The sequence below is a fragment of the Triturus cristatus genome, chromosome 7 (genome assembly GCF_964204655.1).
Source record: "Triturus cristatus chromosome 7, aTriCri1.1, whole genome shotgun sequence".
Lineage (NCBI taxonomy): Eukaryota > Metazoa > Chordata > Amphibia > Caudata > Salamandridae > Triturus > Triturus cristatus.
This window is the reverse complement of record NC_140590.1, coordinates 1,783,040,447-1,783,112,535: the sequence shown is the minus strand read 5'-3', so window position 1 is coordinate 1,783,112,535 and position 72,089 is coordinate 1,783,040,447. Positions and strand designations below refer to the sequence as shown.

Genomic DNA, 72,089 nt, shown 5'->3' with positions numbered 1-72,089 from the left:
CTTTTTCGGTCCCTGCATCTCTTTAAGTTGCTTACTCGTTGACATGTTTTATATCGCATTTCTATGTCCCTGATGTTAATTGTTTCTTTATATTGCTTTGTACAGATTGGTCGAGTTATTTACCTGCTGCTCGTGTGATTTCCCTTTTACGTCGTTGTCTTGGTGCAGTTGGGCTCCCAACTCTTGGGAGGCTTGTCTTGTTGAGTGTCACCATTGCCCCATCATCCTCATCCTTCTTTATCCCCCTCTCAGGTATGTTATTCTCAGTCATCCTTTTTGGATATGTACTGTCTCTTCTTGTATTTCTTTCCTCTACTCCTTTCCCCCTTTTCCTTTTTCTCTCCTATGTTTCCACTCATTCTTTTTTCTCTCACATTTTGGCTTTTTTGCGCATGTTAGTATTTTTGTGCTTTTTGTTTCTATTGATTTTCTATTTTATGTAAATTCAAAGTTGTCTCTTGGAATGTAAAAGGTTTTATTAATCCCATTAAAAGGCAGCGAGTCCTTTCCCATTTAGCTTCCTATAACCTTGACATAGTTCTTTTACAGGAAACCCATCTTACTGATGTTGAATCTCTTAAATTAAATAGGAATTGGGTTGGTACTGTCTTATTTTCACCTGCCAATAACAAAAAGAATGGAGTTGCCATTTTATGTCATAAGAAACTAAAATGTAACATTTTGTTTCAGGAAAAAGACACTGATGGTCGATGGATACTAACTAAATTGCTAATTAATTATATTCCATTGACTGTCTTCAATGTTTATGGTCCTACACAACCAGATTGTTCCTTCTGGCCCTTAATTACAAAAAAATGTATCCAGTATAAGGATGAATCTTTTATTTTAGGAGGAGACTGTAACCAGATTGTTGACCCATTATTTGATCGTAAATCTACAGTCCGCTTCATACCCCACAAATCTCACAAACATTTTCTTGACACTATTTTGCAATCACGCTTTATTGATTCTTGGCGGCTCACGCATCCTGATACTTTGGATTACTCTTTTTTCTCTCCTCCTCATTCATCTTTTTCTCGTCTCGACTATATTTTTCTTGCTCAACCTCTATCTCAAAACTTATTGTCTTCTTCTATTGAGCCCATCGTTATTTCAGACCATGCCCCGATTGTAACAGACCTTGACTTGCTTCCACTGCTTCCCAAACCCTCCCGTTGGCGCTTCAATAGCGCACTTCTTGCTGATCCCAACTTCTCTTCTTCTTTTCGCTCCTTTACTAGGGAATTCTTTTTATTTAATTCCAACCCTAGCACACCTCTTCACATCATCTGGGATTCCTTTAAAGCAACGGCAAGAGGGTTTATTATCGATTTAGTTTCTAGAAAAAATAAGCTATATCTTCAAAAACGGAAAACCTCTCTTGCACTCATAACATCTTTGGAACATAAATTTTACACCTCTTCAGATAAAGTTATCCCACCAGATCTTTTACGTGTAAAATTAGAGTTTAATAAAGTTACCACTGATAATGCTGCTTCAATTCTTCTTCGTATTAGTGCTCGTTATTATGGAGGTCGTAAAAAATCAGGGAAACTCTTAGCCAATTACCTTAAATCCCGTAAGGAACGTACTCTTATAGAGTCTATTTATTCCTCTGATAATACTCTCCTATATAAAGATAAGGAAATACTTGACCAATTTCAATTGTTTTATCAACAACTTGTCAAGAATACCTGTCATGCGAGGGGAGGAAAACGGTAACCAGCGAAAACGGACTACATCTCCCAGGATGCTTAGCGGTTGAGAGGTTATGTAAACAGGAGAGCTGTTACATAACTCAAGGAAACACGCCCTTATGCAAACAGGAGAGCTGTTACATAACTCAAGGAAACACGCCCTTATGTAAACAGGAGAGCTGTTACATAACTCAAGGAAACACGCCCTTATGTAAACAGGAGAGCTGTTACATAACTCAAGGAAAACACGCCCTTATGTAAACAGGAGAGCTGTTACATAACTCAAGGAAAACACGCCCTATAAAGGGAGGAACCGGGAGGTACAACGCTGTCGGATATTGTGTTTACACCGACGTACCTGCTTAGTGAAGAGCAGTGTTCCGGAGTGGTGCTCCAGTAAGGCAAGAACGGAGGTAGGTCGAGTCGTTACTCCCTGGGCCGTGTCTTGCCCCATCGTCACCTGTGAAGGACCCGGAAGCTCTACCGGATAACCATTGAGCTTCGCTTTTTGACTCGGCTGAGGCAAAGCGCAGTGGCGCTTTTGCTGGTTGGAGTCGTAACTCCCAGCCCGACCAGAGATACAGGGACTGCCAGTTGTAACGCACACCAGGAGGTGTTTGCCGCGTTACAGACTCGGAAGTCCACAGGATCGATCGAGCGGCTGCTCTCGGTTCAGTCTTCTTTGCTTGTGCTTGGGGTATCGGTGACGCATCACCAGGAGGTGACTCCGCGTCCCGGTGCAGTCTGAGGAAGAGGTTGAGCGGCTGCTCCCTTCAGGTAGAGACCCCGGCTGGGTGTTTCCCTGACTCCTCGATTCTCCCCAACACTCTTCGTGCCCCTCACAGCCTACCGATTGGCATTGTCGGCCATTTCATTTCTGCCCTCTGTTGGCATACGCCGGGATCGGCGTATATGCAGAGGACGGTTAGGACCATCCGTGCTGTGGGCTGGTAACGTACTTAGCCTGGAGGATTCCAGGGACTATAACCTTTGTTTATTCCTTGTATTATTTTTGCCTTCATTAAAATAACTAAACCTTCACAAGTGGTTGCGTTCTCATTATCGTGTCTGTTAAACGATCCTGAGACGTTCAGGGCGTTACAAAATATCCGACCTTAATAACACTAACTGTCTCCCGGTCGATAACAGACATGACAACACTTGATGATGTGCTGGCTGCTTTAGCGACCATGCAAATTGAATTGGCTGCCTCCAGGCAAGAAACAGCCGATGTAAAAGCCAGACTGGATGCTATCCAATTGGACCCGCTCACGCCCAGCACCTCCCTCACGAACCAGACCCCTGCGGTAGTAGTGGAAATGCCGGTAGCCGTCCCCTTGGCAACACCAGAGAGGTACAGTGGGGATCCTAACACAGTGCAGGTATTCCTCACACAAGTGGCGCTACATTTATCGTGCAAACCAAGGGCGTTCCCCACGAGTCAGGCTCGTGTGGCTTTCCTTATATCCTATTTGGCTGGAAACGCGGCACAATGGGCCGTACCTCTGGTGAGCAGGGACGACCCCATCTTATGTGATTGGGGTGCTTTTCGCGAGGAATTCCTGAAGGTCTTCGACAGAAGGGCTGACTCGTACACGGCGGACCGTGAAATGCTTGAGTTGAGACAGGGATCCAACGACCTGGTGCAGTATCTCAACGCGTTCCGAAGGCTGGTTGCGGAAACCAAGTGGCCTGTTGCTAAACAGACGGCGCTCTTCCATCACGGGCTGTGCGATGAGCTCAAGAACGCCGTGGCTCATATTGACCCACAACCCAAGACATGTGAGGGCCTTATCAACCTGGTATTACGGCTGGAACATAGGCTAAGTGAAAGAAAGGGGGATCATGGGAGAAAAGGAAAATCCCTTCCATCCTATGTGACAGCGGGAAGTCCTGAAACTTCCACCGCATCCAAGGGAGAACCCATGGACATCGGCGCAATACGAGCGAGCCTCACAGCCACGGAGAAAGAGTCACGCCGTAAACAAGGATTGTGCCTATATTGTGGCAAAAAAGGCCACTACGTACGTGAATGCCCTGCCAAACCGAAGACGTCACGTTATCGGGCCAATCGGTCGGTATCAGCCGTGGTGGACGTACCGGCGGAAAACTAGAGGACTCCCAGACCAAAGAAGGGGCATCTCGGAGTCACTCATCCATCCCTTCACTTTCCAACTCCGTCACTAAGGGACAACGACACCTGTTTCTCACGGTGCACGTGGGAGTGCATGACCAGTGGATACCCGTTGTGGCCATGGTGGATTCAGGGGCCACTGGCATGTTTATGGACCACAATGAGGCATGCAGGCTAGGGCTAGTGCTTCTTCCCAAAGCTGTACCCGAAGACGTCTATGCTGTAGACGGAAGGCGATTGGTGACGGGGCCCATCGGGCAGCACACGGGGGTCCTTCCGATGAGATGTGGGAGGAACCATTTGGAACAAATCGATTTTAACATCATCCGAGCGCCCCAATATGGCGTCATATTGGGATTGCCGTGGCTACAGAAACACAACCCCTCTGTGGATTGGCCAACACATCGCATCGAAATGACGTCACCGTATTGCATCCTGCATTGTGGAATAAGAACGGAATCCCTTGACGCAGATGAGAGCGGGAGTCAGACGGTGGCTACAGCGGCAGAAAAAGATGTGGCTCTCCCCCAGGCTTATCACAGTTTTGAGGATGTATTTGATGAGGTGAAGGCGGAAGTGCTACCACCACATAGACAGTTTGACTGCCAGATCGACCTGGTGCCAGGGGCCAGCGTTCCCAGCGGCAGGCTGTATGCCCTGACGGAGCCTGAAAACGTGCATCTCCGGGGGTACCTGGATAAACTCCTCAAGCTAGGATTCATCCGCCCGTCCAAGTCTCCGGCCGCCTCGCCACTCTTCTTCATCCCGAAGGCTAATGGGGAGCAGAGAGCCTGTGTGGACTTTAGGGCATTGAATGCGATAACCGTAAAGAATCGGTACCCCTTGCCTCTCATCAGTGTACTTCTGGAACAGGTCAAGAAAGCTCGTATCTACACCAAGTTGGATTTGAAAGGGGCATACCATCTGGTGCGCATGAGGGACGGAGACGAGTGGAAGACCGCCTTTAAGACCAGGTTCGGCCTTTTTGAGTACCTCGTCATGCCGTTCGGTCTGTGCAACGCCCCGACAGCCTTTCAGTACTTTTTGAATGAGGTATTCAGAGAGGAGTTGGATATCTACGTGGTCGTATATATCGACGACATCCTCATCTATTCGTCCAGTGTGGAGGAGCACGTACACCACGTCACAACTGTGCTCCAAAAGCTGAGGGAAAACATGCTGTTTTGTAAACTCAGCAAGTGTGACTTCCACGTCACATCCGTGGAATTCCTCGGAGTGATGCTGAGTCCAGAGGGACAGGAGATGGCAGAACGAAAGATCAAGGCGGTGAAAGAATGGCCGGTGCCCCAAAGCGTAAAGGACGTCCAAAGTTTCATTGGCTTCGCCAACTTTTACAGGCGGTTTATAGATGGATTTTCAGGATTGGTGGCCCCAATCACACAGCTACTGAGGAAGTCCAAGGAGTTTGTCTGGTCCCCTGAAGCGAACAAAGCCTTTGAGGCCCTGAAAAGCGCCTTTGGTAAGGCGCCGGTGTTGGCTCACCCCGATCCGGATCTCCCCTACGTGGTGGAAGCGGACGCATCGGATGTGGCGCTGGGGGCTATCTTGTCCCAACGCAACCACGACACAGGGGTGCTTCATCCCGTTGCGTACATGTCCCGCAAACTCAACGACGCCGAACGCAACTACCATATTGCGGAGAAGGAGCTTCTCGCAATCAAGGACGCCTTCACCGAATGGAGGCATTGGTTGATGGGGGCAAGACATGTGGTATCGGTGTACACGGACCATCGGAACCTACAGTTCATGACGGCCACAAGACACCTTTCTCCCAGACAGCTGCGGTGGATGATCTTCTTTGCGGGGTTCAACTTCCGCATCACATATCGGCCGGGGACGGAAAACCGGAAGGCGGACGCCCTGTCCCGTCAATCTGCAGTTAAGGAACCATTGCCTGCGACTGAGCGTTCCATCATTTCCCCGAGGATGGTATTGGGGGTTATCCAACCGGATACTTTCCTGAGGGGAATAAAGAGAGGGATCAGGTCATTCGCATGGCGGAGGTGGCTCCTCAGTCACAGAGAATGGCAGCTGAAGGACGGGATACCCCTGAAGGGCAGGTGCCTATTGATACCCACGCCTAGGCTAAGGAAACAAGCGTTCATCTGGTGCCATGACTCTCCATGCGCAGGTCATTTGGGCTTTGAAAAAACGGTGGCTAGCATGGGACGGCATTTCTGGTGGCCAACCATGAGAGTGGATGTCAGGAGGTGGGGACAGGAGTGTCCTACGTGTGCTACCATGAAGGCCGACCATGGCCGAACCCAAGGGCTCTTACATCCACTTCCGACCCCGGATAGACCATGGGATAGCATATCACTGGACTTCGTGGTGGGCCTACCGGTAGACCAGGGGATGACGGCAATACTGGTGGTGGTGGATTACTTGACGAAAATGGGGCACTTCATCCCCTGCAAGAGAGTCCCTACGGCCGGGGAATTGGCGTCACTACTCCTAAAGAATGTGGTACGACTGCATGGATTACCTGGGGTGATCGTGTTGGACCGGGGGTCGCAGTTTACTGCGCAATTCTGGAAAACTTGGTGCACTGCGCTGCATGTTAAGACCGCCCTGTCCACCAGCTACCACCCTCAAACGGACGGCCAAACCGAGCGCCTGAACCAAACGCTCAAACAGTATCTGCGATGTTTTGTGGACCAGGGCAGGGAAGAATGGGTCGACTTGCTATGGGTTGCAGAGATAGCCTATAACAACGCCACTCACAGCTCCACACAGTCATCTCCGTTCTATAGCAACTATGGCCAACATCCCAGGTTCTTGCCATTTCTACATCCGTTCAGAGAGGACAGGATTCCCGCCACAGCGGACAGGGTGGCACACATAAAAGACACGTTGATGCGCTCAAGGGCTGTCCTAAATGAGGCCAAGAGAAGATACAAGGCTGCGGCAGACAGGAAGAGAAGGCCCCGGCCACTGTACCGCACTGGAGACTACGTCTGGATATCCACAAGAAACATGAGGTTTCGAAAGAACAGTGTGTTCCATCCCAAGTACATGGGCCCCTATCGAATTACCAAGTGTATGGGTCCCGTGAACGTGAAGGTGTGCTTGCCCCAGTCATTGCGGATACACCCTGTCTTTCATGTATCATTGCTCAAACCAGCACCCTCCAAGCCGTCTGGGACACCTAGGCCGGTATGCGTGGAGTCGGAGGTGGAGTATGAAGTGTCGGGCATACGGGCGTCCAAATGGCGCAGGGGGAAGCTGTGGTACCTGGTTGCGTGGAAAGGCTATGGCCCGGAGGAGCAGTCATGGGAACCGGCTGAAGGGGTTCATGCTCCGCGCTTGGTCTCCTTGTTCCATCGGCGTTTTCCTGCCAGCGCTGGACCCGTGGCGAGCCGCTGAGAGGGAGGATGTACTGTCAAGAATACCTGTCATGCGAGGGGAGGAAAACGGTAACCAGCGAAAACGGACTACATCTCCCAGGATGCTTAGCGGTTGAGAGGTTATGTAAACAGGAGAGCTGTTACATAACTCAAGGAAACACGCCCTTATGCAAACAGGAGAGCTGTTACATAACTCAAGGAAACACGCCCTTATGTAAACAGGAGAGCTGTTACATAACTCAAGGAAACACGCCCTTATTTAAACAGGAGAGCTGTTACATAACTCAAGGAAAACACGCCCTTATGTAAACAGGAGAGCTGTTACATAACTCAAGGAAAACACGCCCTATAAAGGGAGGAACCGGGAGGTACAACGCTGTCGGATATTGTGTTTACACCGACGTACCTGCTTAGTGAAGAGCAGTGTTCCGGAGTGGTGCTCCAGTAAGGCAAGAACGGAGGTAGGTCGAGTCGTTACTCCCTGGGCCGTGTCTTGCCCCATCGTCACCTGTGAAGGACCCGGAAGCTCTACCGGATAACCATTGAGCTTCGCTTTTTGACTCGGCTGAGGCAAAGCGCAGTGGCGCTTTTGCTGGTTGGAGTCGTAACTCCCAGCCCGACCAGAGATACAGGGACTGCCAGTTGTAACGCACACCAGGAGGTGTTTGCCGCGTTACAGACTCGGAAGTCCACAGGATCGATCGAGCGGCTGCTCTTGGTTCAGTCTTCTTTGCTTGTGCTTGTGGTATCGGTGACGCATCACCAGGAGGTGACTCCGCGTCCCGGTGCAGTCTGAGGAAGAGGTTGAGCGGCTGCTCCCTTCAGGTAGAGACCCCGGCTGGGTGTTTCCCTGACTCCTCGATTCTCCCCAACACTCTTCGTGCCCCTCACAGCCTACCGATTGGCATTGTCGGCCATTTCATTTCTGCCCTCTGTTGGCATACGCCGGGATCGGCGTATATGCAGAGGACGGTTAGGACCATCCGTGCTGTGGGCTGGTAACGTACTTAGCCTGGAGGATTCCAGGGACTATAACCTTTGTTTATTCCTTGTATTATTTTTGCCTTCATTAAAATAACTAAACCTTCACAAGTGGTTGCGTTCTCATTATCGTGTCTGTTAAACGATCCTGAGACGTTCAGGGCGTTACACAACTTTACACTCCAGAATCTCCCCCTACTCCCTCTCTCATTCAGAAATATTTTGAGACACTTCCTAAACCTTCTAACTCTCATCTCAATTTTCCGGATCTTGAAATTGACCTCTCATTACATGAAATCTCCGTTGCTTTGTCATCCCTTACGAAGGGTAAAACACCTGGCCCTGACGGCTTTCCTGTTGAATTCTATTTGCATTTTTCTGATCTTTTGTTGCCCCATCTTCTGTCTCTTTTTCAGTCTTTTTACTCATCTGGTAAGGCAGAAGGCACTTTTCAGGATGCCACCATTTGTCTTATCCCGAAAGAAGGCCGTGATCCCCAATTCTGTAAAAATTACCGACCTATCTCTTTAGTCAATGTGGACTATAAACTGTTTGCTAAGATACTTGCGTTGCGTTTAGATCCCTTTATGCCCCATCTCATTGGCAAGGAGCAATGTGGCTTTATTAAAGGTAGGCTAACATCTGATAATTCGCGTCTTTTTTTAAATGTTTTAAACAAAGCCTCATCTCTTTCAATTCCTTTAGCCGCTATTTCTGTTGATGCGGAAAAGGCCTTTGACAGAGTTGATTGGTCTTTCTTGTTTGCTTCATTACGTTGGCATGGTTTTGGTCCCAATTTCATTTGGCTTATCTTGTTGTTATATTCTTCGCCCAAGGCCTCGGTGCTTGTCAACGGTCAGCTCTCTTCGCCCTTTACTCTTCGGCGTGGTGTTCGTCAAGGCTGCCCTTTATCCCCTCTTCTTTTTGTCCTGGCTCTTGAACCATTTTTATCCTCAATTCGTAGCAATACTTCTATTTCTGGTTTTCCTTATGCTAGCAATCAACTGAAGCTTTCTGCATACGCAGATGGCATTCTCTTGTTTATCTCCGATCCAGAAGTATCTGTCCCCCCCTACTTTCTGCATTCGACTCATTCTCCCTAGTCTCAGGATATAAGATTAATTCTGATAAAACTGAAATCCTCCCTTTAACCAAAACCTGCCTTCCTCACTTTTTCTCTTCTACTGGCTTCTCTTGGAATAGCTCAAAGATTAAATATCTAGGTATTTGGTTCTCTAACTCTATTCCCTCTTCAATTAAATTGAACATGTTGGCAGTTTTATCTAGAATTGAACAACTTTTCAATACCTGGAAGCCTCTTTTTCTTTCTTGGTGGGGTCGACTGGACTCAATTAAGATGATGATAGCTCCTATTCTAATCTATATTTTTCCATGTTACCCGTCCACGTCCCTGCACTCTTTTTTAAACGTATCGATTCACTCCTTTCAAAATTTCTCTGGAAAAATAAGAAATCTAGAATTTCTCTGGTACATCGTCATAAACCCAAATCTAATGGTGGAGTTAACTTTCCAAATTTCTGTCTCTATCACAGGTCCTTTTCTTTACGTCAGGTTTCGAGATGGCTTTCATCAAATTCTTCCCCTTTTACGCCTCTTTGGCTCCTCGTTGAACAAACATTATTATTGCCCTTTTCCTTTGGGGAAGTAGTACGCTTCTCTGCCAGGTCTCTCTATTCCTCATTTCCCTTATTCAAACATATGGCGTCTCTTTTAAGACCCTTGGTTCACCCTTCTACCGTTACACATGACTCCTTTCTCAACACCCCTATTTGGTATAATTCAATGATTCTCTTAAATAATAGACCCATATCTTGGAACTCTTGGAGACAAAGAGGTGTTATATGGGTTAACCAGCTCTTTGATGGATCGTTACCTTGCTCTTTCCCCAATTTTCAAACCTTGTTTCACTGTCCCCGTTCTTTTTTGCAGAAGGTTACTATTCTCATGGCAATAATTCTTGACCGTTATTATTCTCTTCCCATCTCTTTATCATCAGTGCTTCCATCTTCTCCTCTTCTTAAAATTCTCACTGCCCTTCCTAAGGTCTCTCCTGACCCAGAACGCACCAAAACAAAAGTGGAGCTTTCCTGGGAAACAGATTTTGGGTGCACTTGGTCTGTTGCCCTCTAGGATAAGCTTTGGTCCGGATCCTTAAAAATTTCTCGTTCAGCCTCTCTTACTGAATCTTTATTTTATCTATCTCATAGACTTTACCTCTCTCCTCTTTACTTATCTCGTTTTACATCCTCTTCTGATTCTAAATGCTGGACTTGTGGTAGTTTGAAAGCTGATCTTCTTCATCTGTTCTTTTTCTGTCCTCCTGACTCTGTCTTCTGGAAAAAAGTTTGGTTGTACCTCTCTTGCATTTTTACATTTTTTGCTTCTTTCTCAATAACTGTCCTCTTTCTCGGTAGTCTTTCTGATTCTTTAGATATTCCTGCACACTCACATGGTCTTTTTGATCTCATGCTTGCTCTCGCATTTCAGCACATAACATCTAACTGGAAGACTCTCACGAATATCTCCATACAAGGCTGGTGGAATACTGTATGTCATTTTCACAGACTTGATGTTGCCTTTGCTTCCTCTTGCAATCCAAAGCGCAATGTAGATTTTTTCTGGCTACCCCTAACTACATACCTAGCTCGCTTGGCTTTGAAGAAATCTGCATATATCAATTCAGAAAATGTTAAACCCCCTTGAAGGACTTCAACTCTCTGCTCCTTGTTATTTGTTATTTTTATTGATTTCCCTGTTATACCAGTTTCTATGCTGATCATTTTGTTTATTGTTACATGTATTAGCTGATCATATGCCGGAATTTACTTTTAGTGTCTATATTTGATCATAATGTTTTTCCTCCCCTTCCTCCGTCTTTCCCTTTCTCTTTTCCTCTTTCTCTTCCTCCCCTTATCTTTAAAATCCTTATAAAATGTTTTTTGTCTCCTTAACATTGATATTAGCATTGTTAATCTTTTATACCTTGTTTGAATACATTTCTTGTTTATGCTGATGTCTTTACTTGTTAACCAATTTTTCAATAAAGCTTTTTAAACATAAAGAGACTGAAAATTAAAAACATACTCGAATTTGAATTATAAATATGTGAATTATTAATTATTATCAGCAGGTGTCTTGAGAGTGTGATCGTGTGTTCATAATTTAATATTGCGTCTCTTATTGAACATGGTTAAATTGTGCCTGACAAGTATCCGCATTTCTGGAACACCTATGTCAGTTTGTGATGGATAATGTGACATTTGTATTTTTTATCACAGATGCTCCTAACATCCTTGCCTGAGTGCCTCCATCAACAAATGGAAGGAGAAAATCAAACTGAAGCAAACACGTTTGTCATTGTGGGTTTTGAGGGTGTGCAACAGCTGCAAACTATCCTGTTTGTAACTTTCCTGGTAATTTACCTTATAACTTTACTTGGAAATCTTCTTATTATGGCAAATGTTTATTTAAATAGACATTTGCACACACCTGGTGCCGATCACGATCCTGCAAAAACCGGGTACGAACCGTCGGACGGAGCATAATCTCCGCCCGACGCGTACCCGGACGTCAATTTTTACAAACAAGGAATTACGATTCGCACGGGTACACCATTACCGTACGATTCGTAAAAAAGCCCGACCGAACAAAAAACACCTACCAATGCGATCCGGGAAAGCGCCGACCTGACGTCAGGACGCACGCAGCCAGCCATTCACGACCCAGGAATCACGATTCGCACCGACGTCACCCCGCACGGTGAATATTTTGCGGCAGCCAAAAACTGCCGGGAAATCAGGACGACGCGAACAAGGACCACCAGTACGCGACGGACAGACGACGCCGCGAACAAGGAGGACCAGTACGCGACGGACAGACATGGACCCGAACCTACGAGTCATCCCTGCCCTCATAGCAGTACACCTCCTCTACAGGTGACGACGCAGACGCCGCAGAAGGTCAGAATAACTAAGGGAGGGGGGAAAGTGGGGTGGGGTGGGGGAGGCGCGACCAGGGCAGGCCACAAAACAACCACATAAGTCACACACCACACATGGCCTGGACATACCTGACTCCCATGCCCTGGTCACCACGAGGGGGTGGGGGCGTGTCCTGATAAGCCAGCGACCGCCACAATGGAAGTCCGTCACCACGCGAACCGGCAACACAACCAGACAGGTACGTCCCGTACCCACGCCTGAAGAGCGTGGGTACGAGTCGGACCACGCCCACACACGTCACCCCAACAATGGCGGGACGGATCGCACCCACGTGGCAAAGGCCTGGGTACGGGCCGCACAAACATCACAGAGCGTGGGGACGGATATGTACGGACCCTACCCCCACCCCGTATGCAAGGAGCGTACCCCCAACCCCAACAGTGAAAGTACGACCCGTACCCCCACCCGCGTATGCATGGAGCGTACCCCCACCCCAACAGTGTAAGTTCGACCCGTACCCTCACCCGCGTATGCATGCAGCGTACCCCCCATGCCAACAGTGTAAGTACGACTCGAACCCCCACCCACGAATGCAAGGAGCGTACCCCCCAGCCCAACAGTGTAAGTACGACCCGTACCCCCACCCGCGTATGCAAGGAGCGTACCCCCCATGCCAACAGTGTCAGTACGACCCGTACCCCCACCCGCGGACGTACGGAGCGTACCCCCACCCCAACAGTGTAAGTCCGACCCGTACCCTCACCCGCGTATGCATGGAGCGTACCCCCACCCCAACAGTGTAAGTTCGACCCGTACCCTCACCCGCGTATGCATGCAGCGTACCCCCCATGCCAACAGTGTAAGTACGACTCGAACCCCCACCCACGAATGCAAGGAGCGTACCCCCCAGCCCAACAGTGTAAGTACGACCCGTACCCCCACCCGCGTATGCAAGGAGCGTACCCCCCATGCCAACAGTGTCAGTACGACCCGTACCCCCACCCGCGGACGTACGGAGCGTACCCCCACCCCAACAGTGTAAGTCCGACCCGTACCCTCACCCGCGTATGCATGGAGCGTACCCCCCATGCCAACAGTGTAAGTACGACTCGAACCCCCACCCACGAATGCAAGGAGCGTACCCCCCAGCCCAACAGTGTAAGTACGACCCGTACCCCCACCCGCAAATGCAAGGAGCGTACCCCCCAGCCCAACAGTGTAAGTACGACCCGTACCCACACCCGCGGACGTACGGAGCGTACCCCCACCACACCAGTGTCAGTAGACTCGTACCCTCACCTCGAATGCATTGTGCGTACCCCCACCGTGTATGTGCCAAGCGCACATATCCAGAAATCGGAGGTGTGTGTGCAGAGTCCACCCAGCAGTGCCCTGAGACAGGAGGGGTGGGTGTGGAGTCCTCCCAGCAGTGCCCTGACACAGGAGGGGTGGGTGCAGAGTCCTCCCAGCAGTGCCCTGACACAGGAGGGGTGGGTGCAGAGTCCTCCCAGCAGTGCCCTGAGACAGGAGGGGTGGGTGCCTATCACTCCCAGCAGTGCCCTGAAACAGGAGGGGTGGGTGTGGAGTCCTCCCAGCAGTGCCCTGACACAGGAGGGGTGGGTGCAGAGTCCTCCCAGCAGTGCCCTGACACAGGAGGGGTGGGTGCAGAGTCCTCCCAGCAGTGCCCTGAGACAGGAGGGGTGGGTGCCTATCACTCCCAGCAGTGCCCTGAGACAGGAGGGGTGGGTGTGGAGTCCTCCCAGCAGTGCCCTGACACAGGAGGGGTGGGTGCAGAGTCCTCCCAGCAGTGCCCTGACACAGGAGGGGTGGGTGCAGAGTCCTCCCAGCAGTGCCCTGAGACAGGAGGGGTGGGTGCCTATCACTCCCAGCAGTGCCCTGAGACAGGAGGGGTGGGTGTGGAGTCCTCCCAGCAGTGCCCTGACACAGGAGGGGTGGGTGCAGAGTCCTCCCAGCAGTGCCCTGAGACAGGAGGGGTGGGTGCGGAATCCTCCCAGCAGTGCCCTGAGACAGGAGGGGTGGGTGTGGAGTCCTCCCAGCAGTGCCCTGACACAGGAGGGGTGGGTGCAGAGTCCTCCCAGCAGTGCCCTGAGACAGGAGGGGTGGGTGCGGAATCCTCCCAGCAGTGCCCTGAGACAGGAGGGGTGGGTGTGGAGTCCTCCCAGCAGTGCCCTGACACAGGAGGGGTGGGTGCAGAGTCCTCCCAGCAGTGCCCTGAGACAGGAGCGGTGGGTGCGGAATCCTCCCAGCAGTGCCCTGAGACAGGAGGGGTGGGTGTGGAGTCCTCCCAGCAGTGCCCTGACACAGGAGGGGTGGGTGCAGAGTCCTCCCAGCAGTGCCCTGAGACAGGAGCGGTGGGTGCGGAGTCCTCCCAGCAGTGCCCTGAGACAGGAGGGGTGGGTGTGGAGTCCTCCCAGCAGTGCCCTGACACAGGAGGGGTGGGTGCAGAGTCCTCCCAGCAGTGCCCTGAGACAGGAGGGGAGGGTGCCTATCACTCCCAGCAGTGCCCTGAGACAGGAGGGGTGGGTGTGGAGTCCTCCCAGCAGTGCCCTGACACAGGAGGGGTGGGTGCAGAGTCCTCCCAGCAGTGCCCTGAGACAGGAGGGGTGGGTGCGGAGTCCTCCCAGCAGTGCCCTGAGACAGGAGGGGTGGGTGTGGAGTCCTCCCAGCAGTGCCCTGACACAGGAGGGGTGGGTGCAGAGTCCTCCCAGCAGTGCCCTGAGACAGGAGGGGTGGGTGCGGAGTCCTCCCAGCAGTGCCCTGAGACAGGAGGGGTGGGTGTGGAGTCCTCCCAGCAGTGCCCTGACACAGGAGGGGTGGGTGTGGAGTCCTCCCAGCAGTGCCCTGAGACAGGAGGGGTGGGGGCCTATCACTCACAGCAGTGCCCTGAGACAGGAGGGGTGGGGGCCTATCACTCACAGCAGTGCCCTGAGCCAGGAGGGGTGTGTGCAGAGTCCTCCCAGCATTGCCCTGAGCCAGGAGGGGTGTGTGCAGAGTCCTCCCAGCAGTGCCCTGACACAGGAGGGGTGGGTGCAGAGTCCTCCCAGCAGTGCCCTGACACAGGAGGGGTGGGTGCAGAGTCCTCCCAGCAGTGCCCTGAGACAGGAGGGGTGGGTGCCTATCACTCCCAGCAGTGCCCTGAGACAGGAGGGGTGGGTGTGGAGTCCTCCCAGCAGTGCCCTGAGACAGGAGGGGTGGGTGCCTATCACTCCCAGCAGTGCCCTGAGACAGGAGGGGTGGGTGCCCATCACTCCCAGCAGTGCCCTGAGACTGGAGGGGTGTAACACATGTGTGTGAGGCCAGAATTATCCACATGCATACTGGCTACAAGGGAACATGTCCCCATGAACACATGTCAACAGACTCCACACACAAGTACAGTGATCACCAAGGATGCCACGATTGTCGCAGGTGGAGACATGGCCCTGCATGCATGGCCAAAGTAGAAGGGCTCCGTCACACACACAGCTCATGTAGACACAGCTCTGTGCTAAACATTGGGAACACCCTGCAGGGAAGAAAGCTGGGTACACAGAGGAAGGAATACACCCTGGGACAAGTGCACCATGCATGAACATGAACAAAGAAAGTTAGCCAACACCTTGTGATGGCACACAGATCACAGGGTCCCACCAATGAGCAGTACACTACTACATATCCCACACACCCAAACCCTTACACACCACCCAAAACCATGTAGCAGCCCCACCAACACCAATACCAGCATAGCAGTAGTGTGATAATGAAAACAAAATTAAGCTTTATTCAGCATGAGCACAATGTCCGTGGATCGCAGGCAGTTCAATCTTCACAAAGCCCATAGGGCAGTCAATGATTCTCAGCTGGATGGGGGACACAGTGGGATGCGTGTCCCCTACCTTGCCTGCACAGTCAAATGGCATCGTCTTCCACACTGGTGAGGGCATCAGGGGGGGGGGAAGCAACAGGCACCGCAGGGACATCAGGGCAAAGGGGCGGCGTTGTGGGTGCAGGGATGGAGGACTCCACCACAGGGGGTGGGTCAGTGCCAAAGGCGGAGGCCAGGATGGCACTACACACCTTTGCAAGGTCCTCCAGGGAGTCCCCTGCTCCCGAAGGGACCTCAGGCCCCAAGGAGGGGGGGGGGTCAGAGGGATGGGTCGCAGTGCCACCGGGGGAGGGTGGAGACAGGGGGGGAGACTCAACCACCCTGACCGGGGACCTCCTTGACCGCTTGCGTGGTGGTGTAACTGTGGGGCTCAGGGACAGAGCGGCCATGAAGGAGTCCTTGGGGGAGATGTGGCCAGGAGAGCTGAGGGGAGGGGATTTGGAGGGAGTGGACTGGGTGGAATGCGGACTCCCACTATGGCTGCGTGTCACACGTTTGCCCCCCGACCCAGTGGGTGTGCCTACCTCACCCTGTGTGTGCGTGTCAGGAGGAGTGCGGTGGACCTTCCCTGCTGGTGTGGTGCCCGTGTCCGTTGATGTGGGTGCATGCCGACGTCTGGGTGTACGTGTGACAGGCATGGGAGTGGGAAGTGTGGATGGGGCAGGGGTAGGTGGGGGGAGGTCGCGCTGCAGGAGACCCACTGCTGCAGTCAGTGTGGAGTCGATGGACCTCAGCAAGTTGCGTTGGTCAGCCTGCGATGAATGAATGCCCTCCAAGAAAGCCTCGATGTTGGTGAGGGTTTTGCCGTGGGCATGGAGGACATTAAGGATCGCAGCCTGACCAACCTGCAGTTGCCGCTGGATGTCCACAGACTCTGCATTGGCGGCAGCAGTGGAGACAGGGGCAGGGGGTGCGGTGCCTGGCAGGAAGGAGACATGCTGTGACCGGGCACGCTGGGAAGGGACACGAGCAAGTGGGAGGCGGCTGGTGGAAACTGAGGGGGCGGTGCGAGGTGTTGTTCCGCTGTCAGCTGCTGGTGCAGCCTCCGCCCACTCGGAGACATCGTCCCCGGACCTGTCAGCTTCGTAGTCTGATGTGCCAGTCGACAGGTCCTCGGCCACACTCTCCTCCGCCTCTGTCCCACTCGATGTGCCAGACCCGATGTCACGGCTGGCACTGGTGCTCGGTCCCTCCGCCTGGTCTGTGTCCATGTCTCCCTCTGTGTCCCCCGACGATGCTGTGGGCAGGGTGGAGAGACAGAAATTATTCAGACACCTGTACACATCTGTCACATGAGTCCAATCTACATAGGTAACATTGCATGGCCTGAAAAGGAAGATCCCTAACATCTACTGAACAGGGTACCGATGTAGGGCATGAGACACACAGTTGGTTGAGCCACCATGCCACTGAAATACCATGGAGAGCATGAGACAATAGCTAAACACAGGAAAAGGAGTCTGACATAGCACCCAGGCCCTGGGGACAATCCAGCACTGCATCTGCACCACACAGCGTTGGCGAAAATACCGATGACCAGGGACCATATCCATGAACTTGAGACACATGCTGCATAGGTAATGCTGAAAACATGCACAACATGACTCGGTCACTGCACATTGCGTGTGTGTCCAGGCACATCACACACTGCCCAAACCCCGCAAGTGGTAATCAGGATTTAACACATAGGCATTGCCCGCCCCAACAAGACCCTACACGAGGCAAATTGTTGAGACACAGGTGGCACCAACATCTCATAGTCTGGGTGATACACACAGGGGCAGGCAAAAAGCAAGATTGGACGCCAAACAGCCAAGGTGCGCCTGTACAAATAATGAGGTACCAGTGCCCATCCTCAGATGAGTATAACAAGACACACAGGCACTGGCAACTGTGAGTATGAAGAAGGACAATCAGGTCAGGCTGCACAGTGGACACCTGTACAAATTAGCACGTCTATATACATGGTGACAGGGGACAATGGCACAGAGCACAACTTACGCTGTAGACACTGACAGTGGCCACGTTTATGATGACACATACACCACTGAGGAAAAGGTGCCCCAGGGGACAGTAGTGGGCACGCAACTACATGCTACTGAATGGTAATGACTGCAACACACGTCACCATCCCTGCACTATGTGTATCGCACACTCATGCACATCATGTCACAGGCCACTACATAGGACATGCGCGCTGTAAGGCATGACACATGAGAGACCAACTCCCATGTCTGGAGTCAGCATCAGTGCCAACTGACATGGAACCCACATGCAGTGAACTTGACAGTGCACAGGCAAGGTCCCACAACCTGTTACACACCACCCCCACACATGATGCTACAGACATTGTTCCCGTGGACAAAGCGCCAGCCTACATTACCCTGTGAAGGAGTGACTACACACAGACCAGGGAACACATTGCAAGGAGGGGAAGGGTGGCAGGGGCACAGCGCTATACTGGGGCAAACAGGATCTGCACAGCACCTTTAAACCCTGCCAGTGGATTCATGCTACTGTGCCCTTACAAATGCCGGTGACACACAACAAACACACATGTACCTACCCCCTTCCGGCTGCTGCATCGCCTGTAAGCGCCTCTCCAGGTCTGGAAAGACCACCGGCAGCACACGCCTGTGGAGGTGGCTCAGACGGCGGCGGCCGCGGTTCTTGTGGCTCTCAGGTGAGTCCCCCAGCAGGAGCCGTGCAATCCTCCGCGTCCAGCACCGGATATCCTGCCAGCGTTTCCTCACCTGGGGCAGGCTCCGCCTCTGACCATCCACACCCCTCACGGCACTGACGGCGGTCAGCCAGATCTGCTCCTTGGCAGTGGCGCCTACCTGTGAGGAGGAACAAGTGACACCACATCAATACACCAGCCACATGTCACAGAGAGACATATGGGTACAAATTAGCTGGTTACAACAAGGCATGTCATGCAGCCAACGCATTGCACCTTTGTCATAGGGACATCATCCCCTGGTGAGGGAAAAAGCACTACGTGCCACAGTGGGTACACAGGTGGAATGATGGCAATGTCACAATCAATGATCAAGGCTCACACTGTGCATCACACCCACCCCTCCTGTCTCAGGGCACTGCTGGGAGGACTCTGCACCCACCCCTCCTGTGTCAGGGCACTGCTGGGAGGACTCCACACCCACCCCTCCTGTCTCAGGGCACTGCTGGGAGTGATAGGCACCCACCCCTCCTGTGTCAGGGCACTGCTGGGAGGACTCTGCACCCACCCCTCCTGTGTCAGGGCACTGCTGGGAGGACTCCACACCCACCCCTCCTGTGTCAGGGCACTGCTGGGAGGACTCCACACCCACCCCTCCTGTCTCAGGGCACTGCTGGGAGGACTCTGCACCCACCCCTCCTGTGTCAGGGCACTGCTGGGAGGACTCCACACCCACCCCTCCTGTCTCAGGGCACTGCTGGGAGTGATGGGCACCCACCCCTCCTGTCTCAGGGCACTGCTGGGAGGACTCCACACCCACCCCTCCTGTCTCAGGGCAATGCTGGGAGGACTCTGCACACACCCCTCCTGGCTCAGGGCACTGCTGTGAGTGATAGGCCCCCACCCCTCCTGTCTCAGGGCACTGCTGTGAGTGATAGGCCCCCACCCCTCCTGTCTCAGGGCACTGCTGGGAGACATCAGGCAACCCCCCCCTGGGACCCCCCCGACAGTACATGGCATGTGTGTTACACCTGGACGCAATGGCAGAAGTCACAGTCACCACATAGGGACAGTCTGTGGCAGTGGCCTATGCACTCACCTGATAACCTGGTCGCCCATACAGCATGGAGTACTGTGGGAGGATCACATCCAGCAGAGCCATGTTCTCCTCCAGGGTGAATGGCTGTGTCCTCTCCACAGCCCTTGACATGGTTCCAGGGAATCAGTAGCAGCAGCTGGGTCGACGAATGCAAAGATGTGCAGGCAAGTGCTCCCTCATGGGACCTGGCTGCCTTATATGTGCCCTTCTGCCCAGTCTCATGCACAGGAGTACAGAGAGATTGGTCACTCACATTTGCATCCTATGTTTCCACCAATCCCTTCAAACCTAGCAGTCTGTGGGTTCTCTATCGGTTTCATTCTCCTGCATGATGTCAGCCCCACAAACACATTGCAACAAAGTAGACAAATCCCAACTGACTTCTGCTGTGCACCTTCCAGAACAATTTCGAATTTTGAACTTGGTCTCCATGACAACCAGCATGCATGTAGGCCTTAATACTTGTCCCCTATGTAATTTGGAGCATCACACACAGGTACGGTGCGTGTGGGGGCCCTAGGGCACCCCAAATGCATGGCAACGGCCCGTACATGCATGCCTACGCTCTCCATCACTTTTGGTCTGCACGCGTATGCGTACTCGTAGTGATAGTGAGCGTAGATGTGAGTGTACGGTCCGTACCACTACGGGTACGCATACGCGTGCAGACCCATAGTGATAGTGAGCGTAGATGCGAGTGTACGGTCCGTACCACTACGGGTACGCATACGCGTGCAGACCCATAGTGATAGTGAGCGTAGATGCGAGTGTACGGTCCGTACCACTACGGGTACGCATACGCGTGCAGACCCATAGTGATAGAGAGCGTAGATGCGAGTGTACGGCCCTATCACTATGGGTCTGCACGCGTATGCGTACCCGTAGTGGTACGGACCGTACACTCGCATCTACGCTCACTATCACTATGGGTCTGCACGCGTATGCGTACTCGTAGTGGTACGGACCGTACACTCGCATCTACGCTCTCTATCACTATGGGTCTGCACGCGTATGCGTACTCGTAGTGGTACGGACCGTACACTCGCATCTACGCTCGCCATCATGATGGGTACACATACGGCAGCACTCCCACAGTGATTTGGGAACATGCACAGGCCCTCTCAGCAGCAGTACGGCGGATTTTACACATCACTGTGGTGATAGGCGACACACATGTAGGAATAGGGCGGACATACTTGTCCATGGATGGACATACTTGTCCAGGAATGGACATCAAGGCATCGTCTGTGCATTACCACATGTGTGTGGCACAGGTGTCACAGGCTGTGATGTGGAACATGCCTCCTGAGTGGAGAAGGCACCAGATGTATGATGAGATGTGTACATGTGTACTGTGTGAGGGTGCAATGTGTGCCAGGCATGCCCTTGACTCCTTTGACATGTGTGCATGTGGGACTGCGCACTTGGGGTGAGCGTCACTGGCATGGCATGGACACCAACACACGGAAGTGTCCCATGATGCCCGGTACAGGGGTCATGACACATGACTTATCACTACCCACAGTGCACAATGTGACTATGCCATATACGTGTCCGGGATTTACATCAGGTTGATGTTGTAGCACCCTCAAAAGCTGCAGCCGTTGCAGCAACCAACATGTGGCTGTGTGTAGATTGTCATTGCACACTGTTCCCAACACCATGCCACATGTGTTATCGGATGTGAGGTGCACATGTATGCAAGGGACACGGAGTAGCATGACAAGGCCATGTCAGCAAACTCACAAGGAATGTGTGGGGAGTCATAACATGTGCACCTTCATGGCAAGGTGTGTGGGCTGGACTAGTGTAATGTCATGTGACCTGTGGCTCAAGTGTTCCGCTGCCAGTCTCTGCAATCGGCATCACACTTCTGCTGATGTGTGGGTGTATGTCACTCCTGTCTTGCGTCGGGCAGTGCACTTGCACTGGGACACAGCTATTTCCATGGCGTGGCATGGGGAGGTTCTCAATCACCGTGTGTAGCTGGGTCTTGGAAGGAGTGTCACCTTGCATCCATACGTGTCCTGGGCATGTAGCACATGCCTGACTCCCTATGTGGCATGTGTGTATTGCCAGATTTACATGTGCTCAGTATACATGAGTTGTTCTCGTAGTGCACTCACTCTTCCTTGTCACTTCCAAATTACTGCAGAGCGCCTCCTGTTGCCCGAAGAATTCCAGACTTGGCCACCATGCAGGAGAATGACAGGATCCGGCTCTACCGCTTCACCCAACCGTTGATTCTGAAGCTGACGGCGAGACTGGCACCACACCTGCAACCGCAGCACAGGTATCCTACGGCACTGACACCCCAGCTGAAGGTAATGGCTGCCCTACATTTCCTTGCCACGGGTACCTTCCAAAATACCATAGCTCATGTTGGTGGCATGTCCCAGAGCATGTTCAGCGGTGTGCTGCATGATTTCTTGGAGGCCATGTTGATTCACCTGGATGACTTCATCAAGTTCCCAACCCCTGAACAGATGACTGAGGTCAAGCGTGGTTTCTATGCCCTGGGAGGGATGCCCCATGTCATTGGGTCCATAGATGGGACACATGTAGGTTTGGTACCACCACACGCACGGGAGGTGGCGTACCGCAATCGGAAGCACTACCACTCCATCAATGCCCTTGTGGTGTGTCTGTCCAACATGGTGATTTCACATGTCTGTGCTCGTTTCCCAGGATCAGCACACGATGCCTACATCATGAGGCGTAGCGGGATGCCTGATATGATGATGCAGCTGCGCAACGAACGGGCATGTGTTGTTGGTGGGTACAGTCTGTCTGTCCTGTATTCTGTTTGGCCGACCAGCACGACCGCTTCGCCAGTTCTAACGATATCCATGTGCTTTCCATTTAGGGGACGCTGGCTATCCCAACATGCCTTGGCTGCTGACACCTCACCGCAACCCCATCACGCCGGCCCAGCTCCGCTACAACACCGCCCATGGCCGGACAAGGCGAGTGATAGAGAGGACGTTTGGCATGCTGAAGAGCCGATTCAGGTGCCTCCACAAGACCGGCGGCGCACTCCCATATGCCCCGGCGAAGGTCTGCAAGATCTTCATGGTCTGCTGCATGCTGCACAACATGGCAGTTGAAAGAGCTGTGCCACTCATCCTGAATCAACATGACGAGGACCATCCACCCGTGGAGGACGAAGGGCTTGGCAATGGGGCTAGTGATGTGGAGGATGTGGAGCCGCAAGAGGACATCCGGACTCGGCTCATACGCGACTTCTTTGCTTAGTGGTGAGTACCAGTGTCTGAGTGTGCACGCCTTGGTCCCCGTGTGGCATGTGTTGTGATGCGTGTCTCCACCTGCATGTATGGCACGTGAGTCAGAGGTGTGTGTGGGTGTGTCACTGGAGTGATGGTGGCAGTGATGGTAGTATTTCCCCACTCATAATTGTGACCTAGCATGTTGTCATCCATACATGTGTCGAGTCAATGCACATGCAAGTGGCTGTGCGTTTTGTGGCTGACTTCTTGTGTGTCTCTCTTCCCCAGGTACCTGCGCATGCCGTCTTCTGGTTGCATTGTTGTGGCACTGCTATTCCTCATGGACATGGCATCGTGGGCTGACTCAGCGTTACAGGCACGGACACGTTTGGAAGTCTCCATGGGGTAAGGGATGCATCTGGGGTGTATTGGGTGTGGCAGTTGTTCACGATGTGTGCACACTGCCCCGGTCGGGGTTTGGTTCCTCAGCAGACATGTGGCATCCCCATGGGACACGACATGCAGCTGGGTACACCTGAATAGATGGGCTGCCTGGTTGTCAGTCATCAGTGATGGGATAGTGGATTGTGATGAAGGCATCAATGTGTGTGACACTGCCCTCGGACACATACGGTTAACATTGTCTTGACATGGCGTGGGACTTCCACATCAGCGGATGTATGGTGTATGGCAGTCTCTCCGTGAGCAGCTGTGGGTATTTAGCTGTTAGCCGACACTTGTGTGCCAGTTCCATGGCTATCACGCATTTGTGCTGCAGAAGGGGGGTGCCAGTGTTGGAGCCACATGTTACTCCACATGATGTGTTCATGTGTACTTCAAGTTGCCTCTGCAATCCCAAAAACATGACTATTAAAGGTGTCCCTATGCCTCCAAGGTGCCTCTTCTCAGTCAATGCTGGTGTGTTGGCACGGTGCATCCTGCATGTCTGGCATGGTATTCCCTGATTGTGGCTATGTGTCAATGTGTCGAGTGGCAAGATGCAAGCTGTGTGTGTGTGCTGAGACTGTGTATTGGGCATGATGTCCATGACTGTGTGGGTATTGTGACATGTGCCATCCCCATGCATCCAACGTTGTCCATGACCCCATTCTCTGCATCCACCAGACTCAAGCTTGCAGGACATGGTTCTGCCACCTGTCTACACGTACCTGGGTGCCCCCCAGGACACGGGCCAGGATCCCTGACCTCTGCGCATGACTGTTGCTGTACTCAATGTGTCTGTCAGCACGGTTGTTCGGCCACCCCCTCAGCTGGTTCTGACCATCACGGGTGTGTATGGTGCTCCATGTCTGTCTTGCCTAAAAAACTGTGACCCATGTGTCCTGTGCCAGACTCAGGCCCCAGGGTGTGGATGGTTGAAGTGAACAGATGACTCAGGCATGTTTAGACTGTACAAGACACATGTTAGGTAATAATGCTACCAGCAGGCATCTACTCTTAATAGTGTGATTTATTATTGGGGGGGGGGGGAGGCAAAGTGAGGGGCTTTCCGGGATTAGGGAATCCAAAGTTCAGTAGGGGAGTTGGTGTCCTTGCCATTGGAAATCCTCAGAGTCCATGCCACAGTCTTTGTCAACATTGGTCAGCCAGTGACCAGCAGGGCCATGTGGCAGAGAATGTCTCTTGATGCTGTGATGCTGTTGCTCCAGTGGGCCAGGTGCCAGGCCAGGTGTCCTGGGAGATGGTGATGGAGCAGCCACCCTCACGGTCCTTTCCGTGGACGACCCGGCTTCCTGCGGGGAACCTCAGCAGCAGGCCGTGACGACGTCTGGGATGCTCCGTCGGATGTTTCCTCCTCCTCCTCATGATCCCTCCCTGTGGGTGGTGATGTTCTCCGCCTTCTGGCACAGGGAGGGTCGGCCATGGTGTCGGCCATCCGACGGAGTTCAGCGTGAATCCCCTGGGACGCCGTCACTTGCTCAGCCTGTCTGTCCTCCATCCTCCGTTGGTGTAGCTGTAGACAGGCTATTAGCTCCGCATGTTGCTGGGCCTGCTGGACCTTGATCCCCTCGAGGACAGACACAACCTGGGCCATGCCCGTGGTGTCCTGCCGGTATGAGTCCAGGATGTTACGGACATGGGAAAATACCGGATCCCCAGCCAACTGGTCAGGCTCGCGCCTCCGCCGTCCTCCACTCCCACCACCCCTCCCACTTGCGTCTGGCCTGCACTTGTGGGCACATCGGGTCTCCGGGACCCCTGAGGGGTGGCATTGGCGTTGTCGCCTGCCTCCTCCTGGGTGCCCGGGACACCGTGTCCCTCCTGGCGAGCCTGGCTGCATTGTGGTGTTGGGGCAGGGATCCTGGGTGTCTCCTGGGATGTGGCAGGAGTGGGGGTGGTGGTTGGCACGGTTGTACCTGACGCAGGTGCTGCAGGTGGTTGGACACCAGAGGGGCCAGGTCGGTCGGGGTCGTCCGCAGAGTGGTGAGAGTGGTCGCTGCCGGTGGGATCGGTCTCCTGCAGATCCGGGTCCTGTGAGTGTTCCCCCCCAGTGTTGGGGGGTGCAGCACGACGTTGACCTGTGTGTGAGAGAGACAATGTTAATTTGGATCCATGCAACATCCATGTTTCATCCGTTACAAAGTTGGCACATTTCCTCTTGGAATTAGGATCTGTCTTGCATTCCACTCACAGTGCACTTGTGCATGTGTGTGTCCCTTGGGCACCAATTTGGCCCCTTCAACTATGTGTGGCACAGTCTTACTTGCTGCGTCAAGTGTGACTGCAGTCAGCAGTGGAGTGTGCATGTGTGGCGAGCTATGCATTTGCGCCTTCCTTGTAGCACTGTACATGTGCACATGGAGTGGATCCACACACTTATATGAAGCAGGTGGCTGTCCTTGTGCTCGTGTACAGGTTGTAACATGGCCCTGCGTTTTGCCATGATGAAGAGGGGGGGTTCTGGCACTGGCCACCCTTGTCTACATGCACGCAGTCCACCTGCTGACGAGCAGACATTCCCACACACCAAAGGACTGATTTGCTCTCCCTGTGTCTCCCTCCTTCTCTGTCCCCCTCTCCCTCCCTCTCTGTCCCCCTCTCCCTCCCTCTGTGTGTCAGCCTCCTCCCTGTGTCCATCTTCCTGTGTCTCCCTCCCTCTCTGTCCCCCTCTCCCTCCCTCTCTGTCCCCCTCTCCCTCCCTCTGTGTGTCAGCCTCCTCCCTCTGTCCGTCTCCCTCCCTCTCAGTCCCCCTCTCCCTCCCTCTCTGTCCCCCTCTCCCACCCTCTGTGTCCCCCTCTCCCTCCCTCCGTGTGTCAGCCTCCTCCCTCTGTCCGTCTCCCTCCCTCTCAGTCCCACTCTCCCTCCCTCTGTGTCCCCCTCTCCCTCCCTCTGTGTGTCAGCCTCCTCCCTCTGTCCATCTTCCTGTGTCTCCCTCCCTCTCTGTCCCCCTCTCCCTCCCTCTCTGTCCCCCTCTCCCTCCCTCTGTGTGTCAGCCTCCTCCCTCTGTCCGTCTCCCTCCCTCTCAGTCCCCCTCTCCCTCCCTCTGTGTCCCCCTCTCCCTCCCTCTCTGTCCCCCTCTCCCTCCCTCTGTGTGTCAGCCTCCTCCCTCTGTCCGTCTCCCTCCCTCTCAGTCCCCCTCTCCCTCCCTCTGTGTCCCCCTCTCCCTCCCTCCGTGTGTCACCCTCTGTCACCTTGGCCCAGCTTCCTGGGCACACACTGTTAGCAGATCTTTGAGTGGCCCTTGGCCTGTTGATGTGAGTTTGTTTCTGATCTCCAGGCACCCATTTTGTCTGCTGTGTGTCTGTGCGCTGCTGCTGTGGTGGTGTGTGCTGCCACTCTTTCACACTGTTGGCTGTTCATTAGCTGCTGGCATGTGCAAAACAGTGCCTTCACCCCCATGTGTTGATGCAAGGCGTCCGCCATTTGCTGGCAAGTCATTCCTGTGTTGGGACACAGTGTTTGTCTGGCTGTGACCTAGGCCATATGGGCAGAGGGCATTGTTGTCTGCTTTGGAGTCGCACTATGTGATTCTTGGTGCCCAGCCTCCCGCCATCCGGGTTACCGTGTCATGTGTTGTTGTCTTCTGTGGCCTGTGACTTGACATTGTCCAGCTGGGTGCATGGGGCATGGTGGCAGCAGTGGCATGTGCCTGCTCATGGAGTGTGGTTGAGTAATGCGATGGCTTGTGGTGGTTGCGTGCCTGTTATTAATTTTGGTTGTGGTTGCAGTTCCCCCCATGTGAGGTGCGTTGTTTGTGTACTCACCCGGGTCTCGGAGTCCTTCTACTCCTTCAACTGCCTCCACCGGCAGTATGGCCATCACCCTCTCCTCCCAGGGATGGTACTGTACGGCTCTGCGGGAGGGCCCTCCTCCGGTGGCGTTGGCCTGGTCGTGTTCCTCCTGTCTCTTGGCTCTGACCCTCCTCCGCAGATCGTACCACCTGTTCTGGCAATCCTGCTTGGTCCTCCTGGTGTCCGCAACAGCATTCACAGCATCGACGATGGTCTGCCACATGGCTGTTTTGGCTGCCTGGCTGGTGCTTCTGACCAATGTTCCAAAGATCTGTGGCTCGACTCTGAGGATTTGATCAACAAGGACCTCCAACTCTCGGTGACTGAACTTTGGATTCTTGGTAGTGGGCATGGTGAGGGGTATGGGTGGGGATGGTGTGGGTGTGGGGGGTGTGTGGATGTTGGGGGGGGTGTGGATGGTTGTGTGTGTGTGTGAATGTGATGAGAGGGTGTTTGTGAGGGTGGTCGTTTGAAGGTGTGCAAGTGTAAGATGTGGTGTCGCTTGTAGTCTGGTTCTGTGGTGTCTGGCAGCAGTGGGTCTGTTGCAAAGGCTCATGGTTTGTGTGTGTGGGCCCTTTTCATTGGTCCATGGGTGGGTGTGGCAGTGTTTGAATTTTGGGTGGGTGTGTTATAAGGAGTGGTGGTGTATTGGGCCTCTGTTTGTTTTTGACAGTTGCAGGTCAGTGATTGTGTTATTTTAGTGGTTGTTGGCCATGTTTAGTGGCTGTGTGCCTTTCGAATGGTGTATTGTTGAGTTGTTTTGTTTTGTCCTTGTTGTGTACGTGCGTTTTGAGCGTGTGTACGGTGTGTACATGGGCCATTTGGTTGTACGATTTTGTCCTTGTGTGTGGCTTTGTAAGACTCGTACATGCGGTTGTGATGTTGGGGCATGGGGTGCGCTCCGTACTTAGGAGGTTGTGTTGGGGGTGCGCCAGGAACGTACTGGGGTGGGGGTACGACTGGAACGTACTGGGGTGTGGGTAGACGGGGCTATGACACGTCCTGGGGTGGGGGTGTGGCTCGCACGTACTGGGGTGTAGGTACACGGGGGGTACGACACGTACTGGGGTGGGGGTACGACTGGAACGTACTGGGGTGTGGGTAGACGGGGCTATGACACGTCCTGGGGTGGGGGTGTGGCTCGCACGTACTGGGGTGTAGGTACACGGGGGGTACGACACGTACAGGGGTGGGGGGGTGTACATGGACGGTGGTACGACACGTACTGGGGTGGGGGGGTGTACATTGACGGTGGTACGACACGTACTGGGGTGGGGGGGTGTACATTGACGGTGGTACGACACGTACTGGGGTGGGGGGGTGTACATTGACGGTGGTACGGCACGTACTGGGGTGGGGGGGTGTACATTGACGGTGGTACGACACGTACTGGGGTGGGGGGGTGTACATTGACGGTGGTACGACACGTACTGGGGTGGGGGGGTGTACATTGACGGTGGTACGGCACGTACTGGGGTGGGGGGGTGTACATTGACGGTGGTACGACACGTACTGGGGTGGGGGGGTGTACATTGACGGTGGTACGGCACGTACTGGGGTGGGGGGGTGTACATTGATGGTGGTACGGCACGTACTGGGGTGGGGGGGTGTACATTGACGGTGGTACGACACGTACTGGGGTGGGGGGGTGTACATTGACGGTGGTACGGCACGTACTGGGGTGGGGGGGTGTACATTGACGGTGGTACGACACGTACTGGGGTGGGGGTACGACTGGAACGTACTGGGGTGTGGGTAGACGGGGCTATGACACGTCCTGGGGTAGGGGTGTGGCTCGCACGTACTGGGGTGTAGGTACACGGGGGTACGACACGTACTGGGGTGGGGGTGCGACTGGAACGTACTGGGGTGTACATTGACGTTGGTACGACACGTACTGGGGTGGGGGTGGGGCTCGAACGTACTGGGGTGTAGGTACACGGGGGTACGACACGTACTGGGGTGGGGGTACGACTGGAACGTACTGGGGTGTACATAGACGGTGGTACGACACGTACAGGGGTGGGGGGGTGTACATTGACGGTGGTACGACACGTACAGGGGTGGGGGGGTGTACATTGACGGTGGTACGACACGTACAGGGGTGGGGGGGTGTACATTGACGGTGGTACGACACGTACTGGGGTGGGGGTACGACTGGAACGTACTGGGGTGTACATTGACGTTGGTACGACACGTACTGGGGTGGGGGTACGACTGGAACGTACTGGGGTGTAGGTACACGGGGGGTACGACACGTACTGGGGTGGGGGTGGGGCTCGAACGTACTGGGGTGTAGGTACACGGGGGTACGACACGTACTGGGGTGGGGGTACGACTGGAACGTACTGGAGTGTAGGTACACGGGGGGTATGACACGTACTGGGGTGGGGGTGGGGCTCGAACGTACTGGGGTGTAGGTACACGGGGGGTACGACACGTACTGGGGTGGGGGTACGACTGGAACGTACTGGGGTGTAGGTACACGGGGGGTATGACACGTACTGGGGTGGGGGTGGGGCTCGAACGTACTGGGGTGTAGGTACACGGGGGTACGACACGTACTGGGGTGGAGGTACGACTGGAACGTACTGGGGTGTACCTAGACGGGTGGGGGTATACATATACGGGGGATACGTGTCGGACGTACGGGGGCTGGGGGGAGTGTTGGGCGCGTATGCGGGCACATGTCTCCATGGTTGCTATAGGTGTTCGGTGCGGACGGTGTTTTTTCCATACGGTTGTACGCTCGGACGCACGGGATGGATCGTGATTCCTCGGTCGGACTTGGATTTTTACGTTTGTAAGGTAAATCGTCCGAGGACGTGTCGGACACATTTTCCGACCCGGGGACGTGTGGGGAAATATTCCCAGTGCGGTTCGTATGGACTTTTTACCATGCGAATCGTGATTGCCAGTTCGTACGGCACTTGTACGATTCGTACGGTAAAAAGACCCGATACGAGTCGTACGGGGACATTTTTTACCGGATCGTGATCGGCACCACCTATGTATTTCTTCCTCACAAATTTGTCCTTCCTTGACATCAATTGCACGACAATTATTTTACCAAATATGTTGGCACATTTCTTTCAGGGAAAAAACTTAATTTCCCTCACAGAATGCCTGCTCCAGATGTATTTTTTTCTAGCTATTTTATCTACAGAACTCCTTCTCCTCGCCATCATGGCTTACGACCGGTATGTGGCGATCTGCAATCCCTTACGTTATATGACCATCATGAGCAAGGCTGTGTGCATTCGGCTAGCAGTGGGAACCTGGCTAGTTGGCCTTGTCGATCCAATACCACACATCATACTTCTGTCAGGCCTCTCCTTCTGTTCATCTCACACCATCAACCACTTCTTCTGTGATGTGACAGCCCTCATGACGCTTTCTTGCAGCAGCACTGAGACAATAGAGACAGCAAGCTACATCCTTGGGTCTGTTATGGGTCTGTTGCCTTTTTCTTTAGTGATGATATCTTATGTCAACATCATCATGGCCGTCCTTAGAATCCAATCCGCACAGGGGAGGCGAAAGGTCTTCTCCACCTGCACCTCTCACCTCACTGTGGTTATTCTATTCTACGGATCTCTGAGTTCTGCCTACATACGACCAACGTCAACTTTTTCCATGAATGACAACAAGCTATTATCATTGTCATACACTGCGATTACTCCACTGTGTAACCCTTTTATATATACTATAAAAAATAAAGACTTTAAAAATGCCCTCTGGAAAGCAAAGAAAACATTGTAGGACTCAATCTGCATGCACTTTGGGCATCTCGGTTGAGTACAAAAACTGCACTTTGTGCAAGTAAATTACCAATCATGATTCTATTGAATGCATGGAATGTTGGGGCTTGCTTAAAAGTGCGGGTTGGTAGGGAACAAAGGGAGGTGGAATAACACAGCCACAGAACGTTGGCATAACATTACACAGCATAGATAGTCCAAAACATCAAACATATGATATAGTTGGACAAGGATCGAAATATTTTGGACCTCAAAATAGTTGAAGGTCACCTCTAAATTGAAGTGGTCACCTAAAGGTGTGCCAAGGCTTATTGACCACCCTGAAAACATATGCAAATTATCTATGGTCCAGAAAGCATTTATAAGTTTGCTTCTTTGGTAAGAATGTGGAATGATCACTCCTGTGGCATAAGGGAGTTTCCATTGGAAAAAAATTGTCTCGCGAATAATAAAATGTCAATGTGCCAATACCACTTTTGCCTTTCATTTAAACATGCAAACAATCCTACACATGGACATTCTGCATAGACAATGTCCTCGAGAAAAGCTACAAATTCCACTTTTTTCATGGAGTACAAATTGTATCTGTTATGGAACTCATGGAAGTTGGTAAATTGCTCCGCCTGAAGGGGGACATTATACAAGACGATTCCAATTCAGAACCCAGGGATGTGCAGTGTGAACACCCATCTGAATGCGAATGGAATACAATTTGCAATGTGAGATATATTAATAGGAGGCATAAAAATGATCAATTTACTGGTGGTTGCACAATGACCTTCCTAATGAATATTGATTAGGCAGGTTTCAATTTGTGAATGGCTGCGAATGGCTGCAAATTCGGGGATGTCAAACTACAAGGGATTACAGACCTCGTTGTATTTTTTAAAAGCATCCCCTTCCCATTGCAGGGACACAGGCTGCTTAAAAAAATGCATTGCGTTTGGGAAGACATGGGAGAACTGCCTGTTACCCCCAACATCACTCACAAGCTTCCCACAGAGTTGGCTTTCCACTTTCCAGACTAGGTAACATGCCAGCTTAGGGTCGCTGTCTGACCAATTGCAATTACAAACCATTGATAAATTATTTTCTGAATTGTAAATATGAGGGGACATCCATTTGTGCCCCCTCCTATTTCAATCCAAAAAAGTTACAAAAGCTATCGTACAATAAGGACAACTTTGCTAAAATTGTAATCGCAGACACTGTGGGCCTCATTTATGAAAAGTGACGCATCACTGCGTGAAAACAGTGATGCGTCACTTTTCACTGTGCCCTCCCTGCGACTCCAATGATGCGTCATATTTACAGTATGACGCATCATGTCGCAAGGAGTCACAGATACGTCAGTATTTATGACGAATCTGTAAGCGCAAAAGTGACGCATTGCTGGAGTGTGTCACAAAAGTGACGCAACTCCAGCAATGTGTCCTTTCACATGGGGCAAGCCCCATGTGAAAGGGCCTGCGTCAGTTTTATGCCTGTGAGGCAGGCGTAAGATATTGACGCATTTGCACCCTAGATGTGGCGCAGTGAAATCTCGTAGATTTCACTGAGTCACTTCTACGATGCTTACGTACGTGGGAACGCCCACCCTGCATACATTATACCTGACGCAGGTATAATGTAGCGCAGGGGTTTACAAAGTGACGCATCTACCTAGATGCGTCACTTTGTAAATATCGTGCAACAAGGTCCAGTTTTTACGCCGCTTATGCGTCACAAAAAGTGACGCACCGGCGGCGCAAAAGTGACGTAAGGACTCATAAATGAGCCCCTGTGTGTTTGTGAATTGCAGGGTTTGAGACTCCCAAAAGGGTGTACATCAAGCTCTAAGTATTTCAGTCTCATGTAACCCTAAAGGCCCTTTGCAGCCTCTCTATCCACAGAGAAATGTATTGTAATGCATTCTGTGATCGTGGGGTGCACCTGATGTCCCTGCAACAAATGTTTCAGACTCATTAGCCTCGGAGGAACTGCAGATGAAGGTCCGTACTCCTAGGTAACATTCCTGAGTAATCCAAGTCTCATATGGAGGGTACTCTGTTCTCGGTACAAACATTCAAACGATGAAACCCTTCTAATCCAAGAGGCTCACAGGCCACGTCAGCTTCAGGAGAGCAATCCGGGCTGCATCTAACCCCCTGTTTCATCCACTGCTTTGAGTCATAGAGCAGTATAAGACGTATGAAGTTACATATGAATAAGTCAGTCTTTCAAAGCAGGACTCATTTTGTATATGAATTAATTAATTCAACACTATTAATCTTACTATGTTCTGCTACACAAGCATGGTTATGCGCAGCAACAAGTTCACAGTGACACGTGAGCACCACTGAGGTCCTCACGCACAACCCCAAGGGCAAGTTTGCTAAACTGTCATGCAATGCAGGGCAGCAAGCAAAGTTGCTGCAGTACCATGCATGAAAGAGAGAGCGGAATGTTCCATAATTCACAGAGATATAAAGTCTTTATGATCTCGCCTTGCGCTGGTGCACTGGTGCACTGTGTGCTGCCAAGTGACAATACAGGCCCCCTTGCACCGTAGTGCAAAGGTGCCTGCATTACAGGCAGGATTGTTTTTGTGCACAAAGGGATCCTTCCTGCAAAAAAACAACCCTAAGAGGCATTTTCCTCTTTCTAAGTGTGCTTGAATGCAGCACATGTGGTAAGAGGAACTAAAGAGAAGAATTACACATATCTCCTTGTTATGCCTCACTTGGGAAGGCGTAGCATTTTGACACATTCACAGGTTTACAAGTCCTTGAAAATCTGGGAATGCAACAAAACCCATGGGTGGATTCATGGAAAACTCCATTTCCACCGATCGAACATCTCCGAAGATGAAATATAACGTAACTCAGCTCAAGCATCTGCTTGTGTACATTTCTTTACAAAGCCTTGCGTGGCTCTGTAAATATTACTGAAGCCTTTGTTGCACTTGAGTCACACAACTTTAAATTCTACCAGTCATGCATCCAACTGTATATGACACCATGTCATTCAGAAAATAAATCTGGTCACAGAGGCAATGTGTTACAATTAAATATATATATTATTATTTTGTAATTCAGCATGGAAGGTTTCAGAGTAAAACCAAAGTCATCCTAAAAACGTATTACAATGTTTAATTACAGGAGTTGCTCATGTGCCCACGTATACATTCATTTATGAAAATTAGCAAACACAGCCATTAGATGAATATCCATCTGGGCTACCTTCAACCATAACCACCACCTAGCAACACTGAAATGGACTACTATTGTCACTATATCAGTAGTTGGTACTTGTGGCATTATTGGTTGGGGTTTACTAGGATATTTAATTCATCCTCAGTACTCATGGGTAGATTGATGCCAGTTTGTTGCCACTAGACTGTACCCTTTAAAGCAGGCAGGTGTGGAGTCCTGTCCAGGAGTAAGAAACTCCAGGAAGTATGTAATAATTGTATATCATTTGAAATATTTGCTCCAATTAATACAAGGTTCTTTACAAATGAAACAGAAGTCATCCCATGAGAAGTAGCATTGGGAGGGGTGTGATGAACCCTCCGTTGTATACTCATACAAGAGGTTTTGTGGCACTGTGTGTTTGAAGCTTTTTCAATAGGGTGTAGTTAACACTATAACATCATGGACTGTATTACAGTAAGTGCCCTGAGGGTGCAACACGCATTCACGCCTACCTTTTGGTCTCCAAATGGTCTTTGGTATTATAGAAGGGTCTGCAAACACTTGCCCAGCCCCTTCTATAATATGGACTGTACTGGTGTACATTACACAATGACACAGTCACAAAAAGGCATTCTGTTATTTGTACAGGGACATCGCCCCATACAAAAGTTGAAACATCTTGTGTCCATGTCCGTTCTTATACACATGGGGGAGGAAGTTGCCAGGGGGTGTACTGACTATGTGCAACATTGACGTGATGCACAGCGAGTGCACCCTGGAAGCAGACTCTCAGAAGGGGAGAAGGAAGTCACAGAGAACCCCCCGGCATTCCAGTGCAGGCGGGTGCAGTCACTTGTTGCATCTATCGGCAGGTGATCTGTGACCACCGTTCAAATGCAGGCCAATCACCCTCTGCACAGCAAAAGGTGGAACAGGTGCTGCAGACTGTGAACCACCATTCATTAAAGCATTGCCCCCCATGAGACGCTAGCAACAGAGATAGTTGGTTCCTCATTTATTGCATAAACTTAGGGATGGAGAATTTTTCTTTACTGTAGAATGATTTGACATTTTTTGTGTCTGTGTAGTACAGGGCCGGACTGGCCGTAGCAGGCACCGGGCATTTCCTTGGTGGGCCAGAGCGGTGGGGGTCGGTTTTGTGCCTGTGGGGGCTGGTTTTGTTACAGGAAGCCGGTTTTGCAGCACTGCTGCAATATCGGCCCCTTGTAACAAAAACAGGTAGCAGTCGCCAGGACTGGTTGCTCTTCCCAGTAAGGCCCTGCTACTAATGGAACAAATTATGTTGCCTAGAGATGTGGTAACAGACTTTTGAACAAATTGCAAAACGCAGCATGGCAGGTGGCTTTCTAAGTAAAGGGTGGGGTAAGAAATGAAATGGTACCTATCAACAAACATGTAATTTGTCATCGGATTCTTGGTGTACCGTTTGACAGCATATTACACGTTACAAAAATATTTGTGATGGGTAAAGCTTTAATTATATTTAGTTGTAAATGTTGCCAATAAAGTTTGTTTCTATGAAATCAGTCGCATGATATTCCTCTGTCTGGGATTGTTCTGGCCCACGTTATCCGAGTTTCTTTGTTGAACATCAAGCCTTTTCTTGGAGACCAGGCTGAGGCCGGCAGAGCTGTGCTCCACATAGGTTTTCCCCCAGACTGCACTCCTGGGGGCTGTAGTATGCATTTTATAGCACCATTGCGGGGTTTTGGTTAAAGTTCCGAAGGTGCCCTTGTGCTTTAATATTCGATTTGAAGTCTACCTAATAAACTTCATGGCCCTGTTCTCTCTCACCCTGTGTACCTGTTGGAGCAGATAGAGGTCGCAGTTGGTAACGGGGCCAGGCTTCCCTTTCATATGCAAGGTTTCAAATGGCTAGCAGCTGGTTTAGAGATCGTTATCCATATAAAATCACTTGATGCCAGTGTTAAATCTGCAACCAGCATGGTAACCGGTTGAGGTACCTCTACTGTACTACAAGACAGCAGTGCTAATACCACCAAGGGTCGGATTTTGGTACTCTGAATTTTTGGCATTCCTCATAGTGCCAATATCGGCAACTGTAGTCACATAACACACATAATACATCAATAAACCACACAACACTTTTATAAGTGGAGAAATATTGCTGCAGGTTTATTAGCATAACCAATATGCAAACATGGTGGGTTATCTTACGGGCGATCCGATCCCAGGGCAGGCCAACCCCTATGCCCCCTGCCCGTCTGATAAGCCTAAATTACACCGTGGCAGTCGCCAATTGGTGCATACCAAATCTTGGGAGGGGCCACCCCTCCCATCCGTGGACCACCAGTCCACTCGCTTACTCACGCCCCCCCCGAAAGAGGTGGGCGGAGCGTCTTATGGCAGCCCCCGGTTGCTCAGACCCACAACCGCCCGTAGGACTAACGGGGCGCCATAGTTCTTCCAGGGGACAACGCTAAACATCCCTGGGTATCCTGGCTTAGCACAACGCTGTGCTGCTGCATGAAGTACCCCTTAGTATCTGCAGACTCTGGATGGCCCTGTAACTCCTCCTGCAACACAAAATAACAGGTTAGAAAACCTAACTCCCCCTCACTCCTTGTACCTCCGGCTGCCGGGTAAGCGGAGGGGTGGGTAAAGCGAGACGTCGAGGGACAAGAGGGCGAACATCGCGGGGGGACAACCTAAATACCCTTGGCCCCTCCCCCTTTCCCAGAAGTGGGTCAACCGGACGTCCTGCCTGGCCATGGCCCGGGGACTAGACCGGTGCCTCCGGTGCCTTCCTGTGGCACTAAGGCGGCCGCCCTTTTAGGGGGGGCTTCTGCGCAACCCCCCCGGGCAGCCTTGCATAGTGCCAATATCGGCAACTGTAGTCTCATAACACACATAATACATCAATAATCCACACAACACTTTTATAAGTGGAGAAATATTGCTGCAGGTTTATTAGCATAACCAATATGCAAACATGGTGGGTTATCTTACGGGTGATCCGATGCCAGGGTAGGCCGACCTCTATGCCGCCTGCCCGTCTGACAAGCCTAAATTACACCGTGGCAGTCGCCAATTGGTGCATACCAAATCTTAGGAGGGCCACCCCTCCCATCCGTGGACCACCAGTCCACTCGCTTACTCACACCCCCCCGAAAGAGGTGGGCGGAGCGTCTTATGGCAGCCCCCGGTTGCTCAGACCCACAACCGTCCGTAGGACTAACGGGGCGCCGTAGTTCTTCCAGGGGACAACGCTAAACATCCCTGGGTATCCTGGCTTAGCACAACGCTGTGCTGCTGCATGAAGTACCCCTTGGTATCTGCAGACTCTGGATCGCCCTGTAACTCCTCCACAGCCTTGGGAGTGGCCACCGTCACTACCAGGGCCCCCCACCAAGGTAGGCCTTTTAACTTACAACATGCTGATAACCGGGCTTCCCCAGGTCCAGTCAAAACAAGTCTTAGCCCATACAGGACCAGAGCCAGCATGCCCCATCAGGACAGGTGCCCCCATTCTTTCAAAACTCCCCATGGATTTTGACTGATATGACCTGGAACCTATAAATAGGCGTTGGTCCAATGTTAACTTTGCATGGCTGAAGAACAATACCTATGACAAGCCACTCCTGCCAGGAAGTGCCAATGCGGGTGGAGGTAAGAGTTGACAAGCCCGCTCTACTTCCTCTTTTCTCAGTTATCTGAGTCTAGCACTAGTCGGAGTATGACCATCACTTTCCGACAGTCACCACCCTATATGAAGCCTTGCCCTCCCAAACTTCTGCTAGCATAACAGGGAGCAGACAGAACAGCGTGACCCAGGGGGGGACCAAAGCATAAATACCTCTCTTTGTTAGAAAACTGGGAATGCCAATAGTTCTCCTGCTACTTTGTAGCCCAAATATGTTTCCCAGGAGTTTCCCCCAATCATATGGACCAAATCGCCCCCGTTGGAAGGCCACTTCCACAACCTGCATAGCTGCCAGCCAGTGCTGGAGGGCGGGAGACGTTACCCGTTACCGTTACTCACATCAATGGTACCTGGTTCGTCGAACTCAAGGACGGGCTACTAAGTGAGCTTACCAGGCTCTGCCCTTGTAACCAGAGGTCAGACCCAAGCCCCTCTAAGTTCTGCTGCTTCACCTGCCTGTTAACACGAATCCCAGGGCAGACCACCGGCCTCTAACCCATGCTTGGCCATGCCTGAGCTAAAACACCTCTGAAAAGCATGACAACAGGCTAACCACCAACATTGCATTCTGAATGTTCCTGACACTGCCAAGGTACATGCGCATAACTGAAGCAACTGGCACCATGCCATAAAAGTATCAATTTAGCCTTCTATGAATGCAAGATGTGCTCTTGTGACTATCCGTATTAGTGCTCCCTCCCAACCAGCAGCCCTAACCAGGCAACCCGCACCCTCTTGGCACTGGCACACTCCCGCCCCAGCTGCCCTAGAGTGCCTGTTCGTGTGTAGCCACAACCTTACGTTTTATCACTGACGGTATACCAGGGTATGATGACACTCAGCTGACTCTAATTCTGAGTGCCCGTTGCACCATCGCAAGTATGTCTTATGCCTATTCAGTGTCTGGCTGCAAAGTTTGATGACATTGGCAGCACCAGTCCCGGGTGAAAATAGAAGCTTTACAGTTTCTGGTGCTATCGACGGAACAGAATGCAATTCCCTTACTCCTGTTGAGCACGAACCCACAACCAATTGCTCACCATGGTTCAATACCTTCCTGCTAATAATCGTTTCCTACAAGAATGTTGACAAATCTATGTTCTGCAATGGCACTACTTAGCAGTCTGCACCATTCTGCCATTGCTGAAAAGGCCATTTTTCATGCTGGCTGGCCTAATCAATCTGGCCCTGCTCTAGAAGCGCCCGCTTCAGCCTTAGGTCAAACAATTCGCCAGTAACATAGCTTAGCAGAGTGTGCTGCTGGGTTCTGCCTCCTCATCCATCGCAACCAATATGAATCAACCCTCATCCGGCCCTGCAGCAAGCAGGACTAGGACTCAAAGCGTCACACCAGGACTCACAGTCACAACCCCCGGAACGGACGTGCTCCCCCCAACCTACTGATCCACAGACTGCTTGCATACTGCTCACAGTATGGCTGAGAAGAGAGGCTGTTGATTTAAAACCCTTTTAGATGAACATTAGACAGACCCGGCAGGGAGCATCATACGAAATGAGGTCGGGACCACCGCACCCGCCTGTGAATCAGCCCGGGTGATTTTTGTCATGACCCCTCCTAAGCCCTTGGAGATCACCATCCACGACATGCAGGGGCCAGGTGGCAGGCACCCAGCGGGGCCTTCAAATCCCAGATACTCTCCCAGTCCTTGCCGCCTGGCGGCGCTCCCTGCAGCAGGAATCTTGCTGCCCCACAACTCGCCCCTCTTGGCCCGTTGGAAATTAAAACGCTGAAATTGTGTGATCACCTCTCGTGGGGGGGGGGGTCGGTGGAACGTATAACATGCGTCCCGACTGTACAATATATGCAAAGGTGTGCAGGCGTATAGGAATCAGAACCTAACAGTGACAGTGCTTAGGACCTAGTATTCAAACTGCGACCTATAGAATATGCGTGGTGCTATGCAGCACATCTTGGCCCCTCTGATCCACTTCACAAACCTTGCAAGCAAGCCTTTGCTGTTTACCCTCAGATCCTAGCCGTGCACACCTAACCCAGGGGGTTCCCTTACTAATGGAGCATTAGTCCTAATGCTAGCCAGCTTACTGCTCAGTGTCCCAGGACATGAAATGCTAAATCCACCACATAATCTACGTTCTCCGACCGCAAGTGAAGGATAATGTGTTCACCAAACCAATGTAAACTAAAATTGCAAGCAGCACTTGTCTGGAGACATTCAACATCTGTCATGAAGCGCAGCAACGTGGCAATCAAGCTTGGGGAGCTGACACGCCTCTATTTCCCTTGAACTCCAAGAGGCCAAAAGAGGCAAACCCGCCCCCCCCCCCCAAGGCTAGAAGGATAGCTTGGGTAGGAGGAAAACTGAATGTAACCGATGAGCCAAATCCTACCACAGGGGAGCACACAGTTACTGCGAAAATGGGTACTCCTACCTTCAACAGGATCCAACAAAAGACCGTCATGATAGCCCTAGTGGTATAGGTTCCACTGCCTCACTCATGAAATTACCGGGCACCCAAAGTAAACGGCTAACATAAAGACACCAACGGAGCAGAGGGAGCCCTGCGCAGGGTTCAAGGATCGTTTAACAGTTAACTAATCTGCAGGGCTACACAGCTTGCTCAGGCGATCACTATGGCAAGCAGACCGGCCACCAGCACACCGCGCCTTTACTAGGTGTTCCGCGCATTGAAAAGCCTGACTGATCACTATTCATGGCGTTAATCTCACATCTCAATTATACACATGTAAATGATGTTACGTGCGATACTGAGCACATGTCATGCATCCCTATATTAACTACCAAATAAGCACTCCCTACAACAAGCCCATCTATTGGCTAACCAGCTGAACCAACAGAAGCGGATTAAAACAGGGTCACACGTGCACGTGCCGTGGGCCCACTGGAAAGCAACAGCTTGACTGTTGATGTACACTCCTTGCGCCGGCGGTGAAGCCGACCACCTTCTAGCCGGCTGCCGCTCAATAGGCTCATTGCCTACGAGACCCTGAAGCACAGGCCTTCCTTACACCCTTACGGTCTTGGGGCGCTGGCCGTTACTGCACAGCCGGAAAGTGCGCAACACAGCTGCTTCGCTGACAAGGTTGAACAGTTAACAGCCCTTCCCCTGCAGTCTTCCATATCTAAAGCAGGAAACCGGAGAAGGCTGGAAATAGGCAAAAGGAACCTGGGCGACGCGACAGCAACTTGATTATGCCTGATCGTTTCCGTAGCGCGGACACGGGGCTCCAAGCTCATTACGAACGGTAAACCCTTTTAACGGTGAGCCCACATCTTAGCTGACACATTAATGTCAAAATTCCCCCAAGGCGGGTGCTGATCCGAGCAGATTAAACCTCACTCCTCACCTCTGAGGACTGCAGAGACTGTGCTGCCCAGAGGACACGGTTGACGATCTCAGCACTGGCACCCTGCCCAATATGGAACACACACCCCATCGCATTAATTTGGGATTGGCAACCAAAAGATAGGCATAACCTCAACACCCTAAATTATAATCTAATTACCCGCAGACCGAGAAGAGAAACGCATACGGCTTCCCGAGGGACCAGGCACCCTTAATCATTTCAACCGCAAAGAAAAACATCCCCAGGGTGCATGGTAGGAGCATATCGTTCTTAGGGGAATCTGGAACACCAGAATGATGACCAGTGTTCCCCCAGTGGGTAACTGTGCCAAAAGCACCCAGGCCTCCCCTAGGACAAAGCTGATCCTCTTACCGGGAAATGTGCCTTGCTTTGCAGGCCGAGACACCTCGTGTGTGAATGCATGCCGTGCCACACATGAACACGCCCCATGCGAAGTCATGACAGTTCAATGCAGAAAGTAGGTGCTATGTGGCAGCAAATAAACCAACTCAAAATTGCGCATGCATGCCTAACTCACCCCTCCGACAAGAAACTAGGCAACCCATGAATGCGCAGGAGTAGGTGGTATCCACATCACCTAGGTTGGGCGGCCCTGGCATCTGGAACACCACCCGATTTCAACTAGTCCGCTGGCCCTGACATGCGTGACCCCGGCCACAATAACCCGGAAGACTCGATATGTGCCTACATGTCTGGCTGCTGAACATCGTGTCTGGCCAAAAACGCTCTTACAATGAGATTGATGAACACAAATACGACTGCAGGCTGCAGCCATCTACACGGCTTCAATTCATGCCAGGGAAGGAAATAAAATCAGCACAACAATGTTTCGAAGGTCCATGTTTCCGCAGACAAATACAACCAACTCTGCAGATCGCACCTTTTGTCACCAATGTTCAACACACCCCTGGAAATAGTGGAGACTCGATAATTCAATAGGACGGTATGTGCTGAACGAACACAATGTGGCAGTGCCACCCGGTGGCCAATACACCACTAGACTCAATCCTACCCGTCAGAACTATAGACTTCGTCAATGGTTGTTCATTGCATAAGAAAATTAAGCAGCAACTAAGGCTTGTGGATACTAAAGAAAGCTGACAACTTGGCCGCAACAATCCTGATATTGCCGAGACAGGGCACCAGACAGCCTGAGATCATGTCCGAGTCCGGATGTGCTCTCGCAGCCTAGGGACCCAAGGGGCAGCCGGAGGAGCACTCGACGCGAAACCGGACCCCTACTGCTCATGGGGGGGGGCCTGGGCACAACCACCACGGCGCACGACTGCCCCTGCACGGCCCCCTACTGTGGGCAACACTATGTGGGAGGAGGGATACCAATACCCCTGCACTCACCAGGGAAAGCTGACACGGACTGCGCGTGGAGGGGGCCTGGGACACATCTGAGTCTTCTATAATGCCAGTACTTTTACAACATTGGTGGTTGCAGGTTTATCAGCTTGCATCCAAAGTTTGTTTATTACGCCCGCTGCTTCTCACTAATTGAGGCGTAAGCCATCCCGGCTGGCCTGCACTTTATTTTTTATTTTTTTTGACAATTCACTTTATTCCATGTCTCACGTGGCATTCACCGTTCCGGGCCCGAAAATTGTAATAGAGGGAGATGTGCTCTGTTGACTGGGCCCGGTTAATGTCCCCAATGCGAGATACTTGTCTTGTCAAGAATTCAAAAGTTTAGACTTTGCAAAACTCCTTTGAGCAGGATTTGAACCAGCGACCTAAGGATGTCAGCTTCCCCACTACAGTCCTCCGCTCTACCAACTGAGCTATCGAAGGCTCTGGATACGTCCCGGATTCGCACATTTCGGTTTTATATTATCAAGTTGTACAAATTGAGCAGCGACGCCACGCTCCAGATACACCGCAGGCCTCAGCAGTGACGGAGCCTTCTGTGCTCAACAGCGCGAGCTGCTCTGCGCTACCTCGAGGCATTAGCAGTGACCCAGCCACATCCCGTTAGCTTTCTTTTGTTGGGAGCGAATTTTTGTATGAGATCAGGAAGGCCGGGGGGGTTTGTACTTGTGCTAGCTGCAGCTCTGCTGACCACTGCAGGAAGTGTGCCAACGCATAGAGTGTGGCAGGAACGTCATGAGTTCATGGGATGCTCCCGCGGCTCCCATGATTCACAGCGATAGTCACTCTTAATAAAAACAGCAACTGTGGTCTTTAATGATATTATGCAAGGGCGCGTATTCCCTTGGTGCAGCAGGTACATTGGCACCTGCACTGTATCCTGGTTATTGGCTGTGGGCAGGGCTTTTAAGTGTGCCGAGTCTCGCCGGTGCTGGGCATCGGCAGTATTTTAAATGAGGCCTTGAAACGGGTCTCTATCGGGCTCTGTTTTGTTCCCTGGCCCAGGCGTCCATTAGTTTCCATACTGCAGTGTCATCAGCAGACACATAGATGTGTGCTTGCTTACTCTGCTGACTTCCCACTAGTGCAGGAGTTACGGCATGACGGCAAGCCAGGTGAGCAGTGTAGGGGAAGGGGAAACCATAGATAGAGTAATTTTCTCTCTAAATTTCCTTTCTCCTATGCAACTCTGGAGCAGCAACATCGTGGTCGTGTCACCAGGGCTATAAGTGGACGCTTATCAATATTATATCTAACGAGGCATAGTTGCTGCATAGTTATCTTAAGTCTGACTAGTTGTAATTATGATGTTACTTACTGAATATGACTGTAGAATATCATTTAAACACTATCCAGAGAAAGGCAGGTTTAAAAGTGGAAAGTTATGCATTGCATGAGTCACGTGACAACCGCAGATGGGCTGTATTACTTGGAATTACTCTTGCTGCGTTTCCTAGCAACCCGAATGTGCTATAAGTGAGGATTCCTCATTCTATTTACGTAAATTGCATGGCATCTGAGCCCCGTCTTGCGCCCCCCAGAACAGACGCCCAGCCAGCTGCTGTCTGCGGCGCTGGAGTTTTCCGCCCCCCCCACGCCAATGCACCGCGACCCGCAAATTAATTAAACCCTTACCGCCAAATTCCAGCCAGTTCCGCGGGATGCCGATATCGCGTGCTCCCGCTGCCACCAGCAAGGCCTGGCGTGGCCTCGAACTAGGAGCTCCGAACAATGCCCAGAGGACAACGCATGCTCTCTCCTGTCGCTATGCGCGTAGCCCGCAACTACAAAAGGGAAAGGGAGGGCAGGGAGGCAACCGGCCATCGGCCTCAAGATATCTTAGCCCCGCCTCGCGCCCCGCAGAAGGGACGCCAGTCAGCTGCTGTCTGCGGGCCAGGAGCTTTCCGCCCCCCTGCACCCCATGCACAGCGACCAGCAAACTTTATAACCCCCTAGCGCCAAACTACACAACACCGCCAGGACGCTGGGCCTAACGCTCGCCAATGCTCGCCCCCCCTGCCCGTGGTAGTCCATACCACAGGGCACCATCAACCTGGAGCTTCCCAGGTAAGGGTCCAGGGCGAGGGGGGATGCAAGCCAACTCACCGATCCGGACGAGGCAACAAACTGCGACGAGCGGCGAACGACGCGTTAAGGCGAGACGTCGAGGGACAAGAGGGCGAACAGTCAGTGTGTCTTGTTTTCGCCTGTCAGATTCCATCTGACAGCGGTGAGTTTTTGGATACCGAGGCGATAGCCTCATTACTCCACATTCATTTTTGAGTTTTTTAGTCGCTGTTTTGGTTGTCTTATTGATGTGACGCTTTGTCACAGTTGAGGTTGGATCACAAGGTCAGCGCTGTGAAAGGCCGCAGGTTGCGGTCAATATGGTTTGCGGAAGTGTCAGCAAGTTTAATCGCAGAGTCTTGTATTAGTCTGCCAAATGTCTTCTGGCGGTGATGAGCTTTTGATGGCTGCCGCGGCGGTTGCCTTCTGACAGTGATGAGTTTTGGGTACCTGCCGGGGCGATTTGCCCTCAGGCAGTGATGGGTTTTTTGGATGCTGTGTTGTTGTTTCAGTTTCACAAGTTTAGCGCTTCGATGGGCCTCGGGTAGCGGTCAAATGGGTTCGTAGAAATGTCTGCAAGTTTCCTGATCAGTGGGTTATCTTTTTGATCCAGTCCTTTGTAGAATGTCCTGTTGAGTTTGCGGAGATGGTCGTCCAACATCTCAACGCCTAGGTCTCTGTGGAGGTCTGCTGTTCTTGTGAAGAGTGGAGCACCTGCTGCAATCCGCAAGGCCTTGCTCTGTAGTCTCTGCAGGTCTTGCCGATGTTGCGGGCGGCAGCCACTCCAAACTGGCGCAGCGTACGTCATGGTTGGTCGAATTATTGCGGTGATTACTCGCACCTTGCTCTGCAGGGGCATCGACTTGGTCTTCAGGAGTGGGTATAATGCAGTCAGTTTTGTTGCTGCTTTCTGGCAGGTCTTCTCTATGTGGTTTCTCCATGTGAGTTTAAAGTCCAGAGTCACCCCCAGGTAGGAGCTGCTGTTTTCCCATTTGATCTCGTCCCCGTTGAGGAGGATCGCTGGGTGTTTTCTGTTCAGCTTCCTGGTGAATAGTGTTGCTGTGGTTTTGCTAGTGTTCAGGGTGATTTGCCAGTCGCTGTACCATTCGGAGAGTCTGCTGAGTGATGCCTCAAGGTTCTTGGCCACTTCCTGTTCGCTGAAGGATTGGGAGATTACTGCTGCATCATCGGCGTAAAGAGCCAGATCAGTCTTCTTTAGGTCCGTGGGGATGTCGTTTGTGAATATGTTGAAGAGGAATGGTCCTAGGATTGATCCCAGGGGCACTACAGCAAGGATTGGGCGTGGCGTTGAGCATTCGTCTCGTACCGCTACGTGAAAGGTCCGTTTTGACAGGTAGCTAGACAGCACTTTAATCAGATAGCTTGGAAACTTGAGCTTGATAAGTTTGCAAAGCAGTCCCTCATGCCATACTTGGTCGAATGCTTTGGCTACATCCAGAAAGACTATTCCAGTGGACTTGTTGATGTTGAATCCATGGCTGATGATGTCCACAACTCTGAGGAGCTGGTGATTTGTCGAATGGTCTTTCCGGAACCCAAACTGTTCTTTGGCGAGTAGGTTTTCTCTTGTCGCAAAGTCCACAAGGCGGGCAAGGATAACTTTTTCGAAGAGCTTTGATAGGCCAGATAGCAGACTTATAGGGCGGTAATTTGCTGGATCTCGTAGTGGTTTCCCAGCCTTGGGGAATACGATGACTCTTGCTTCTTTCCAGGCATTAGGGAAATACTGGTGCTGCATGCAGGCGTTGAATAGCTCAGCAAGGTGATCCACTGCAGCGTCTGGAAGCATCTTGATGGCTTGGTTGACTATTCTGTCCTTTCCAGGTGCCTTGCCGTTTTTTAGTGTCTTTACCAGGGCTGATAACTCGCCTGTGGAGCATTCCTCAATGTTTGCGGCTTCGGTTTCTGGTGGGTGCTCCCGGTGGTGCTTAGCGACCTCTTGCTCAACTTCTGCTGCCAGTTTGCTAGCCTGGTTAGGCCTGAAGGATGCCTCCAACGTGTCAGCAAAGACCTCAGCGTTGTCCCTGTTGCTGCATGCCAGGTGAGTCTTCCCTTGTATCGGTGGGTTTGGTTCCTTCTTCCCGGTCAAGCGTCGGGTCATTTTCCAGAGAGAGTTGTCCGAGTCCTTTAAGTTAGCCATAGCTGCTTCCCACTTTTCACCTCTGTGCTAACTTATTTGCATCTTCAGCTGTCTTGTCAGCTCGTTGTATTTCTTCAGCAGGTCGGGGGTGCGATTCCTTTGCCACTCTCTCCGGGCTCTGTTCTTATCAGCAATCGACTGCTTGATGCCCTTCGGGAGGTCGTAGATAGAACAGCGTTGGAGTTTCTGCTCAGGAACGCTGCGCTCGATGGCAGTGTGGACTGCAGCTGTGAAGTGGTGGACCGCCTGGTCAATGTCTTCAATGCAGCGTAGAGGGCCAGGGGCCAGTGTCTCCTCCAGGCTTCTCTTGTATAAGCTCCAGTCTGCTTTCTTGTAGTTGTGTCTGGTGCCCTGTTGTTGGTCTTCAAGCACGTCGCCAACTGTGATCAACACTGGGTTGTGGTCGGACGTCAGTGCAGTTAAGGTTTCCAGCTCCATAGACTGGGAGAGATTCTTCATGACGACGATGTCCAGAACATCCGGTTTATGCAGTGCAGAGCCTGGGTAGTGTGTTGGTTGAGTTGGGCCAGCCACTACAAAGTCCTCCTTCTTTGAGTGGGCAAGTAGAGCGTGCCCTTTGCTGTTTACCACGCGAGAGTTCCAGCACTGGTGCTTGGCATTTAGGTCTCCGCCAATTAATGTTGGGATGCGGGGGTCCAATAAAGCATCCAAGTCCTTCGGGCTTAGCTTGCCTGGGGGTGAGTAGGCGGCAATCAGCCGTAGGGGGCCTGCAGTTGTCTGGATCTGTATGCCAGTTGCTTTAATGCTCCCCACTGGTGGTAGTGAGATCTCGTGGTGCTTCACTTTTGTGCTGACAATCACCGCTGTTCCTCCGCCCTTGGCTCCGGTGGTGCGATCTGTGCGGTACACCCTGTGGTTTGCTGGGTTGAGCTTCTGGCTTCCTTGGAGATGGGTCTCGGAGATAAGCGCTATGCTCACATCCATGGTTTCCATCAGGTGCAGGAGTTCTGCAGTTTTCTTCTGAATGCTGTTAGCATTCCACATCAAGAAGAGGGAGTTTCCTTTAGATTTTGCTGCCATTGTGTGTGTTTTCTTCACCGTGGAAAAGTTCGGCGATGAGATTCGCCACCATTGTCACCAAAGGGTGGATGTTCATGTCTGCGACTGTTTTCGCAATCTTCGTGATGAGTTCCTGCCAGTTGATGGCTGAGCCTATTTCACAGGATGGTGCTGGGGCAGGTGGTCGTGGTGGCGTTGGTGTTGGTGGTGGTGGTGGTGGGCTGTTCTGTTTGGGTCCTGTTACTTCTGCGTATGTTCTTCCATCCACACGCGCGTCGCTATGGCTGTTGGTTGGATTGCCAGTTGGGGTCCTGTGAGCCAATGCAGGTTTGGAACTCTTCCTTTGTCCCTGGTCTGTTGCAGTTGAGTGTGGGGAAGTCTTTTGTGGTTGGGGTGGTTTGCGCGGTCCATCCTTCTTTGCCTTCTGCAGGTAGGGACAGCCGCGGTAGCTTGCTGGGTGGGGTCCTGTGCAGTTAGCACATATTGCTGGTTCGGTTTCACGGTTCCTAGTGCATTGGTTAGAGGTGTGCTCGCCTCCACAGCGTACGCACTTTGGCTTCTGGTGGCAGAAAGCAGAGGTGTGCCCCAAGCGCTGGCAGTTGTAGCACATGACCGGTCCTCGTTTCCTTCTAGGTGCTTCTGTGGTGACAGTGCAACTGCAGAGCCGTGTGACTGATGAGAGGTCTGCTGGCTTCCCATCCTTGCTTGCCGACAGGGTTACCACAAAGAGGGGAAACTTCTTGTTCTTGTCCGCTGGAGAGACGATCTGCGTTATATTTTTGACTGGGAGTCCAAGTTCCGCTAAGTCCTCAGTGATGTGCCCAAGGGATGCGTTTGCCGGGAGCCCACGTATTACAAAGCGCTGAGCTTTTGCAGTAGTCAGTGAGAAGGTGTGGTACTCCATTTTCTGGTCTGTAAGCATGCTGGTCACGCTCCTGTAGTCGTCCGGTGTGGTGAGCATGATCTTGGCGTGGTCCTGCCGGGGCTTGATTGTGAAGGGCGAGATGCAGTATTCGTCCAGTAGTTCCACGAGGTCCTTGTGGGTGGCCAAGTTCTTCAGGATGATGGGAGGGATCCGTTGTCGCTTTGTGGGGCCTGAAGAGGTCCCGGGTTCAGATGCCGTGTTGTCCTGGGCGTCATTGTCCTGGGTACTCTGAAGAACCAGGTAACGGTTTGAGGTTGGAATCGTGTTGTGTGTGGGGGGTGCGCGGGCAAGCTTTGATGCTTTTTCTGGCGAGTTAGGGCACGATTCACGTCCTCTCTTTGCCTTGGTCTTCCATTCCATGTCGTCTTCGGTGTTGTCTGGTTGAGCCGTGACGTCGGACTCCATGGTTGGTGCTGCTTGGTGGGGGGAGCTAGAGGGCAAGGGCCGAGCTTTTGGGGTTCAGCCGCACAGGGTATGGACTCTCAGTCCTGGGAGAGAGGGCGGAGCGGGTCGGACCGCGAGTCTCCCGCCGAGAATCGGGGCACGAAAGGGTTTCAAGCAATCACGCAGGGTGCATAAATGATGAGTCTCAGTACAAAATTAATTAATCAAGCAGAGCGCATAGCTGGTAAAATGCAATCTGAGTAAAAATCAATCAAGCAGGGCACATAGATGATAAATTGCAATCTGAATATGAATCAATCAGACAGAGCACGTAAATTGCAATGTGAATGTAAAATCAGTCAAGCAGAGCGCATAAATGATAAAGTGCAATCAGGGTAAAAATCAATTAAGCAGAGGGCATAGGTGATAAATGCAATCTGAATACAAATCAATCAGGCAGAGCACATAAATTGCAGTCTGAAAGTAAAATCAGTCAAGCAGAGCGCATAAATGAGAACTTGCAATCTGAAGAAATCTGAATAAAAATAAGTCAAACAGAGAGCATCAATAATGCATTGTAATCAGATTATAAAAAAGAAAATCAAGCTGCAGCAGTTTAAGCAAGCAATTAAGCAAAAAACGACATACAGGATAAGTAAATCAAGAAAGCAGGGCCCATCTATCACTAAGGATAGAAAATGGCGTTTACCAGGTCGACTTGCTGGCTGGCTGCTAAGCAGGAATCACGGGGGTCAGTCCTCAGGCCTTCTCTGGTGCTCGGAAAAGGAGCGTCGCTGGTGCAGAAATCACCACCACCGGAGATCCGATCCACCGATTCCACCGATGCAGGAAGGTCCGCGGTCTGATCGTCACTGCTCTGGCGCTGGCAAGATGGCCTCGAGGAGCGTCGGATCATCGTTTGTCGCAGGCACAGGGTACATCCGGTCATGGTCATCACCAAAATGCGAAGCGAAGCGTCCGTCTCTGAAGAGGGCGAACATCGCGGGGGGACAACCTAAATACCCTTGTCCCCTCCCCCTTTCCCAGAAGTGGGTCAACCGGACGTCCTCCCTGGCCGTGGCCCAGGGACCAGACCGGTGCCTCCCATGCCTTCCTGTGGCACTAAGGCGGCCACCCTTTTAGGGGGGGCTGCTGCGCAACCCCCCCCCGGCAGCCTTGCAGTCCCTTTCAGCTGCCAGGGACATTAGCATGCAAGTCGCAGCATTGCAGTGTAGAATCAGATAAGTGAGATAGGGACACAGAGAGCAGTATTACAGGGTTGACCAAGGGATCATATGAGTGGGAGGGGCAATGTGGCTGGGTGTCGCGGTGAGCGGCCGACAGGAGGCGGGCAATCTGGGAACAGAGGTAGATGTTGATCTGGGGATAAAATAAAATGTGGCACTCACATGCCCAGTGTTTAAAGCATACCTGGCTGACAGCGGGCTTGGGTTTATATTCAGCCTGTGATTCACGGCAAATTACCTAAAGTCCTCATGCTTAACAAATAAAAACAAGAGTTGCAGCAGATAGTTTGGACACTACTGCCTGCTGCAGGTTTACATACAATCGATTACAAAAGTGAATGGTCTGCACAAGCGCCAAACAGGAGAGGATGAATACTAGCGGGCCGAGACAGGGCCTGCTCTAGTGTTGGTCACGCCCTGTGCGAAAATTTCTGTTGTGCCCCCCAACCCGTGATTTAAGTTTTAAAAAATAGGTGCAGGTGCCGAAACCTTTTCTCAGGAGACACCCACCCTTTCCACCACTGGCATTTTATTTATTTTTGCAGTTTTGTAATTGGCAAACTCGACCCAAAATTATCAGAGTGCTGTACAAGAGCACCATTTGCATTACAGATGGAAACACGGGGAGATTAAGTGATTAGCCCAGAATCACAGGATGTGTGAGCCTCCCGCCAGACCCCAACCTGGTTCCCCAGCTTCAAAGTCGGACACTCTAGCTGTTAAGCCACACAATGGTCCACCTCAAACAATGGCGGCACCACTGCCTGCATAGACTCTGTCCAAATTCAGGATGCACACCTGATCTGGTTTGCAAAGTGCAAAGGTGGGGTCTATGCCTCTGAGGAAATTTTGAAAAGTTTATTAAATAGTTCCTTTTATAGCACACATTCCACTCACATTTGCTGAAAAGACAGACTCTGAAAAAGCACATATCAAATATTTCAATACTTTCATTGTAAGAAGACAGTCTGACACGAGGCTCTCTTATCACATTCGTCTGTTGTCTGATACACTATGGACTGCACAACGATTTATCATGCAATCGGCCGCGCAGAGTCTCACTCGCTGTCATTCTTTCTTAATAAACACAGTGCACCGTTACACATTCATACATGCACAATGTCTCACAGTCACACACATACAATGCAGTTATACTGAAACATAAAACATAATTTGCCACTTTTATAGCTGTACAGAAATGGCGGTTACTCATTAAGCCATACACACAATTTGCTAATAAACACAAAGGGCGCCACACCTATTCTTGCTGGAATTAATTGGAGTGTGTCGAAGTCAAGGCGCAGTGTGGCTAAAGATTAAGAGAACTACTCCAAGCAGAGTACCCCCAGTCGACGGAACTTGGGGGCATATCAGCAACAGACGGCGATAAATATCGCAAAGCGCGCTTAGCGCTTTTATATTTATTGTCACCTATCGCTGTAATTTATCGCCCGGATAACGCGTTATTAACAATGCGTTACTCCACGGCGATTAAGTTTACATCAAAAGTGGCGTTATGTGGGAATATCGCTGTTAAAGCAACGATATTCCCACAGCGATAGAAGAAACCTTGATGATAGGGAGCTGTGGATTCAGACACTGAATCCACCTCCCATGCCATAGATAGGGTAGTCATGAAAAATAGCAGACTTAAAATACCGGCTATAACATCGGTTAACACTGTATTTTACATCGCTATGGGTGTCCTGGGCCGTATTGTAAATACGGAGTAGGGCAGTTACACATCATTTTCCCTTAGTTTTTGCAGGGAACGCCTACTTTGTATCTCATTAGAGATGCAAAGCGAGGCGTGAACTGAACAGGAGCTGAATCAAGGAAACACGCAATAGCGTGTCCTTGTAAATAATGCAATATAATTATCGCCTCTTTTCGCCCAAAAACGGACGCTAAAGCGGCGATAATTACATTGCCAGCCCTTGTTGATATGCCCCTTAGTGACATCTTTAAGCAGTTTAAAAAAAAAAAGGAACTTCAGACAGCCGAGAAGACAAGCTGTACAGGTTGGGAAATAGCACGCTCGGTCTCACAACACATCACATTGTAGGCGCCATAGCCACAGAACGTGCGCTCTGAAATCAGTCTTATAGTGCACATAGCATCGCACACAGCTCGTTCCAAAGAGGTCACCCTCCCCAATTTCCGTTAACCAACCGGAGGTAGGCAAGACTGAGGCGCGATGAAGTGCCTTGTTGATTATAACGTCACCAGTCATTCGCCAAAGCCAATGGTGTGAATCAGGCGCGCAACACCCATTGGGCTCACCGGGCTTCAGCCCCCCCGTTATGTGTGTCAGCCCGGCTGAGACAGCCTCGCGGGCTGGCGTCCGTCTAATTGCAGCCGGACCCGAGTACTTCACAGGTCTTTAAAAGACCATTTACTCGTTAATGAGGCTTTTGTTGGGTTTTCACCCCTTTTTACAGCCACTCTGCCTATGGCTGGAAGACTTAGCTCCCCCCGAAAACTTTTTCAGCCCCCCCCCGAAATTTGGCTCTAGTTGCCCACCTGGTGTGAATGCTGGAGCAAGTACGGGTAATTACATAGAAAGTTATTTTTTCCTACTGGTAATACGACCCGTGACAGGAGCAGCATGCTAGTGCTGAAAAATACATTCTGGCAGTTAGCACAAATTAAGCACTGCACCCCCCACGGAACTCTGAGGATTTTGTTTATGCAATCTGACAGCACATTCCATTCCAACTCACAATAGTGCATGCTTTCAGTGTACATGCGCAAATGTTGCCCCCCAAAACCTGGCGCCCAGTGCGACGGCACCAACCACACCGCCCTAAAGCCAGCAGTGGGCCTATGCATAGAGGGAAATGGGAGCATAGTGGTGGAAGGAATCCACTGTCGGAAGTGCCGGTGTGAATCCTTGCATGCTGATGATAGTGTAGCAGAAAGTGCGGTAATTAAAGGCAGCTGTGCCTGTGTGAGTCACGTACTCTGAAGCAGCTGGGGTCAAGAACAAGACTTTCGGAGCAACCGAGGGTTCTCTTCCAGTACACTACGGCTTCGTCAGGCACTACTTTAAAACAAGCATTTGCAATGCAATACGACTCGCATTTACACGAGACGTATTGCATTACAAATGGGACTTCAGGCATTTAAAAAAGCAAGAACGGGATGGAGGGGATGATAGAGGGACGAGAAGTGACGAACTGCGGAAGGGGGCAGGGAGGAGACATAGGGCTTAAAATAATGTTTGAGTAAAGGGGCCAATAGCCTCGGATGTGCAAAAATTACGCCATGGCCGTCAGGAGGAGGGACTAACGAGTGGAAAACCAATCAGAAGGCAGCATTTAAAACTGAAGCCAATGAAAACATAGACGGAAAGTGGGCGGAGCTTCCCCCATAATACTGTATAGAGCATCTCTCGACGAGACAGCGCATGCGCTGCCTAGCCGAGACTTAAAAATGACCGGGTGTCCTGGGCCAATTCTACCAACTAAGATACCGTGTCTGTGTTATTACTAATAGTGCCTGGGGCCTAGGGCAAATGTCCTAAAAAAAGAAGAGGGGGGACCAACCATGTTAGGCAGTATGCAAGTGAAATCAGGACGCATGCCATCACAGCCCATGATGTCATGACATGTGACAATTCATGTGACATAACAGGAAGTGAACCCCGCTGGGTGTGAAATCACAAGAAGTGACATCAGATACTAAGACCTCATACATGTTTATCAGACTCTGAAGTGGGGCATAATTTGTAGAAGTCTGTAGAATTAGTAATTTTGCCTTTGTATGGCTGTGAAATCCTCTCAGGGTAAAACATATTTCATCTTATTAGAACTGAGGGGCAGATTTACAAGCCCCTTGCGCTGCCAGTGCGTCACTTTTTGTGACACACTGGCAGCGCATTTCTCTGTATCATATTTACAAGGACAGGAAAAGCCACCCTGAGTGGCTTTTCCTGTCCTTGTAAATATTGCCCCTTTACACGCAGCACTTTGCGTGAAAGGGGCGTTCCATGGGTGTTGCTGTGGGTGTTCTCACGCAACACCCATGGAACCAGACGCATTTCCAGATTTACTAGAAATTGTAAATCTGGCAATGCGTCAGTTTGCTACGCCATGAGGCGCAACTAGGAGAAATGTTTTTAATTTCTCCTCCTTTTTTTTTTTCAATATGTGCTGCATTCTACAGCACGCATTGAAAGAGGAAAATGCCTGTAGTGATTCTTTTTGTGCAGGAAGGTGCCCCTTTCTGCACAAAAACAATCTCCCCATGGCGCAGGCATCCTTGCACAATGGTGCAAGGGTGCCTGCGCCAGTGCATGGCAGCTGTTTGTGCGCCAGCGTAGTGGATAGTACAGAAATGCAACATATCATTGTAAATATGTTGCATTCCTGTGCTCTGAAAGTGCCGCAGCGTGGTGCTGCCGAAGGGCTTTTGGTGCCGCAGCGGCACTTTCTTGTAGATCTGCCCCTGAATATTTGGAAAAGATGGCAAGGTCTTTCGAGAGGCTAAGTTAATAGTGTAGTGAGGCTCAAGTTGGGACTGACTAATGTAGTATATAATTACCAACTAAAGATCCTTAATTATTGGGCCTGTCTTATCAACTTGGCTGACCAATCGTTCAGGTAGTTAGTTAGATGTCATCTACAGTAAAAGGAAATAGTACCTTCGGTTGGACATCTCCAGCATTTTGTTGCAAGACTGGGTATATCACCAACAGACACACAGAGAATTGTAGTTCTCCAATGAAAATTAGTGAAAAGGAAAAATCCAGAAATTGTGATTTAGAAGATTTAGAAGAAAACCTGCTTTATCTATTGGATACATCTACTTTCATGATATTTAAAGCACTGATATCAGAATGTGTACCGAGTTCAGGTTCAGCCAGGAGCCGACTGGCATACATTGGAAGGTGTCCAATCAGGATTGAGTTGCTACCCCTCGTTGTCCTTTCTGCAAACATTGTTCATTGACACTGCCTCATTGACTTATTTTTGTAGAAATGTTGCTACAAAAAGGAAATTTTTGGTACTTGCAGTTATTAGAGATATACAGGTCCTTTGACTTCATGATCTAATGAAAGCAATTAAAAAAAGTAATAAAATGAGATTATGCCTTGGTGCAGGGACATTTGTATCCATTGTATCAGAACAGCCAGATAATCATCCTTAGAACCATTTTAAATTGGGAATCTGCAACCTTACATTGGTAATATTGCTTGCTAATTTGATTAATATGCCTTACAGCTTGTTTACTTGATTACTATGTTATGTTTCCTCTTTGTCCTTCTACTGGTTGATATATACCTGTTTTTTCTCGCACCATGATGTGTTATAAAGAAGCATAAGCCTTGAGGATCTCTGTTCTAGCATTTTGTTCAGATAAATGATATATTGATGATGTTTATTGTGTAGATGTAAAAAAAAAAACTGATTAGTATATTTTAAGGTATATAAATATTAGGAAAAACATTGATCTGTTTTTTGGTAATACATTGATATATTTCTGTTTTATATTGAGTTGTTTTCGTTTGGCTGGGTACTCAAATAATAAGAGCTATATTAATTAGATGTTCATTAATGTAATGAATTATGCTTTTAAGTAATTAAATGTAAATTATGGATCTATGTACGTTTAGCTTTTTTGTGTGTTGTGTTGATTAGACCCGAGCGGAGTTGGCTGAGTGAACCTACTTGAAGTGGTCAAAAAAGTCCGCAGCGCTACACGGAATTCTTGGAGCCTGTTTGTGTTGCATCTAAACGTCATATGAAGCGCGGAGTATATTCTCATGTTGGAAATCGCGCATGAACATCACCGTGCAGTTTGCATGGACATGGCCATCTTGTTTTCTCTGCACCCCTAATTACTCTACCCATAATTTTTTTATTATAGTAATGTGTGTTTTTGTGTCAGTGTATTTACTGTTTTTTTCATTTTTTTCATGTTTCTTATGAGTTTTTTCTAAGCCCGGGCGTAGTGCTCCGCTCCGCCCAGGGAGTGTACGTAGCGCTGCCTGCTTCGCGGTTTACAAAGTAGGCGTAGCAGGCAGCGCTACGCACACACCATGGCGAAGCAGAGCTGCCCGCCACCTGCCCGCCCTCATTTTAAAATAATTTAAAGAATTTTAAAGTAAGTAAAATGCCTTACCTGCGGTGCAGCGTCCCGGGGCTCCCTCTTCCTGGTTGACGGCAACTTCTTCTCACAAATGCGCATGCGCGGACGCCCGCGCATGCGCATTTCTCGTGATTGTAATCCCTACTGCGGTGCCTCCACAGGCACCGCCCCCTTTGTAGGGCATTAGACCGATGCGTCAATGGGCTCCTTGAGCCTGTTGTAGGCATCAGTCGGTCCTTCCGCCCTCTGCCTCCGACTGCCCGCATCATAATGCGGCATTGGGACCACGGCTCAGATGTCGAAAGAACTGCCACCGACGGACTGTCGGTGGTGGTCCCTCCAACATCGTAATCGGGTCCCATGTATGTTTGTTGAGAAGGCTTTCTTTTTCTTGATCATGCTCTAATAGTTAACAAGAGAGTGGCGATGGTTATGACCATCCCTTCCCTCCCCACCGAATGTTGAGCTGAGTAATTCATTTATACAGGATACCAGCAGTTTTCCTGACAGTGGAGCATGGCTGGAAAGTATGAAGTCCCAGTACATTTGCCAACCAACACCATATGTCTTTCATTGACCATTATTATTCCATCCTTTCCTTGCGCTTCAGTGACCCAGAGTCATTATCATTATAGGCTATAGCTCTACGCCTCCATTATGAAATGTTTTTGGTTGGCTTGACTACCTGGCTTTTCTAATATTCTCAAACAACAAAATGCACAGAGTGATATTCTTGATAAAAGATACTGCAGTGCTAACTAAACTGTAGAGATGTATTGCAATTGTATTTTTTTATTAAAAAAATGAAGGGGAGGCATATTAGACAAAAATGTATACTGTTTAATTCTAGCCACACATAGTACCGCCGGCTCAAGTGCTGCTGCAGGAGGAAAAGAAGATTCAGTTGGAGGGATAGAACTGGCGGCAGGGACAGGCACTTGTAAGGCACATTGCTTGCTTATTGAAAATTACTATTATATGCACGAGCTACAAGGGCAGTGGCATGACTCATGATCATGAACCCCCCACATTACCAGCTGCATCAGTGGTTGAATCATGGCCTCTTCTATCTGCAACTCAGCAAAAGCTCACAGAATGAACACAAAAAATGATGGCTTGATGGAGATGGGAACGATCACAATGTTAAAAGAAAAGATGGGTGAGATGGTATATGAGTTAAAGGATGAATGGGTGAGTAAAAGGATGCGTGGGTGGGTATTGGGTAAATGGATGGATGGGTATAAGGAAGGCTGAAAGAAAGGGTGGATACTTAATGGATAGATAATGGATTGGAAATTTTGGTGCACAACTCGATGAGAGAAAGCTTAAATCATGATGGCTATGGGTGAATATAGAAGAATGAAAGGATGAATGAATAATTGCTTGGATAAATAAACAAGTGAGATCTTCTCAAGAGGAACATGGTGCTCACCTACTTCCCATACTTTGTATTGTGGTTATCAAAGTCATGGTTTAAGGTGGGAGTATTTTAATTTTTGTTCTAATCCCTTGACTCACTGTATTTGCTAAGTGAGGCAGATATGAGGCAGATATGTATCCCACCCATCATCATTCATCACCCGCCTCCCTGCCCATAGCATTTCGCCGATGAGCAGTCTATATATCGACTTTTTAATATCGAGGGACATAAATATCGAGTCAAAAATATCGAATGTCCAAAATATCGAAATAGCTAATATCGATGTGAAAAATATCGTTTTTTTTTTTTTACTTATATGTCGATGTAAGTAATATCGTTAGTAATATTATCGACATGTGAAAATATCGTCATTGTGTGTTTAGTAAATATTTTGAAGTTGTTTGTATAAATAGATAAAATGTATATAATATGAGAAATATTTATATTGTTTTAGGGGCGGGATGTTGGGTTATAGGGGATAAGGGTGGGGAGTGTTTTAAAAAAGTTAATTTATTTTTTTAATATATTGTAAAATTAAATTAGTAAATTTTATTTAAAATGTGAAATGTATATTTAATTTTAGGAGCGGGATGTTGGTTTATAGGGGATAAGGGTGGGAAGTGTATTAAAAATGTTTATATATTGTTTAATTTAAAAAAAAAATAATTTAGAAATTGTAAATTAAATGTAGAATTTTAAAAATAATTTTAGGAGCGGGATGTTGGTTTATAGGGGATAAGGGTGGGAAGTGTTTTAAAAATGTTTATATATTTGTAAATTTTTAAAAATAAATTTTTAGAAATTGTAAATTAAATTTAGAATTTAAAAAAAAAATTTAGGAGCGGGATGTTGGTTTATAGGGGATAAGGGTGGGAAGTGTATTAAAAATGTTTATATATTGTTTGAATTTTTTTTTAAATTATTTAGAAATTGTAAATTAAATTTAGAATTTTAAAAATAATTTTAGGAGCGGGATGTTGGTTTATAGGGGATAAGGGTGGGAAGTGTTTTAAAAATGTTTATATATTTGTAAATTTTTAAAAATAAATTTTTAGAAATTGTAAATTTAAATTTAGATTTTTTTGAAAAAATTTAGGAGCGGGATGTTGGTTTAAAGGGGATAAGGGTGGGAAGTGTATTAAAAATGTTTATATATTGTTTGAATTTTTTTGAAATTTATTTAGAAATTGTAAATTAAATTTAGAATTTTAGAAATAATTTTAGCAGCGGGATGTTGGTTTATAGGGGATAAGGGTGGGAAGTGTTTTAAAAATGTTTATATATTGTTTAATTTAAAAAAAAATTAATTTAGAAATTGTAAATTAAATGTAGAATTTTAAATAAAATTTTAGGAGCGGGATGTTAGTTTATAGGGGATAAGGGTGGGAAGTGTTTTAAAAATGTTTATATATTGTTTAAAATATTTTAAAATTTATTTAGAAATAGTAAATTAAATGTAGAATTTTAGAAAAATTGTTAGGAGCGGGATGTTGGTTTATAGGGGATAAGGGTGGGAAGTTTTTTAAAAATGTTTATATATTTGTTAATTTTTTATTAAAAATATTTATAAATTGGAAATAAAATATCGAATTTTACAAATATATTTCGGAGCGGGATGTTGGTTGATAGGGGATAAGGGTGGGAAGTGTTTTAAAAATGTTTATATATTTGTTAATTTAAAAAAAAAAAAATTTAGAAATTGTAACTTTAATTTAGAATGTTACAAATAATTTTAGGAGCGGAATGTTGGGTTATAGGGGATAAGGGTGGGAAGTTAATTTAAAATGTTTATATATTTTTTAATTACAAAATAAAAATATTTAGAAAATTTAAATATATTTTAGAATTTAACAAATCCCATAATTAAATATAGATTTCAGTCAGAATATTAAATTAATTAAGTTCACTATCCAGCACTTATCTTAATGAAATATAGACTGGAGTAGGAATAGTAAATTAATTAAGTTCATTGTCCAGCACTTACTGTAATTTAATATAGTTTGGAGTGAGAATAGTAAATTAATTTAGTTCAGTGTCCAGCACTTATCTTAATTAAATATAGATTGGAGTGGGAATAGTAAATAAATTAAGTTCACTGTCCAGCATCTACTCTAATGTAATATAGGTTGGAGTGAGAATAGTAAATTAATTAAGTTCAGTGTCCAGCACTTATCTTAGTTAAATATAGACTGGAGTGGGAATAGTAAATTAATTAAGTTCATTGTCCAGCACCTACTGTAATTTAATATAGTTTGGAGCGAGAATAGTAAATTTATTAAGTTCAGTGTCCAGCACTTATCTTAATTAAATATAGATTGGAGTGGGAATAGTAAATTAATTCAGTTCAGTGTCCAGCACATACTATAATTAAATATAGGTTGGAGTGAGAATAGGAAATTAATTAAGTTCAGTGTCCAGCACTTATTTTAATTTTATATAGACTGGAGTGGGAATAGTAAATTAATTTAGTTCAGTGTCCAGCACCTACCCTAATTTAATATAGGTTGGAGTGAGAATAGTAAATTCATTAAGTTCAGTGTCCAGCACTTATCTTAATTAAATATAGAGTGGAGTGGGAATAGTAAATTAATTAAGTTGATTGTCCAGCACTTATTTTAATTTAATATAGAATGGACTGGGAATAGTAAATTAATTTAGTTCAGTGTCCAGCACATTCTCTAATTAAATATAGGTTGGAGTGAGAATAGTAAATTAATTAAGTTCAGTGTCCAGCACTTATTTTAATTTAATATAGACTGGAGTGGGAATAGTAAATTAATTTAGTTCAGTGTCCAGCACCTACCCTAATTTAATATAGGTTGGAGTTAGAATAGTAAATTAATTAAGTTCAGTGTCCAGCACTTATCTTAATTAAATATAGAGTGGAGTGGGAATAGTAAATTAATTAAGTTCATTGTCCAGCACCTACTGTAATTTAATATAGTTTGGAGTGAGAATAGTAAATTAATTAAGTTCAGTGTCCAGCACTTATCTTAATTAAATATAGATTGGAGTGGGAATAGTAAATTAATTCCGTTCAGGTGCCGATCACGATCCTGCAAAAACCGGGTACGAACCGTCGGACGGAGCACAATCTCCGCCCGACGCGTACCCGGTCGTCAATTTTCACAAACAAGGAATTACGATTCGCACGGGTACACCATTACCGTACGAATCGTAAAAAAGCCCGACCGAACAAAAAAACACCTACCAATGCGATCCGGGAAAGCGCCGACCTGACGTCAGGACGCTCGCAGCCAGCCATTCACGACCCAGGAATCAAGATTCGCACCGACGTCACCCCGCACGGTGAATATTTTGCGGCAGCCAAAAACTGCCGGGAAATCAGGACGACGCGAACAAGGACCACCAGTACGCGACGGACAGACGACGACGCGAACAAGGAGGACCAGTACGTGACGGACACACAGGACGACGCCACCAAGGAGGACCCGTACGCGACAGGACGACGCGATCAAGGAGGACCCGTACGCGACAGGACGACGCGAGCAAGGAGTACCAGTACGCGACGGACAGACATGGACCCGAACCTACGAGTCATCCCTGCCCTCATAGCAGTACACCTCCTCTACAGGTTACGACGCAGACGCCGCAGAAGGTCAGAATAACTAAGGGAGGGGGGAAAGTGGGGTGGGGTGGGGGTGGCACGACCAGGGCAGGCCACAAAACAACCACATAAGTCACACACCACACATGGCCTGGACATACCTGACTCCCATGCCCTGGTCACCACGAGGGGGTGGGGGCGTGTCCTGATAAGCCAGCGCCCGCCACAACGGAAGTCCGTCACCACGCGAACCGGCAACACAACCAGACAGGTACGTCCCGTACCCACGCCTGAAGAGCGTGGGTACGAGTCGGACCACGCCCACACACGTCACCCCAACAATGGCGGGACGGATCGCACCCACGTGGCAAAGGCCTGGGTACGGGCCGCACAAACATCACATAGCGTGGGGACGGATATGTACGGACCCTACCCCCACCCCGTATGCGAGGAGCGTACCCCCCAGCCCAACAGTGCAAGTACGACCCGTACCCCCACCCGCGTATGCATGGAGCGTACCCCCCATGCCAACAGTGCAAGTACGACGCGAACCCTCACCCGCGTATGCAAGGAGCGCACCCCCCAGCCCAACAGTGTAAGTACGACCCGTACCCCCACCCGCGTATGCAAGGAGCGCACCCCCCAGCCCAATAGTGTAAGTACGACCCGTACCCCCACCCGCGTATGCAAGGAGCGTACCCCCCATGCCAACAGTGTTAGTACGACCCGTACCCCCACCTGCGGACGTACGGAGCGTACCCCCACCCCAACAGTGTAAGTTCGACCCGTACCCTCACCCGCGTATGCATGGAGCGTACCCCCCATGCCAACAGTGTAAGTACGACTCGAACCCCCACCCACGAATGCAAGGAGCGTACCCCCCAGCCCAACAGTGTAAGTACGACCCGTACCCCCACCCGCTAATGCAAGGAGCGTACCCCCCAGCGCAACAGTGTAAGTACGACCCGTACCCCCACCCGCGAATGCAAGGAGCGTACCCCCAGCGCAACAGTGTAAGTACGACCCGTACCCCCACCCGCGAATGCAAGGAGCGTACCCCCCAGCCCAACAGTGTAAGTACGACCCGTACCCCCACCCGCGAATGCAAGGAGCGTACCCCCCAGCCCAACAGTGTAAGTACGACCCGTACCCCCACCCGCGAATGCAAGGAGCGTACCCCCCAGCCCAACAGTGTAAATACGACCCGTACCCCCACCCGCGGACGTACGGAGCGTACCCCCACCCCAACAGTGTAAGTTCGACCCGTACCCTCACCCGCTAATGCAAGGAGCGTACCCCCCAGCGCAACAGTGTAAGTACGACCCGTACCCCCACCCGCGAATGCAAGGAGCGTACCCCCCAGCCCAACAGTGTAAGTACGACCCGTACCCCCACCCGCGAATGCAAGGAGCATACCCCCCAGCCCAACAGTGTAAATACGACCCGTACCCCCACCCGCGGACGTACGGAGCGTACCCCCACCCCAACAGTGTAAGTTCGACCCGTACCCTCACCCGCTAATGCAAGGAGCGTACCCCCCAGCGCAACAGTGTAAGTACGACCCGTACCCCCACCCGCGAATGCAAGGAGCGTACCCCCCAGCCCAACAGTGTAAGTACGACCCGTACCCCCACCCGCGAATGCAAGGAGCGTACCCCCCAGCCCAACAGTGTAAGTACGACCCGTACCCCCACCCGCGAATGCAAGGAGCGTACCCCCCAGCCCAACAGTGTAAATACGACCCGTACCCCCACCCGCGGACGTACGGAGCGTACCCCCACCCCAACAGTGTAAGTTCGACCCGTACCCTCACCCGCGTATGCATGGAGCGTACCCCCACCACACCAGTGTAAGTAGACTCGTACCCTCACCTCGAATGCATTGAGCGTACCCCCACCGTGTATGTGCCAAGCGTACATATCCTGAAATCGGAGGTGTGTGTGCAGAGTCCACCCAGCAGTGCCCTGAGACAGGAGGGGTGGGGGCCTATCACTCCCAGCAGTGCCCTGAGACAGGAGAGGTGTGTGCAGAGTCCTCCCAGCAGTGCCCTGAGACAGGAGGGGTGTGTGCAGAGTCCTCCCAGCAGTGCCCTGAGACAGGAGGGGTGGGGGCCTATCACTCCCAGCAGTGCCCTGAGACAGGAGGGGTGTGTGCAGAGTCCTCCCAGCAGTGCCCTGAGACAGGAGGGGTGTGTGCAGAGTCCTCCCAGCAGTGCCCTGAGACAGGAGGGGTGGGTGCCTATCACTCCCAGCAGTGCCCTGAGACAGGAGGGGTGTGTGCAGAGTCCTCCCAGCAGTGCCCTGAGACAGGAGGGGTGTGAGCAGAGTCCTCCCAGCAGTGCCCTGAGACAGGAGGGGTGGGGGCCTATCACTCCCAGCAGTGCCCTGAGACAGGAGGGGTGTGTGCAGAGTCCTCCCAGCAGTGCCCTGAGACAGGAGGGGTGGGTGCCTATCACTCCCAGCAGTGCCCTGAGACAGGAGGGGTGGGTGTGGAGTCCTCCCACCAGTGCCCTGAGACAGGAGGGGTGTAACACATGTGTGTGAGGCCAGAATTATCCACATGCATACTGGCTACAAGGGAACATGTCCCCATGAACTCATGTCAACAGACTCTACACACAAGTACAGTGATCATCAAGGATGCCACGATTGTTGCAGGTGGAGACATGGCCCTGCATGCATGGCCAAAGTAGAAGGGCTCCGTCACACACACAGCTCATGTAGACACAGCTCTGTGCTAAACATTGGGAACACCCTGCAGGGAAGAAAGCTGGGTACACAGAGGAAGGAATACACCCTGGGACAAGTGCACCATGCAGTAACTGCTTACATGAACAAAGAAAGTTAGCCAACACCTTGTGATGGCACACAGATCCCAGGGTCCCACCAATGAGCAGTACACTACTACATATCCCACACACCCAAACCCTTACACACCACCAAAAACCATGTAGCAGCCCCACCAACACCAATACCAGCATAGCAGTAGTGTGATAATGAAAACAAAATTAAGCTTTATTCAGCATGAGCACAATGTCCGTGGATCGCAGGCAGTTCAATCTTCACAAAGCCCATACGGCAGTCAATGATTCTCAGCTAGATGGGGGACACAGTGGGATGCGTGTCCCCTACCTTGCCTGCACAGTCAAATGGCATCGTCTTCCACACTGGTGAGGGCATCAGGGGGGGGGAAGCAACAGGCACCGCAGGGACATCAGGGCAAAGGGGCGGCATTGTGGGTGCAGGGATGGAGGACTCCACCACAGGGGGTGGGTCAGTGCCAAAGGCGGAGGCCAGGATGGCACTACACACCTTTGCAAGGTCCTCCAGGGAGTCCCCTGCACCCGAAGGGACCTCAGGCCCCAAGGAGGGGGGGGGGTCTGAGGGATGGGTCGCAGCGCCACCGGGGGAGGGTGGAGACAGGGGGGGAGACTCAACCACCCTGACCGGGGACCTCCTTGACCGCTTGCGTGGTGGTGTAACTGTGGGGCTCAGGGACAGAGCGGCCATGAAGGAGTCCTTGGGGGAGATGTGGCCAGGAGAGCTGAGGGGAGGGGATTTGGAGGGAGTGGACTGGGTGGAATGCGGACTCCCACTATGGCTGCGTGTCACACGTTTGCCCCCCGACCCAGTGGGTGTGCCTACCTCACCCTGTGTGTGCGTGTCAGGAGGAGTGCGGTGGACCTTCCCTGCTGGTGTGGTGCCCGTGTCCGTTGATGTGGGTGCATGCCGACGTCTGGGTGTACGTGGGACAGGCATGGGAGTGGGAAGTGTGGATGGGGCAGGGGTAGGTGGGGGGAGGTCGCGCTGCAGGAGACCCACTGCTGCAGTCAGTGTGGAGTCGATGGACCTCAGCAAGTTGCGTTGGTCAGCCTGCGATGAATGAATGCCCTCCAAGAAAGCCTCGATGTTGGTGAGGGTTTTGCCGTGGGCATGGAGGACATTAAGGATTGCAGCCTGACCAACCTGCAGTTGCCGCTGGATGTCCACAGACTCTGCATTGGCGGCAGCAGTGGAGACAGGGGCAGGGGGTGCGGTGCCTGGCAGGAAGGAGACATGCTGTGACCGGGCACGCTGGGAAGGGACACGAGCAAGTGGGAGGCGGCTGGTGGAAACTGAGGGGGCGGTGCGAGGTGTTGTTCCGCTGTCAGCTGCTGGTGCAGCCTCCGCCCACTCGGAGACATCCTCCTCGGACCTGTCAGCTTCGTATTCTGACGTGCCAGTCGACAGGTCCTCGACCGCACTATCCTCCACCTCTGTCCCACTCGATGTGCCAGCCCCGATGTCACGGCTGGCACTGGTGCTCGGTCCCTCCGCCTTGCCTGTGTCCATGTCTCCCTCTGTGTCCCCCGACGATGCTGTGGGCAGGGTGGAGAGACAGAAATTAATCAGACAGCTGTACACATCAGTCACATGAGTACAATCGACATAGGTAACACTGCATAGCCTGAAAAGGTAGATCCCTAACATCTACTAAACAAGGTACCGATGTAGGGCATGAAACACACAGTTGGTTGAGCCACCATGCCACTGAAATACCATGGAGAGCATGAGACAATAGCTAAACACAGGAAACGGAGTCTGACATAGCACCCAGGCCCTGGGGACAATCCTGCACTGCATCTGCACCACACAGCGTTGGCGAAAATACCGATGACCAGGGACCATATCCATGAACTTGAGACACATGCTGCATAGGTAATGCTGAAAACATGCACAACATGACTCGGTCACTGCACATTGCGTGTGTGTCCAGACACATCACACACTGCCCAGACCCAGCAAGTAGAAATCAGGATTTGACACATAGGCATTGCCCGCACCAACAAGACCCTACACGAGGCAAATTGTTGAGACACAGGTGGCACCAACATCTCATAGTCTGGCTGATACACACAGGGGCAGGCAAAAAGCAAGAGTGTACGCCAAACAGCCAAGGTGCGCCTGTACAAATAATGAGGTACCAGTGCCCATCCTCAGATGAGTATAACAAGACACACAGGCACTGGCAACTGTGAGTATGTAGAAGGACAATCAGGTCAGGCTGCACAGTGGACACCTGTACAAAATAGCACGTCTATATACATGGTGACAGGGGACAATGGCACAGAGCACAACCTACGCTGTAGACACTGAGATTGTCCACGTGTATGATGACACATACACCACTGAGGAAAAGGTGCCCCAGGGGACAGTAGTGGGCACGCAACTACATGCTACTGAATGGTAATGACTGCAACACACGTCACCATCCCTGCACTATGTGTATCGCACACTCATGCACATCATGTCACAGGCCACCACATAGGACATGCGCGCTGTAAGGCATGACACATGAGAGACCAACTCCCATGTCTGGAGTCAGCATCAGTGCCAACTGACATGGAACCCACATGCAGTGAACTTGACAGTGCACAGGCAAGGTCCCACAACCTGTTACACCCCACCCCCACACATGATGCTACAGTCATTGTTCTCGTGGACAAAGCGCCAGCCTACATCACCTTGTGAAGGAGTGACTACACACAGACCAGGGAACACATTGCAAGGAGGGGAAGGGTGGCAGGGGCACAGCGCTATACTGGGGCAAACAGGATCTGCACAGCACCTTTAAACCCTGCCAGTTAATTCATGCTACTGTGCCCTTACAAATGCCGGTGACACACAACGAACACACATGTACCTACCCCCTTCCGGCTGCTGCATCGCCTGTAAGCGCCTCTCCAGGTCTGGAAAGACCACCGGCAGCACACGCCTGTGGAGGTGGCTCAGACGGCGGCGGCCGCGGTTCTTGTGGCTCTCAGGTGAGTCCCCCAGCAGGAGCCGTGCAATCCTCCGCGTCCAGCACCGGATATCCTGCCAGCGTTTTCTCACCTGGGGCAGGCTCCGCCTCCGACCATCCACACCCCTCACGGCACTGACGGCGGTCAGCCAGATCTGCTCCTTGGCTGTGGCGCCTACCTGTGAGGAGGAACAAGTGACACCACATCAATACACCAGCCACATGTCACAGAGAGACATATGGGTACAAATTAGCTGGTTACAACAAGGCATGTCATGCAGCCAACGCATTGCACCTTTGTCATAGGGACATCATCCCCTGGTGAGGGAAAAAGCAGTATGTGCCACAGTGGGTACACAGGTGGAATGATGGCAATGTCACAATCAATGATCAAGGCTCACACTGTGCATCACACCCACCCCTCCTGTCTCAGGGCACTGCTGGGAGTGAAAGGCCCCCACCCCTCCTGTCTCAGGGCACTGCTGGGAGTGATAGGCCCCCACCCCTCCTGTCTCAGGGCACTGCTGGGAGTGATAGGCCCCCACCCCTCCTGTCTCAGGGCACTGCTGGGAGGACTCTGCACACACCCCTCCTGTCTCAGGGCACTGCTGGGAGTGATAGGCCCCCACCCCTCCTGTCTCAGGGCACTGCTGGGAGTGATAGGCCCCCACCCCTCCTGTCTCAGGGCACTGCTGGGAGACATCAGGCACCCCCCCCCCGGGACCCCCCCGACAGTACATGGCATGTGTGTTACACCTGGACGCAATGGCAGGAGTCACAGTCACAACATAGGGACAGTCTGTGGCAGTGGCCTATGCACTCACCTGATACCCTGGTCGCCCATACAGCATGGAGTACTGTGGGAGGATCACATCCAGCAGAGCCATGTTCTCCTCCAGGGTGAATGGCTGTGTCCTCTCCACAGCCCTTGACATGGTTCCAGGGAATCAGTAGCAGCAGCTGGGTCGACGAATGCAAAGATGTGCAGGCAAGTGCTCCCTCATGGGACCTGGCTGCCTTATATGTGCCCTTCTGCCCAGTCTCATGCACAGGAGTACAGAGTGATTGGTCACTCACATTTGCATCCTATGTTTCCACCAATCCCTTCAAAGCTAGCAGTCTGTGGGTTCTCTATCGGTTTCATTCTCCTGCATGATGTCAGCCCCACAAACACATTGCAACAAAGTAGAAGAATTCCAACTGACTTCTGCTGTGCACCTTCCAGAACGATTTCGAATTTTGAACTTGGTCTCCATGACAACCAGCATGCATGTAGGCTTAATACGTGTCCCCTATGTAATTTGGAGCATCACACACAGGTACGGTGCGTTTGGGGGCCCTAGGGCACCCCAAATGCATGGCAACGGCCCGTACATGCATGCCTACGCTCTCCATCACTATGGGTCTGCACGCGTATGCGTACCCGTAGTGTTACGGACCGTACACACGCATGTACGCTCTCTATCACTATGGGTCTGCACGCGTATGCGTACCCGTAGTGTTACGGACCGTACACTCGCATCTACGCTCACTATCACTATGGGTCTGCACGCGTATGCGTACCCGTAGTGTTACGGACCGTACACACGCATGTACGCTCTCTATCACTATGGGTCTGCACGCGTATGCGTACCCGTAGTGTTACGGACCGTACACTCGCATCTACGCTAACTATCACTATGGGTCTGCACGCGTATGCGTACCCGTAGTGGTACGGACCGTACACTCGCATCTACGCTCACTATCACTATGGGTCTGCACGCGTATGCGTACCCGTAGTGGTACGGACCGTACACACGCATGTACGCTCTATATCACTATGGGTCTGCACGCGTATGCGTACTCGTAGTGATAGTGAGCGTAGATGCGAGTGTACGGTCCGTACCACTATGGGTACGCATACGCGTGCAGACCCATAGTGATAGAGAGCGTACATGCGAGTGTACGGTCCGTACCACTACGGGTACGCATACGCGTGCAGACCCATAGTGATAGAGAGCGTACATGCGAGTGTACGGTCCGTACCACTACGGGTACGCATACGCGTGCAGACCCATAGTGATAGTGAGCGTAGATGCGAGTGTATGGTCCGTACCACTACGGGTACGCATACGCGTGCAGACCCATAGTGATAGTGAGCGTAGATGCGAGTGTACGGTCCGTACCACTACGGGTACGCATACGCGTGCAGACCCATAGTGATAGGGCCGTACACACGCATCTACGCTCACTATCACTATGGGTCTGCACGCGTATGCGTACCCGTAGTGGTACGGAACGTACACACGCATCTACGCTCACTATCACTATGGGTCTGCACGCGTATGCGTACCCGTAGTGCTACGGACCGTACAAATGCCTGTTTGCTCGCCATCACGATGGGTACACATACGGCAGCACTCCCACAGTGATTTGGGAACATGCACAGGCCCTCTCAGCAGCAGTACGGCGGTTTTTACACATCACTGTGGTGATAGGCGACACACATGTAGGAATAGGGCGGACATACTTGTCCATGGATGGACATACTTGTCCAGGAATGGACATCAAGGCATCGTCTGTGCATTACTACATGTGTGGGGCACAGGTGTCACAGGCTGTGATGTGGAACATGCCTCCTGAGTGGAGAAGGCACCAGATGTATGATGAGATGTGTACATGTGTACTGTGTGAGGGTGCAATGTGTGCCAGGCATGCCCTTGACTCCTTTGACATGTGTGCATGTGGGACTGCGCACTTGGGGTGAGCGTCACTGGCATGGCACGGACACCAACACACGGAAGTGTCCCATGATGCCCGGTACAGGGGTCATGACACATGACTGGTCACTACCCACAGTGCACAATGTGACTATGCCATATATGTGTCCGGGATTTACATCAGGTTGATGTTGTAGCACCCTCAAAAGCTGCAGCCGTTGCAGCAACCAACATGTGGCTGTGTGTAGATTGTCATTGCACACTGTTCCCAACACCATGCCACATGTGTTATCGGATGTGAGGTGCACATGTATGCATGGGACACGGAGTAGCGTGACAAGGCCATGTCAGCAAACTCACAAGGAATGTGTGGTGAGTCATGACATGTGCACCTTCATGGCAAGGTGTGTGGGCTGGACTAGTGTAATGTCATGTGACCTGTGGCTCCAGTGTTCCGCTACCAGTCTCTGCAATCGGCATCACACTTCTGCTGATGTGTGGGTGTATGTCACTCCTGTCTTGCGTCGGGCAGTGCACTTGCACTGGGACACAGCTATTTCCATGGCGTGGCATGGGGAGGTTCTCAATCACCGTGTGTAGCTGGGTCTTGGAAGGAGTGTCACCTTGCATCCATACGTGTCCTGGGCATGTAGCACATGCCTGACTCCCTATGTGGCATGTGTGTATTGCCAGATTTACATGTGCTCAGTAAACATGAGTTGTTCTCGTAGTGCACTCACTCTTCCTTGTCACTTCCAAATTACTGCAGAGCGCCTCCTGTTGCCCGAAGAATTCCAGACTTGGCCACCATGCAGGAGAATGACAGGATCCGGCTCTACCGCTTCACCCAACCGTTGATTCTGGAGCTGACGGCGAGACTGGCACCACACCTGCAACCGCAGCACAGGTATCCTACGGCACTGACACCCCAGCTGAAGGTAATGGCTGCCCTACATTTTCTTGCCACGGGTACCTTCCAAAATACCATAGCTCATGTTGGTGGCATGTCCCAGAGCATGTTCAGCGGTGTGCTGCATGATTTCTTGGAGGCCATGTTGATTCACCTGGATGACTTCATCAAGTTCCCAACCCCTGAACAGATGACTGAGGTCAAGCGTGGATTCTATGCCCTGGGAGGGATGCCCCATGTCATTGGGTCCATAGATGGGACACATGTAGGTTTGGTACCACCACACGCACGGGAGGTGGCGTACCGCAATCGGAAGCACTACCACTCCATCAATGCCCTTGTGGTGTGTCTGTCCAATATGGTGATTTCACATGTCTGTGCTCGTTTCCCAGGATCAGCACACGATGCCTACATCATGAGGCGTAGCGGGATGCCTGATATGATGATGCAGCTGCGCAACGAACGGGCATGTGTTGTTGGTGGGTACAGTCTGTCTGTCCTGTATTCTGTATAGCCGACCAGCACGACTGCTACACCAGTTCTAACGATGTCCATGTGCTTCCCATGTAGGGGACGCTGGCTATCCCAACATGCCTTGGCTGCTGACACCTCTCCGCAACCCCATCACGCCGGCCCAGCTCCGCTATAACACTGCCCATGGCCGGACAAGGCGAGTGATAGAGAGGACGTTTGGCATGCTGAAGAGCCGATTCCGGTGCCTCCACAAGACCGGCGGTGCACTCCCTTATGCCCCGGCGAAGGTCTGCAAGATCTTCATGGTCTGCTGCATGCTGCACAACATGGCAGTTGAAAGAGCTGTGCCACTCATCCTGAATCAACATGACGAGGACCATCCACCCGTGGAGGACGAAGGGCTTGGCAATGGGGCTAGTGATGTGGAGGATGTGGAGCCGCAAGAGGACATCCGGACTCGGCTCATACGCGACTTCTTTGCTTAGTGGTGAGTACCAGGGTCTGAGTGTGCACGCATTGGTCCCCGTGTGGCATGCGTTGTGATGTGTGTCTCCACCTGCATGTATGGCACGTGGGTCAGAGGTTTGTGTGGGTGTGTCACTGGAGTGATGGTGGCAGTGATGGTAGTATTTCCCCAGTCATAATTTTGACCTAGCATGTTGTCATCCATACATGTGTCGAGTAACT

At 50.8% G+C, this 72,089-nt stretch overlaps 1 protein-coding gene across 1 annotated transcript; it reads left to right on the top strand.

Annotated features, from left to right (window-relative positions):
- The first annotated feature begins 11,515 nt into the window (after positions 1–11,515).
- LOC146813104 (olfactory receptor 5V1-like) lies at positions 11,516–31,049 on the top strand. The gene is made up of 2 exons (XM_085615262.1): positions 11,516–11,687; positions 30,292–31,049. The coding sequence occupies exons 1-2, from the start codon at positions 11,519–11,521 to the stop codon at positions 31,047–31,049; spliced, it is 927 nt and encodes a 308-aa protein (XP_085471388.1). The 5' UTR covers positions 11,516–11,518.
- Positions 31,050–72,089: the final 41,040 nt, after the last annotated feature.

Coding starts and splice junctions, on each gene's coding strand:
- LOC146813104 (XM_085615262.1), top strand. CDS start 11,519: ATGGAAGGAGAAAATCAAACTGAAGCAAACACGTTTGTCATTGTGGGT. Junction 11,688..30,291: donor TTTAAATAGACATTTGCACA/CACCTGGTGCCG, acceptor CGTGATCGGCAC/CACCTATGTATTTCTTCCTC.